The sequence below is a fragment of the Amblyomma americanum genome, chromosome 6 (assembly GCF_052857255.1).
Source record: "Amblyomma americanum isolate KBUSLIRL-KWMA chromosome 6, ASM5285725v1, whole genome shotgun sequence".
NCBI lineage: Eukaryota > Metazoa > Arthropoda > Arachnida > Ixodida > Ixodidae > Amblyomma > Amblyomma americanum.
In genome coordinates, this window is record NC_135502.1 from 29,051,059 (window position 1) to 29,122,039 (window position 70,981).

At 45.4% G+C, this 70,981-nt stretch overlaps 4 protein-coding genes across 10 annotated transcripts; 1 reads left to right on the forward strand and 3 right to left on the reverse strand.

The window, feature by feature from the left end:
• Positions 1 to 1,726: 1,726 nt before the first annotated feature.
• LOC144136518 (uncharacterized) lies at positions 1,727 to 30,753 on the reverse strand. Of its 2 annotated transcripts, none has more exons than XM_077668896.1 (2): positions 30,535 to 30,753; positions 1,727 to 3,937 (listed from the first exon to the last, which is right to left on the reverse strand). In XM_077668896.1, exon 2 carries the CDS (start codon positions 3,926 to 3,928, stop codon positions 1,820 to 1,822), a length of 2,109 nt encoding a protein of 702 aa, XP_077525022.1. In that variant the 5' UTR covers positions 3,929 to 3,937; positions 30,535 to 30,753; the 3' UTR covers positions 1,727 to 1,819. The 2 variants fall into 2 exon arrangements, with proteins under 2 accessions (XP_077525022.1, XP_077525021.1); XM_077668895.1 differs by lacking the exon at positions 30,535 to 30,753 and adding an exon at positions 12,390 to 13,164.
• LOC144136517 (uncharacterized) lies at positions 14,770 to 30,524 on the reverse strand. The gene is made up of 2 exons (XM_077668894.1): positions 30,373 to 30,524; positions 14,770 to 22,077 (listed from the first exon to the last, which is right to left on the reverse strand). Exons 1-2 carry the CDS (start codon positions 30,400 to 30,402, stop codon positions 19,960 to 19,962), a joined length of 2,148 nt encoding a protein of 715 aa, XP_077525020.1. The 5' UTR covers positions 30,403 to 30,524; the 3' UTR covers positions 14,770 to 19,959.
• Positions 30,754 to 31,443: 690 nt separating the features above from the next.
• LOC144136533 (uncharacterized) lies at positions 31,444 to 44,660 on the forward strand. 6 transcript variants are annotated; one of them, XM_077668914.1, is made up of 7 exons: positions 35,238 to 35,270; positions 36,520 to 36,535; positions 37,396 to 37,502; positions 38,539 to 38,556; positions 39,678 to 39,803; positions 41,402 to 41,482; positions 43,677 to 44,660. In XM_077668914.1, the coding sequence occupies exons 1-7, from the start codon at positions 35,258 to 35,260 to the stop codon at positions 43,835 to 43,837; spliced, it is 522 nt and encodes a 173-aa protein (XP_077525040.1). In that variant the 5' UTR covers positions 35,238 to 35,257; the 3' UTR covers positions 43,838 to 44,660. The 6 variants fall into 6 exon arrangements, with proteins under 6 accessions (XP_077525042.1, XP_077525043.1, XP_077525046.1 ...); XM_077668916.1 differs by lacking the exons at positions 35,238 to 35,270; positions 36,520 to 36,535 and adding an exon at positions 31,444 to 31,502; XM_077668920.1 differs by lacking the exons at positions 35,238 to 35,270; positions 36,520 to 36,535 and adding an exon at positions 31,657 to 31,863.
• A 4,182-nt stretch (positions 44,661 to 48,842) lies between these two features.
• On the reverse strand, positions 48,843 to 59,139 carry LOC144136529 (putative oligoribonuclease). Its single transcript, XM_077668911.1, has 6 exons — positions 58,914 to 59,139; positions 57,882 to 57,965; positions 57,104 to 57,181; positions 53,764 to 53,984; positions 49,700 to 49,756; positions 48,843 to 49,285 (listed from the first exon to the last, which is right to left on the reverse strand). The coding sequence occupies exons 1-6, from the start codon at positions 59,055 to 59,057 to the stop codon at positions 49,165 to 49,167; spliced, it is 705 nt and encodes a 234-aa protein (XP_077525037.1). The 5' UTR covers positions 59,058 to 59,139; the 3' UTR covers positions 48,843 to 49,164.
• Between the last annotated feature and the right edge of the window lie 11,842 nt (positions 59,140 to 70,981).

The following is a 70,981-nucleotide window of genomic DNA, read 5'->3' on the forward strand; positions in this document are numbered from 1 at the left end:
GTCGCCAATGAACAACTGGCATTTGGTGCATTTTATGCGGGTAGTTCGGGTTGCATGGACGACCAAATAGAAGGCCTCGAACCAAACGGCAGGGACACAGGCAGTAGACTATAGTTTTTAAATGAAGAGACGAAGAACTCATGGCCGGTGGCTGAACGTCGCGCTTTCGCGCCCCTTTCCCTTCACGCAGCTCTTTCACTCTGAAGTGAGGCAAAACATTTTGACCTGAAAGCACTGACTACTGAGAATATGTTCACGTCACACTTTTTTTCCAAAGCACACGTAGTAATGAGTACCCGGCGTGCAAACTTTATGTCGCAGTTTGGCGACACTGGGTAGTAAAGGGTCAAAATTACAAGAACGGAAGCACGGAGGTTAGCTCGCTGCTTGCCCTGTCCAAAGCGATGGTATGCTAGAGTGTAGAGGCATTGCTTTTGAAGCCGCCAGCTCCTACTGTTTACAGTCTTGGGATAGGCGCGTGTCTTGGCTTTCGTTTAGATAGTCCGGCATTTTCCGCAGCGAGAGAACGATAGCGGCACATCCGCTATGGTAATAACCGCGTCCGCAAAAGGCTACTTATAAACGGCACGACGAAACGTGGAATTCGCACTGGCGAGTCGCGGCTTTTGCAAAAGCGAGGAAGGGCGGACGAGTGGGTGTCCAAATAATGAAGTCAGTGGCTCTGCCTCATGTCTGTGCACGCGATTTTTCGAACCTTTTTGCAGTCGGATGCAAGACAAGAATGAAGCGGTGAATGCTTCTCAAAGGAGGCTCTCCAACCAATGGCGTCGACCGATCGTCATGAAGTCGCGATTAATACCTTTACCAGCCAGTGTAACATCGCAGGTGGTTCGCAGGTGCAAGGGAATTACTCTGTTTAACAATGACGTCATCAGAATCTGTCAACGCGATTGGCTGGAGGGCCTCCTCTGAGGGGCATTTGCCGCTTCATTCTTGAGTTGCAGCTGTTTTCGCGAAGTAGTTGATTAGGGGTTTCAAAATTTCTGCCAGGCAGAATGGTACGGCCATTTCGTGCCTAGAAGAAAGGATCACTTTCAAAAACGAGAAATAAATATGGACGTTGCAAAGTTCTACGGTGCGCTGCCGCGGTGGCTCAGTGGTTATAGCGCTCGGCTGCTGACCTGAAAGACGCCTGTTTGATCCCGGTCGAATTTCGATGGAGGAGACATTCTAGAGGCCTGTGTACCGTGCGATGTCAGTGCGCATTAAAAAACCCCTAGTGGCCGAAATTTCTGGAGCCCTTCACTACTGCGTCCCTCTAGTCTGTGTCGCTTTAGGACGTTAAAATCACATAAAAAAAAGTTCTACGGTGCGCCCCGAAGTGCTGTCTGGTGCCATATGACTTTCTTTCTTCTCTCACGCAGTGGAATGTTCAACTAAAGGACACCGTAGCCGAATTTTCATTTTGCAAACAGCATCGGATGATAAAGGAAATACTTAATTGGGCATAAATGTGTTTGATCTTTTTTTTTAAAAAAAACAGGACTGCAATTCTGTCAGTATGGAAGTGTGCGGCGTACGTGAATTCCTCGTTTTTTTTTTTAGCCATTCTATATACACACACGAATATTCAGATTTCAGATTTTTAAACATAAAGCGTGTCTAAAAGGGGTCAATATACCGCTAATGTCGTGCCTTAGCGCTGAACCTCTATTACGATCTCACGCGGCAAATTTTGCTGTCAAATCGAGAATAACGACACGCATTTTGTTAAAGCCCAGTTACACACAAGGCTTACGGCTGTTTTAATAGGAACAGGTATGACTGAGAATGTGCACTAGTGTCCAGGAGGCCACATTCAGGAAAGGTGCGAAGGGGCTACTTCAAGTTGCACCGCCTTTTGCAGCTTGTCCGAAGTTTTGGTCACAATGTCGTCGCACTCATTTGCCGTCTTTCCAGTAGCCTTCTTGAGCGCACAAAGAAGACTGTCTCGACCAGCAAGCGTCTTAAATGCTTCCATTGACTCGATATCAGTCGCGGTCTGTTGAGCGTAGCTCACAGCTCGGCTCAGAAGACACCTGTTTCGCCACAGTAAGTCCCGCAGTTGCTGCATGCCTTCTTCATCGAACAAAAGTTCGAATGACAAGTCGGTAAGAACGTTGTTCTGTTGAATACCACTAACGAACTTAGATAAAGGCATGCTCAGACTTCTAAACGCTATTGAGTGAAGCGTCCTGTTGACATTTAGCGTCCTCTTCAAGGCGTTAGCAGTGCTGGGGTTACGCAAGCTGCAGGCAAAGCGAGCCGTACATACGGTAGTGTTCTGCTGAAAGGCTCGCAGAATCACTGTCATGACATGGCTCGCGTTTATCGATTCACTTATTTCCATCTTCTTCAGCGTTTTAGTCGAAACCAAAAGCGCCGCGATGGTTTCTGCGAAGCCGCACTCATCAACATGGATGCTTCCGATAGTAAGTTCGTTCAGAAATGTCAAACCAGAAGCAGCACCGAGAATAGCGCGGACACCGTAGATGGTGGTTCGGCGAGTCCAGCACAGCCTCAGAAAACCTCTCTCCGCACTCATAGGATGCTCAGTGTCCAGAGTGCTCAAACAACTGGCTATCCGCTCGAGGCCCCACGTATTCCAAGTCACTTCGAGACGCTCGCAGACAGCGGGAAAATCGCAAGCGTCGTCTGAAAGACGCCAGTCTTCGGGCAGGGCCACGTTGCCTAGCCTGACCCGCTCGAGGTTCTTATTCCGAGACAGGGCTCGAGCGAACTTCTCCACAGTGTATTCGCACAGATGACTCTCCTCCAAGCAGATGGTCTTCAACGAGCGGTTGACCTCGAGGGCTTCGGCTAGCGCGTTTCCGCCGAAGTCGCTCACGCAGCTTCCTGAGAAATCTATTTCTTCCAGAGTCTCGTTGTCACGGAGCAAGTCGGCGAATGCCGCAGCAGCAGCGTCGCCAAGTTTCAGGCGTGTTATTTTCAGCACCTTGAGCCGTCGATTCGAGGCAGCGAACGCGTAGATGGGCGCGATTGGCACGGGATAGTCACCCAAAGCGGCGTCACTAAGGCAGAGTTCTTCGAGGGTATTGTTGCGTGCCAAACAAAGCAGTATCTCGCCAACAAGCTCCCCCGTCACCCCCGATAACGACACTCTCCGGAGAGTAGTGTTTTTCGCCAAAAGCAGCGCGGCTTCAGGAAGGACACTAACTCTGTCGTCTATGACAAGCGAGGTAAGACATGTGCAGTTCCTCAGTGCGCGCGAAAGCTTTAGGGCAACCTTCTTCACCTCTGGACAGTCTCCAAGCACCAAAGTTCTCAAGCGGGTGCTCTTAAGCACTGCAATGACGCTCTCCACGGTACTGCGATCGAGCGCCAGCCCACTCAAGTCCAGTGTCTCCAGGCTGACCATGTGTTGCAGCGCGGACACAAGAACAGGAAGGGACTGAGGTCCTTCGATCGAACTGCGCAAGCTCAGTTTAAGGCCGACTATACTCGAGCTGCGTCGCAGCGCCCTACCGACGACCGTAGGCGCAAACTGGCAGTGCAGGGAGCTGCTGTCCAAATGTACCGTCCGCACGCAGCAGTGGTGACACAAGAGCCAATACACGAGAAAGGCTGCGTCCGAGAGGGCAGCGTCTGAGATGGCAGCGCCCGGATCCTCGAGCTCACCTCGCGTGTCGAGAGCAACTAAAGACAAGGCACCGGGGACGTCCTCGCGGAGTTCCAACAAGACGCCTTCAAGGACGACATTCAGAACGAGCAGCTTCGATGCGATCCAGCAGTAAGGCACTGCATTCTTTCCGGCCTTGCCGCATGGCAGAAGCAAGTCGACCTCGCATGCTTTCAACGCCGCCAAAAAACGTTGCACCGCAGACAGCCTCCTCCGCACGTCCAAGCATGGTCCCTCTTCGGCGTACTTCTTCACCTCCGACTCTGGAATGTGGTAGCACGGATCCATTCTGGGCCACTGCAATAAAAAAAAGAAACACAGGGACAACTAATTACATTATGAGTTAGCAATGGACAGCATAAGAACCTGTATCGTACCTGGTGCAGCGCGGGTCCCGTATCTACGACCCGTGTGACGTATATGCGATATTAGTCTTATGCTTCTAACATGTTAGTGAAGGAACACACCCTCCTCTCCCACTTTAGTGTATATATACATGGCTGTTCAATAAAGGGGCGGTTCTTCTGCTCCCCTTGCTCGGAGCCTCTGGCCGTGTCTCGTCTGCAGCACGTTACGATACATGGTGTCAGAAGTGGGATTACCACCGACGTCCAATCTTTGCGAACCGAAGATTACGCTACAAGACCAAACTGATGGAATTCCTGAAGCCACCAGGCCCGCTGAGCTCGGCTGGGGAAATCGCCAAGAACTGGCAGACATTCAAGCAAAGGTTCGAATTTTTTTTCTTGCCGCATCAGAACCAACCGACAAGCCTCGAACAGAGTCGCGCAAGACGGCACTCCTCCTGAGCGTAGCTGGCGAGGAAGCCCTCGAGATCTTCAACACGTTCAGCTTAATAATAATAATAATAATTGCTTTTGGGGGAAAGGAAATGGCGCAGTACCTGTCTCATATATCGTTGGACACCTGAACCGCGCCGTAAGGGATGGGATAAAGGAGGGAGTGAAAGAAGAAAGAGGTGCCGTAGTGGAGGGCTCCGGAATAATTTCGACCACCTGGGGATCTTTAACGTGCACTGACATCGCACAGCACACGGGCGTCTTACCGTTTTTCCTCTATAAAAACGCAGCCGCCGCGGTCGGGTTCGAACCCGGGTACTAACCCGACCGCGGCGGCTGCGTTTGCAAAGACGAGAACAAGAATGACTACGCCACTGTCGTGAAGAAATTTTATGAATACTGTGCGGCGCAGAAGAACGAAGTACATGAGCGCTACGTCTTCCGCACTCCAGTCCAGGCCCCGGGTGAGCCCTTCGAACCTTTTCTACGAGACTTAAAAAGCTAAGCACGAGCATGCAACTTCGACTATCAAATGGATGCAATGATCAGAGACCAGATTGTTTATGGAACTAACGATGCGAAGTTCAGGAAACTGCTGCGGGACGCCGCACTGACGTTAGAGAAGGCTGAGTAGGTTGCTAAAGCAACTGAAGTGGCAGCAGCACAGCAGAAGCTCTGGGCACGGGACGAAAGCCAGATTGACACGATGCGCAAGGAACACGTCAGTAGATAAAGTGAATTGCCCAGACATCACAAGTGTCGCAAGTGCGGACGTGTGAACCCGCCATGAAGCTGTCCTGCATTCGGGAAAACATGCCGAAAGCGTCAGCGGCCTAACCATTTTGCTATCCGCTGCAAAAGATTTGCCGACGTTGGCGAACTTCAGGCCAGTGAAAACTTTGACATCCTGGACGTGTCGCGCAGCGTGGCAAGCCGACACAACTGGACTGTGCACGCTCAAATCAAGAACGTGCCGCTCGAATTCAAGGTCGATACAGGCGCGCAAGCAAATTTCCTACCCTTCGGATGCTACTGTAAAATTCGCCCCAAGCCGTCACTGAAATCAAGCAGCTCGGTGTTGCGTTCCTACGGCGGTGTGTTATCAAGCATGAGGGTGTCAATCGCACAGAAGTAGCTCTGGGTGACCGTTGCGCCGTTCTCGACTTTTTCGTGGTGTCCAAGGGGCATCAGGCCATCCTGGGCCTACAGGCCAGCGAAAATCTTGGACTCGATTGTGTCACGCGTATATGCCGTCTCTCAAAACTGTTCCGAGGAAGTCGCAAAGAACTTTCGTCATTTGTTCACAGGAACTGGAAGCGTGGAAAGGGTCTATCGTGTGGTTTTGCGTGACGACGTCACGCCAGTCATCCAAGCGGCCTGGCGAGTATACCGCTGGCCCTCCAGGAGGGCGCAGACATCATAACGAAAGTCTCTAAGCCCACAGACTGGGTAAGCCCATTGATCATTGTGCGAAAGAAAGACGGGAAAATTCGAGTACAGTGGTGAGCAGCCCTGTCTAGAGCGCGATGATGGTGCTCTGCGGAGCAAGTCAGCGCCATCTAACGTTAGGCTTTGGGTTTGAGCAGAACCGTGGGTTTGGGTTATGCGTCCCGTGCGCATGCGCGGCAAAACCAGAGGGATGCCTGCTCATCGGTTCCTTGTCCAGCCCCCGCCTTGCAAGTTCGTTTCGTGCCGCCAGGGCAGCGCTGCCTGCATTTGTGACAGTGGCCAGGGTGTCACCATGCCGCCGTTTCACGAGTGTAACGAGATGGCCAGGCAAGCAAGCGCGAATGATAGCGGATGATCGCGCGTTTCTGCATCCAAGTTCCTAGATCTGCACGGATGCCAAATGCGGTTTTTTTTTTTTGTAGGTGATAACACAGCGCAAAGACACGCCATCAAACAATGTGCCTGTCACGCATGGTGCGTGGTGGTAACGCGCTATCTTTATATGGACAAGACGAAAACAGGCGCCGAGCAACCAACTAGGCCCAATTTTCGCACTCTTAACTTGGTGCGTGTTTGAAACGCGCAATCACCCGCTATCGCTTGCACTTGCTTTTGAAACGCGCGATCACCCGCTATCGCTTGCATTTGCTTTTGAAACGCGCGATCCCCCGATATCACTTGCACTTGCTTGCCTAGCCGGATCGTGATTCGCGCGAAACACGCTGGCTTTCCGGCCGGTGTTACGTATCATTCAGCGCAGTCCTGGCGGCATGAAGCGCAAGAACTGAGCGGAAATGAGGTCGAGAACCCACGCGCATGCAGGCACCGCTTTATTTTCGCCGCGCATGCGCACGGAACGCATAACTCAGACCCAGAACCTAACGTTAGATGGCGCTGACTTGCTCCGCAGAGCACCGTCAGCGCGCTCTAGACAGGGCTGCTCACCACTGTATGTATCGACCCTACTGAGGATTAACCAGTGTATCAAGAGGGAGCACTACACAATGCTGCGACGTAAAGACATAGAGGCAGAGTTAGCGGGCTCTACAGTTGTTACGCGCCTTGACGCAAACTGTGGTTTTCACCAGATTCCGTTGGACGACGAAACCTCGAGAATTTCCACCTTTGCAACGCCATTCGGGCGCTATAGATTTCTGCGCTTAACCTTTGGAATATCGTCGGCGTCTGAGGTAATTTCAGAAAACTCTAAATGAATTTGTTGAAGGCCTTTGCGGCGTCAGAGTATACGTTGATGACGTGCTAGTCTGGGGGTCGTCGAGGCAGGAGCATATGACATGCGCCTACAGTCGGTACTGCAGGCAGCAGAACGCGGCGGATTGACATTTAACCCGGACAAGTGTTCGATTGGCGCCAGCAAAATCGAGTTTCTGGGTGACGTCTTTGACAAGCAAGGAATCAGATCAAGCACATCACTGATGAAATGTATGGTAGAAATTCCACCGCCGGCTGACAAGCTCGCGGTACAGAGAATGCTGGGCGTCGTGAATTATTTCATCAAGTTTATGCCGTCATTGGCCCAGAGGGCGACGCTCCTCAGAAATCTTGTAAAGCAAAGTGTTGCGTTTGACTGGACGTCTGATCATGCTGAAGAATGGACGCAGCTTAAGAGCCTTTGCTAGCAGTATTCGATCCAACAAAAGCAACAAAGGTGTCTTGTGGTGCGTCACGAAACGGAAACGGCGCAGCACTTAGTGTCACAGTGACACATGGAAGCCAGTCACGTATGCTTCACGAGCGCTCAGAGTGCGAACAGCGCTATTCTCAAATTGAAAAGGAGGCCATGGCGGTCGCATATGGCTGTGAGAAATTCAATCATTTTGTATTCTTGAGACTGATCATCACCCTTTGATCGCCATCTCGCAGAAGGCCATTCGAGACATGCCCCCTAGGTTGCAGCGGTTTTTTCTGCGCCTTCGCTACGACAAAAACTTGCAATTCACGCCAAGGAAGCAGCTACTTCTCGCCGACATGCTGTCACGAGCAACAACCGGGACTAGCACAGAAAACGACGTGATCGATGACGAAACTGCGGTGTCCCACGCAGTAAGTGTAGCCTCTTCACTCGTCACCGAGAACACCTGGAAGAGGTTGGCTACTGAAACTAGTCGGGATGAAGACGTGAAGCAAGTTACCGAGGGCCTGAGGGCGGAAAACCACTTGAAGGCCAGTGGAAGTCGTTTGAGGGAGAACTCTCTCACGCAAAGGGAGTCCTCTTAAAAGGGTGCAAAGTTGTGGTCTCGGCTAACATGAGGAAAGAAACTTTAGGAAGTATTCATCAAGGCCACCTGAGCATCAGTAAATATAAAGCGAGGGCAAGAAATCTCGTCTTCTGGACAGGAATCAATGCTGACATAGAAGCTTTCATGCAGGCGTGTTCTGCATGCAAGACGTACGCGTACAGGCAGCCACAAGAGCAATTAAAGTTGCGCCCGGTACCCGATAAGCCCCGGCATCTATGTTTTTGAGTATAGAGGACGGTCATACCTGTGCGTCTACGACGCATTACCAAATTTTCCTGAGGTAGAGCTACTCAAAGATGCTACCGCAAAGACAGTCGTTGAAGCAACAAGTGCGATTTTTGACAGATATGGCATACCAGTTGAAATTTCTTCGGACAATGAATGGTCCACAATTTGCTAGCCGCGCTTTTGCTGAATTTTCTCAAATGTACTTCAACCACACCATTTCCAGTCCTAGGTACACCCAGTCCAGCGGTTTGGCGGAAAAAGGCGTTCAAGTGGTTAAGAGGATTTTAAAGAACACTGAAATGAATCAAGATTTTTTTGGCTTGGTCTTCTTGCCTACAGATCTACTCCAATGACATCCGGACCATCGCATGGCGAGGTACATCAAGGAAGAAGACTGCGGACTACGTTGCCCGACGTCCGGCCGTGTCCAATTAGCAACGTACAGAAGCATCGCCAGACTGACCATTCCACCCGACAACTAGCACCGCTCAACCCTGGAGACACGGTTTGCATCAAAAAGGGGGCATGGGCCGCTAAAGGTCAAGTCGTTCAAGCGTCAGGTACCCGAGGTCATAAAACATAGTCACCGAAGACGGAATAATCGTGCGGCGCAATCGGCGGCACCTTCAGCCTACAAAAGAGGCTTTTCGACAGAGAAGCCTTTGAGCCCGATGAGGACCTGAGCTAAGAAGCACCTCCCGGTTCTACTTTAGCATCCAGTAGCAACGATCCCGCAGGCTCACCGGCCACAACGAGTTGCATCCCTGCCTTCTTCAACGCTCCTGCAGGCGTGCCTCCGCACCAAGAACCTGTACTAAGGTCAAACCGATAACGAAGGCCGCCACAGAGACTTGCATATGTTCGCAACTTTGTGCAGATTTCCTAAGCATCGTTCTCAATGTTTTGTTTCTATCAAATGTATTGTTTTCCTTCTAAAGAAAGGGGGATGTATCGTATCTGGTGCAGCGCGGGCCTCGAATCTACGACCCGTGTGACGTACGCGATTTCAGTGTTATGCTTGTAACATGTTGGTGAGGGAACACACCCTCCTCTCCCACTTTAGCGTGTATATATACACGGCTGTCCAATAAAGGGGCGGTTCTTCTGCTCCCCTTGTTTGAAGCCTCTGGTCCTGTCTCGTCTGCAGCACGTTACGATACATGGTGTCAGAAGTGGGATTACCACCGACGTCCAATCTTGGCGAACCGAAGATTACGCTAGAAGACCAACCGATGGACTTCCTGAAGCCACCAGGCCAGCTGAGCTCGGCTGGGGGAATTGCCAAGAACTGGCAGATATTCAAGCAAAGGTTCGAATTTTTTAAAGCTGCCGCATTAAAAAACAGAACTAGCATTGAGGACATCTTTAGAAAGTTTGTCTAATCGTTGTAGGCAGAAAAGAGTAAGGTATAGGGCGCAACACAGTTGTCCCTTTTGTCTCCACCATCTCTCTTTCCTGTGCCATGCACAGCTCTGCCAGGAACATACACAAACCGACCCATGTCCCCGCATTGGTACTTAAATATCTCCTATAGTTCGCTTTCTGTGCTTTTGCATACTCATTTCCACATTTGCACGTTCCAAGAGAGCAGCGGGCTGCGCACGAAAACAAGTGAACTTCCTACACCGCATCAAAAGGTAAAGAACAAGGACCAGAGAGCCATTAGGCATAACGAAAAACTAGCGAACAACAACTATGAAAACGCTTTTTCTATTTCGCAGATAAACCATTACGGTTTTTTTACTGCCTTAATTTGCGGAATAAGAAAGGGGTGGAGCGCATATGAGGTTCTCTCGGATCATGAATGGCAGTTTATCAATATCCCCCAAGAGGAAAGCACACATCTGTATCTTCCCAGTACTCAACTACGGGGCAGAAACGTGGAGGCTAACGAAAAGGGTTCAGCTTAAGTTAAGGACAACACAGCGAGCCATGGAAAAAAATAAATCATAGGTGTAACGTTAAGAGACCGGAAACGGGCAGATTGGGTGAGGGAACAAACGCAGGTTAATGACTTCCTAGTCGAAATCAAGAGGAAGAAATGGGCTTGGATAGGGAATGTAATGCGAAGGCTAGATAGCCGCTGGTCCTTAAGGGTAACGGAGTGGATTCGAAGAGAATGCAATTAAGTGCAGCAGGGGGTGACAGAAGGTTAGGTGGGCGGATGAGATTAAGAAGTTTGCGGGCATACGGCAGGCGCAGCTGGCAAAGGACAGGGTTATGCGGGCAAGCACGGGAGAGGCATTTCCTCCGCAGTGGGTGTAGTCAGGCTGATGATGATGATGACCTGCAGCGCCGGTTCCAAAAGCGCACATATTCTGTACTGCTTGTTCTAAGGAGCCGTGCAAGCAGAGGGAGTTTACGGGGGCCTAAAGGTAAGACGGGACATAGGCTATGGACGGGAAAACACCAGTCGGAGGTGGCACCTTTCACATTCAGGGCATTTGTTGCATGTGCGCCCATACAAGAATATATCCACGTTCTCCAGCATTTGTCGTAAGACAAATGCATTTTGTTTAGGGTATCGAGAATTGAAAATTCCTTAAACAACACACTGCAATCGAGGCAACGAACACAAGCGTGCTGAGCGCAGCGTGTGTGTGTGTACAGTTACAAGCCGGCGTCCTTCTTTCTAGCCTTCCTCCCTTTTTTCGTCAACAGCAAAGCAAAAACAAGAAGGCAGAGGATATTTTTCACGACGGACTGCGACGGAATGATGGCTGAATCAGGAGTCTACCACCAACACCGCACCATGCACGCACTATTCATCAGAGGATATTTTTCACGACGGACTGCGACGGAATGATGGCTGAATCAGGAGTCTACCACCAACACCGCACCATGCACGCACTATTCATCAGAGGATATTTTTCACGACGGACTGCGACGGAATGATGGCTGAATCAGGAGTCTACCACCAACACCGCACCATGCACGCACTATTCATCAGAGGATATTTTTCACGACGGACTGCGACGGAATGATGGCTGAATCAGGAGTCTACCACCAACACCGCACCATGCACGCACTATTTCATCAATGACATCGTCAGTAAAAGAACAGGCTATTGCCGGTTTCTCAAAATTAGTTCTAGCAAGGGGCACCGAAAGGTTTCTGCTTATGTGCCGTTCTCTCCACTGAGCTAACGCCTCAAAATTCTAACTGTATGGTGAACTCAACACTATATACATAATTCGACAACAGTATCAAAACAAGATAACACTGTACGCTGCCCACTCATTTTACAAACTGTCATGAGATCGGCGCATTTCGATTGAAAGTCAGCCTTTATGTAAAAACGGTGAGAAAGATAATTAAAATTTTTTAGAGGCCGATGCCCATTTCCCCTTCCGGGTGGGATCCGGCCGCTAGCCTGGCTCTCCTAAGCCATAATGCGATACAGCGCGAATAAAGACGGGGACGAAGCGAGACAAGACACCACAGCGCTATCTTGTCTCGCTTCGTCCCCGTCTTTATTCGCGCTGTATCGCATTATGGAAAATTACCAACTAGCCCGATCTGCCACTCTTGCAAGTTATATCTCCTAAGCCAGTCCAACAGCTACGGCTGTGAATGTGAACAAGTCGCTCTCTCCGAGACGTGAATGCGAATAAACTACTTGAGCCGCACTCTCAGATGAGACTGACCACCAGAAATCGATAATATACAAAAGCAACTGTAGGGTGCATCAATTAGTTATAATAGTTGCCTAAGAGAGAAAGGAGATGGCATCGCACGTACAGTACAACTATGCAGACGACAATGCTGGCAAATATTTACATTTAAAAAAAAAGCGCCATTCTCAAGGAACACTGCGATTGGTCCGTGCACGTCGATAACACCCTGGGCCCAACGACCCAGCTTGCTGGCAATGGATACTTCCTTTGGCAGTCGAAGAGGACTAGCTGCAAACTAACGCGAGAAAGCACACAAAATGCCAAGCAGACAGGGGCCCACGCATTCGCTACAAGCAAATGCTGGGATCGCGATACATTCCCGACAGTTCCTTACCGTTTAGTGTAGTCCAAAGGTGAGGTTGCAGCAATTTAAACCGAACGGTATTTTCAAGGAACACATGAGCACATAGCGGAAAGAGCGACACTGGCGAGAAGCACAGAATGCGTACACAATCACCATCTTTGCGAACAAAGCACCACGTGCACACAGTGTTGCCAGATAGCGCGGAGTGGCATATCCAAAATATACGAAAATTACAGCCCAAAAATAGCTAACCATGTAACTAGGACAAGACAGTTAAGAGCCAAAAAATAGCCAACGTTGTGGTTACAAAATTTCTGTCACACCAGCCAATGGAAAGTGACACGAACATTTTTTTCTTTATTTCCAATTTAAACTGCAAACATGAAAAACCAAACAGATCAGGTGACACAGCAGAAAGAAGCATATTGTCACGAAGACGACGACGCTGGCAGGGGCGCGGGACGGAGCGCTCGCGATAGTCCAGCCGCCATAAAAATTCATCCGACTGCCATCGTACATCTCGCCTCATTCTTCGGTGGATCGTCAGGTGGCCTCGTCAGGTGGCCACAAATGCAGGACAACTGTCGCTTTGCACCTTGCGGTCTCCCATCTAGTGTTCAGCACGTGGGAACTAGTAGCTGAACATGTTTTCCGTTGCAATAACGACACAGGCTTTCGTTTCACGGGTCATTTTTTTTTTAAGGATATGCTCGCGCTCATTTTATAGCGGCCTCTCTAGAATCTCGCAGTACATGACTTCGTCTTGTAGAATCCTACAAACATCACGACACACTCTATGCAAGGATATCAGCATTTTTAATGCATCTTGGCGCATGACAAAAGCAGTTGAGTCCATTTGCTCTGCTCTGTGCAGCGAAGCTATTTCATTATGGCTCACTTACTATCTCCAGACAAAAGACCTCCGCACAAGAGCAAAGTCCCTGAACAATTCTCGCACATACCACCCCGAGCGTTGGGCAACATTTGTAATGCTGATAACGTAGTCTGTAAGAAGCTAATGCTCTCGACTTCACTGGCTTGATCAAGTACTCTCAGCATGCGCGTTGGTTGCAAATTATTTACTACACTCATGCAATTCATAGAAGTCAACACACTGCTGCTGTGTCCTTTGCAAAAGTCATTGCAACGAGATGACGCTGCCAACAGTGGAATTGATGTTTTAATGAAGACAAAAGTATCACTTAGGCCTGCATGGCCCCACTGATGCTTATGGACACCCACAGCGAGCTGTACCCAACACGATTGGGCGATATGCCCTAGATTAACATCAAACACCATTCAATGCTTTATATATTTTTTTAGTGTACATTCTTCGTGAAATATGAGCAGAATGCTTGCACTTCTGTGCTTGTGCTTTTATTGTACCGACTATGTGACTATGTTTGCAATGATGTGTTCTTTGCTAGCATGCACAGAAAAGCTTTCTAGAAAACGACACCATAACCTCACTTCATAACTCACTGGATCTGGCATATAGATTCATGCAACCACTCAGAGTGCCACAATGAGTTTATGGCATATACAGTCTGTTCCACAGTTAAATGCGAGCCGTAGAACTTTCCTTTCCGGTAAACCAGTGGATTGTCTGGGCTCAAATCTTGTGCAGAAATAAGATTCAGTCAACAGAACTGCTTTATACGACGTGTTTGGGTTACTTGTCTGAATTGAACATAAGAGGTCTATAGTTTGCATCGTCTGCAGCAACGACAAAACTTAACAAGCTGCTGTCTCACTAATTGGACCAGTAATGCGATCTCATTTGTCGGCCATGGAGATTCGGCAAAGGAGGGGCAAGAAGGGGCTTTGCGGGAGAGCTGGGGACGAACTCCCTTATCAATGATCACAAACTACGTAGTTGGACAAAACTGTGCTAAATTTGAAGGCCTTTCATGAAAATGAGTCTTTAAGCCTCCCGTAAAATGCCCCCTCCTCTGCTGAATCTCCATGGCTGGCAAACAAGATTGTGACACCAGTGCAATCACTGATAGAGCGGCTTGTGTTGTTTTATCGTTGCTGCAGACGATGCAAATATCTGACTTCTTCTGACTGATTCAGGCAAGTAACCCAAACAAATGTGGTAAATGTGGTATAAAAAAATTCTGCCAACCAAATGCCATTTCTGTGCTGAATTCGTGCTCGAACAATCTCCTGGTTTAGCTGAAAGAAGCATCCTACAAACCGCATTAAATTGTAGAACATGCTATACAGCATATCTTTTCATACTGTGCATTTTTCTCATGCGGGTATTTACTAGCAAGTTTTGCTTTAAGTACCAAATGCACCCCTAACTTACACTTCACTGAAAAGGCACTCCCTTGACAAGACCTTAATTGCAAATGTATTTGTGAAAAGCGGACAGCAACAGCTAAAAAACATTTGTGTCAGCACTTTTGTGGTGCACAGAAAGAGCTCGAATCTTTTTTATTACAGGAACGCAACAAGGCATCAACTCAACACAGGCAAAGTTCTCCCCGTCACTGTCATACTCTTGTTGATTGTTTGAAGTTGCAAGATGTGCTTTCCTGCTTCCTTTATACTTGTTCAAGATGCAATGAATGACAAAATGGAAATAATTATCTCTTGAAACAGATTGAAAAGGACATTATCAGAACCTTGAAATGGCCCACAGCTGTAACTTATGATGTAGATGCTTAATATTGCAGCAGCATTACACTGTGGTTACTCAACTACTATAGCTGAGCCTCCATGTCCAACGTCATGATTTTGACAAATCCCCAGCAGGGACTGCATGGGCTGTGCACAGTAAAGTAATAGAGCTGGGGTGTTGCGTGATGTGCAAAATGTGCAATTTGAAGAACAGGAAGTAGGTTAGGGTTTCCTGAGGGCTTCCTGGAGGCAAACGGTAGGTGCCAGCTCATGGGGTACCAGTATAAAGAGAGGTCAAGAAGGCGACAAGGTTGTAGATGCATTAGCCCTTGAGGTCTGCTTTGGTTTCTCCATAGTATAAAAAATCGCCACCATTTTTGTGATGAACCCCACGGCTAAAAATTTAAGAATCATTCGAAGCGAACTGAATTTAAAACCATTTTCCATAAAATGTTCTTTGAATGCACTCCAGCTATTGATGTCAATGTAGGTTTGTGGCTCTGCTGTCCTACTGTTGTCTCTGTGGTTTCAGCAGATGTTGATTCTGACAATACCAACCACAAGCCTAGGCTGGCCTATGCCGTCTCAACAGCCTATGCTCAGAGTAGGGAGACAATTGCTTTATCTTGTACTGTGGCAGCATTCAGCTGCTGCACATGCCAAGATGTATTTTTAGCATTTTTTTGGTGCATGTGTCCTGTTACTGCCATTGCCTGATGCAATCCACAGCCTCCCATTTGGAAGGCCAACCTGGCCAGCATCGCCTCCGGCAGTTGAAACATTTAACCCGCTGCCTCCCATTTACAGAAGAGCCATTATTCCAGAAGGAGCCAGAAGGATCATTATTCATGGTATGCATCTGCTAAATATTCATAGCAAAATATGATGTAAGTGAACAGGATACCCTCACAGAACCATGTAGCTATAATACTTTTCTTATGTACCACATGCCAGGTGCACAAAGCTTGGTATTGTAATGGTGGGCATGGGTGTTACTAAGTAATAGCTGCTTCATGGCACGGTGCAAATTTACCCTTATTTTTCTAACAGCCCTGAACAGTTAATCTGAATGCCCGAAGTTATGCAACAACAACAATAATAATAATAGTTATAATAATAATAATTGGTTTTGGGGGAAAGGAAATGGCGCAATATTTGTCTCATATATCTTGGACACCTGAACGGCGCCGTAAGGGAAGGGATAAAGGAGGGAGTGAAAGAAGAAAGGAAGAAAGAGGTGCCGTAGTGGAGGGCTCTCGAACAATTCGTCCACCTGGGGATCTTTAACGTGCACAGACATAGCACAGCACATGGGTGCCTTAGCGTTTTGCCTCCATAAAAACGCAGCCACCGCCGTCCGGTTCGAACCCAAGAACTCCGGATCAGTAGCCGAGCGCCCTAACCACTGAGTCACCGCGGCGGTTGCAACAACCGGCTACTATTCTAATTTTGCACCAATCAGCACCCTGCTTATTAAAGTATGCAGCTGGTGAGAAGGTTTGCAACTGAAGTCATCATTGAATGTGTTTAATCAAACACTGGTCTGGTATGACAGATTTCGGGGGACACTTAAGCTCCGCATTAAAGGTACAATGTGATAGTGCTAATGATGTGGCTTATGGCCCTCATTGCATGTCACTTCGCAGACACAAACACTGTTATTTTTTTTATATTTTTTTCCTTTTGTTTTAAAGGGGCTCAATAAAGTTGCAGTATGCCTTGGATGTTAAAGCATGCCGCTCCACGAATATAGTCCAGCAAGATTTTTTTAAATGCGCTTTGTAGAATCTGAGCTATCTGTAGTCAAAATTTGAATTTTTTCATCTTCGCGCCTTTCCCTCTCCTCTGGCAACTTTTTTGCACGCTGGAAAGTCTGCACGTCTCGGCCGGCCCGACCTCCGGGAGCGGATCTTCCTGGCCCGCCGGAGCTACACGGCGTACGTATTGGCCGCAACCATGGCTGCTGCCTGACATTTGAAAAAATCTAACCAATAGCCACCCTCTCAACTTTGATACGTCACGTATCACGTCACTCCGTTCTGAGATGTCATAAGAGTTGCCGTGGCGTCATAAGAGTTCCCTGAGTTTGAATCAGAGCAGCGGGAAAAACTTTTTCATCTTCGAATACAAATTTCTTTGAAATAAATGCATCTTTCGCGCCCGGACAAGCGGCAACAAAGCCATGAAATGCCGAACTATCAGATCAGTTTTTGCTAACAAAAAAAAAATGATAGAGTTCTCCTCAGTGTCCCTTTAACAATCAGCATTTGGTGCATTTTGTGTGGCTAGTTTGAGTTGTGTGGAAGACCAAATAAAAGGCCTAAAACCAACTGGCAGGGCCAGGAGGAGGTGGTGGTGGTAGAGGTTTATTTTGAAGAAAAAAGAAAAAAGTGAAGGAAAAGAATGGTGCGGACCAATTGCTATAAAATATCTTAAGCATCAGAGCTACAGCCAGCAAAGGTGAAAGGAAAACGGAGAGGATAGCGAGGAGTATAGAGGGGAGCGATAGCAATAAAGGACAGGAGAGAGCTTTGTACACAATTGTAGACAATTTTTTATCCATCAAATGTCTTATTTTCCCCGCAACATGCGTCAAAAAAAGAGAAAAAGAGATGAAGAATAGTTGGCCACTGGCTTGAAGTCGCACTTCGCGCCCTCTTTGCCTTCACACAACTTCGTCACAATGAAGTGACGCCAAAAATTTTGACTGCAAAGCACTGGCTACTGAGAACATGGTCACATCAAAACATTGTTTCCAAACTCTATGCAGATATGAGTACCAGGCGTGCAAACTGTATGTCGCAAATTCACGACATAATAATCATCATCATCAGCCTGATTACGCCCACTGCAGGGCGAAGGCCTCTCCCATGTCTCTCCAAATAACCCTGTCCTGTGCCAACTGAGGCCACCATATGCCTGTAAATTTCTTAATATCATCCGCCCACCTAATTTTCTGGGGTTAAATTGGAGAGAGGATTGGGTTCCAAGGTTATAAGCTTTCAGTGCGTGCCCTGTGTGCCCTCTTACAGTAAGATACAACTTGAAAAAAAAAACAGCAGTAGATAACACTGAGCCAGAGCCACAATCCGTGGCGTACTGTAATACTCCGCTAGATAATTGCAGAAGTAAACGAAATCAGCTTTTCAATGTTTTACTATATTAAACTAACCAGGTATCAAAATTCTAGAGCTTATAACTTTTTTCCAGTGATTACCTTCTTGTTTAGGGGACAACAGAAGTTTCAACAACGCACTACTTTTTTGTCGTGGAGGAATTCTGTCCGCCGGTCCTAAGTGTGGGCGAAGCTTCACTGCAGACTTAAGGTGTATCTGATTATAGCAATGGCCTGCGGACACATGGAAAAATGATCTTCCTGTCCTCTCTCCCCTTCTAACTCTCCCTCCGTTCCCCTTCCCACGTGTGGGTCAGCATACTGGGCGTTGCCTAGTTAACCTCTCTGCCTTTCCGTTCATCTTTTTCTCTCTCTCTCTCCGGGGTTAAATTTGAAGAACGAAAGCATGCAAGTTAGCTCGCTGCTTTCTATGTCCAAAGCCATGGTATTAGAGAGCGTAGAGGCATTGCTTTTGAAGCCGCCAGCTCCTACTGAATTTACATTCTTAAGGATAGGCGCCTGTTTTGGCTTTTGTTTAGACAGTCCAGTGTTTCTGCAGTAAGAGAGTGATAGCGGCATATCCGCTATGGCAATAACCGCGTCAGCAAAAGGCTACTTATAAACGGCACGATGAAATGCGGAATTTGCACTGGCGAATCGCGGCTTTCGCGAAAGTAAGGAAGGGCACACGTGTGGGTGTCCGAACAATAAGGTCAGCGCTTTTACCTCCTCTTAACCCTTTGCGGAACGGCGCCCATGTCTGTGCACGCGACTTTTCAAACCTTTTTACAGTCGGATACAACACAAGAACGAAGCGGCGAATGCTTCTCAAAGGAGGCTCTCCAACCAATGGCGTCGACCGATTGTGATGAAGTCGCGATTAATACCTTTACCAGCCAGTGTAACATCGCAGGTGGCTCGCAGGTGCAAGGGGATTAACCTGTTTAACCATGACGTCATCAGAATATGTCAATGCGATTAGCTGGAGAGCCTCCTCTAAGGGGCATTTGCCGCTTCATTCTTGAGTTGCAGCTATTTTCGTGAGTAGTTGATACGGGCGTTTAACATCTCTGCTGGGCAGAATGGTAGGGTCATTTTGTGCCTAGAAGAAAGGATCACTATTCAAAAATGAGAAATAAATATGGACGTTGCAAAGCTCTATGTGTGCCGCCGCGTAGATAAGTGGTTATGGCGCTCGACTGCTGAACCAAAAGATGCCGGTTCGATTGCGGTCGAATTTCGATGGAGGCGAAATTCTAGCGGCCCGTGTACTGTGCGATGTCAGTAGATGTTAAAGAACCCCAGGTGGCCGAAATTTCCGGAGCACTTTACGACGGCATCCCTGAGTCACAATGGGACGTTAAATCCCCTTAAAAAAAAAAGTTCCACGGTGCGCCTGGAAGTGCTTTCTGGTGCTATGACATTTTCTTCTCTCACGCGGTAGAACACTCTACTAAAGGACATTGCAGCCAAATTTTCGTGGTGGAAACAGCTTCGGATGATAAAGGAAATACTTAATTGGGCATAAATATGTTTGCTCGTGCTTTTTTTAAGAACAGAACTGAAATTCTGTGAGCATGGAAGTGTGCGGCGTACGTGAATTCAAGTTTTTTGAGCCATTCAATATACACACACAAACTTTCAGATTTTTAAATGAAAAGTGTGTCTAAAGGGAGTTAATATACCACTACATTCGTGCCATAGTGCTGAACCTCTATTACAATCCTATGCGGAAATTTTTGCTGTCAAATCGAGAATAACGACACACATTTTGTTAAAGCCAAGAGACACGCAAGGCTTACAGCAGTTTTAAATAGGAACTGGTATGACTGAGAATATGCACTAGTGTCCAGGAGGTCACATTTGGGAAAGGTGTAAAGGGGCTACTTCAAGTTGCACCGCCTTTTGCAGCTTGTCTGAAATTTTGGTCACAATGTCCTCACACTCAGCTGCCGTCTTTCCAGTAGCCTTCTTGAGCGCACAAAGCAGACTGTCTCGACCAGCAAGCATTTTAAATGCTTCCACTGACTCGATATCAGTCGCGGTCTGTTCAGCGTACTTCACAGCTCGGCTCAGAAGACACCTGTTTCGCCACAGTAAGTCCCGCAGTTGCCGCATGCCTTCTTCATCAAACAAGTATCCGAATGACAAGTCGGTAAGAACGTTGTTTCGTTGAATACCACTAACGAACCTAGCTAAGGACTTCGGGTGCACATTCAGACTTCTAAACGCTATTGAGTGAAGCGTCCTGTTGACATTTAGCATCCTCTTCAAGGCGTTAGCAGTGCTGGGGCTACCTAAGCTGCAGGCAAGTCGAGCAGTACACACAGTAGTGTTCCGCTCAAAGGCTCGCAAAATCACTCTCACGACATGGCTCGCGTTTATCGCTTCACTTATTTCAATCTTCTTCAGCGTTTTTGTTGAAACCAAAAGCGCCGCGATGGTTTCTGCGAAGCCGCGCTCATCAACGTGGATACTTCCGATAGTGAGTTCGTTCAGAAATGTTACACAAGAAGCTGCACCGAGAATAGCGCGAACACCATTAATGGTGGTTCGGCGAGTCCAGCACAGCCTCAGAAAAGCTCTCTCTGCGCTCATAGGCTGCTCAGTGTTCAGAGTTCTCAAACAACTGGCTATCCGCTCGAGGCACCATGTGTTCCAAGTCACTTCGAGACGCTTGCAGACAGCGGGAAAATCGCAAGCATCGTCTGAAAGACGCCAGTCTTCGGGCAGGGCCACGATGCCTAGTCTGACCTGCTCGAGGTTCTTATTCTGAGACAGGGCTCGAGCAAATTTCTCCACGGTGTCTTCGCACAGCTGACTCTCCTCCAAGCAGATGGTCTTCAACGAGCGGTTGACCTCGAGGGCTTCGGCTAGCGCGTTTCCGCCGAAGTCGCTCACGCCGCTTCCTGAGAAATCAATTTCTTCCAGAGTCTTGTTGTCACGGAGCAACTCAGCGAACGCCGTAGCAGCAGCGTCGCCAAGTTCCAGGCGCGTCAGTTTCAGCACCCTGAGCCGTCGATTCGAGGCAGCGAACGCGTAGATGGGCGCGATTGGCACGGGATAGTCGCCCAAAGCAGCGTCACTAAGGCAGAGTTCTTCGAGGGTATTGTTGCGTGCCAAACAAAGCAGTATCTCGCCAACAAGCTCCCCCGTCACCCCCGATAACGAAACTCTCTGGAGAGTTGTGTTTTTCTCCAAAAGAAGCGCGGCTTCAGGAAGGGCTCTAACTCTGTCGTTTATGACAAGCGAGGTAAGACATGTGCATTTCCTCAGTGCGCGCGAAAGCTTTAGGGCAACTTTCTTCACCTGTGGAGAGTTCCCAAGCACCAAAGTTCTCAAGCGGGTGCTGTTAAGCACTGCAACGACGCTCTCCACAGTACTGCGATCGAGCACCAGCCCACCCAAGTCCAGTGTCTCCAGACTGACCATGTGTTGCAGCGCGGACACCAGAACAGCAAGGGCCTGCGTCCTTTGTAGTGAACTGCGCAAACTCAATTTAAGGTCGACTATACCTGAGCTGCGTTGCAGCGCCCTACCGACGACCGTCGGCGCAAACTGACAGCGCAAGGAGCTGTTGTCTAAATGTACTGTCCGCACGCAGCAGTGGTGACACAAGAGCCAAGACACGAGAAAGGCTGCGTCCGAGACGGCAGCGTCCGGATGCTCGACCACACCTCGCGCGTCGAGAGTAACCAAAGACAGGGCACCGGGGACGTCCTCACGTAGTTCCAACAAAACGCCTTCAAGGACGGCATTCAGAACGAGCAGCTTCGATGCGATCCAGCAGTACGACACAGCGTTCTTTTCGGTCTTGCCGCACGGCAGAAGCAAGTCGACCTCGTGTGCTTTCAACACCGTCAGAAAACGCTGTACCGCAGACAGCGTCCTCTGCATGTCCAAGCATGGTCCCTTTTTGACGTACTCCTTCACCTCCGACTCTGGAATGTGGTAGCACGGATCCATTCTGGGCCACTGCAATAAAAAAATATCACAGGGACACCTAATTACCTTATGCGCTGGCAATGCGATAGCATAAAGAAGCTGTTGATGCATTTACCAAGTCTGACGTCACTTCCGGCCTGGTGACATCACTTTTCTACAGCCAAAGGGAACCATCTGCTCTGGTGGCGTTACTTTCCTCTAGCCAAAGACCTCCAGCACATTTTTTCCAATTAGTGTTTTAATGCTTTCGCATTATAAAAAATGAATGCGGATTAGCTCATCTAATCCAGGATATATAAAGCGAAAGCTGTCGGCATTCATTGTGTTCACTGCCATTGCCAACTTTCTAGACGCTGATGATTTTGAGGAAAGGAAGGGCACATGCAGCTGTGCTCTTAACGGCTGCGTTGTGGCTGAGGATATAAGTCGTGGTCGCCTTGGGAGAAGGTGCAATGGAAGAAGACGCGGCTGCTGGTTGCGTGTATAGACTTCCTGCATGTTTGCAAACAAACGAGGTGGCGCGGCAGTCGCTAGAGGGCTCGCGGTAGGCAAGAGGCCTGGAAGTGGTATCGCAGACAGGAGTTGTGCGTGGGTTTTCAAGGCTTGTAGGCCTGTTTTCAGTTTCTGTGAATCACAGCAGTGGTTGACGCTTTCAACTTAGTAATTTCTCTAAGTACACAAGCTCATGTTGGCCACGTACAGAGTATTCAGGAAAATAGTTTGCCACTGTGTATTTGGTATATGGTAAGGTGTAAACAAAAAGTGTTTCTGCCGTTAATTTATATGCGAGGCATCGAAAAAAATAAGTTTTTGACACTGTGCACTAGCCAGAACAGTTTTACCTCGGGGACTTCGGCACAGTAGAGAGGGGAAGCACTGGCGTTGTGTTAAACAAAATCTACCCCGCACACGCAGTCGTCCAAACTAGGGTCGTGGAGTGGGCCACCAACCCAGGCCGCCGTCAGCCATGGGTTGATGGCCATCTAGCACGGAGTCGTCCACACATGCGTTCTGACGAAAATAAAGTTTTTCCATTCGTCGGCGAAGCACACATGCGCTTACTGTCAGCTGACACACGTGTCGCATAGTGCGAAAAGTGGGTTCAGCGTTGTGTCCTCGATCTCCTGTGTCCCGCGTAAGCGCTGTTTTTTGCTAAGATCATGCACGAGCCAGGCCGGTTTTCCCCTCATTAAACTGGTCAATTTGATGAATTTTTAAGGCGAAAGAATTTAATGGCTCATGCTCACGTCCATCCGCCCGTCCGTCCGTTACACTCTTCAACTCGATAAGAAAAAAATCTTTGTGCACGATGCGATTCGAACCACTATCCTTCCGTTCCGCAGCCGAGCGTGCTAACGGCTACGCTACTTACTGCCAACGCAAATGTAGTTCCCCTTGTCTAGGACGCTAGAGAGTGTTTGCAGAAAGACGTCTATTCAGACGAATGCCTCCCAAACGCCCTGCAGTGTCTCCAGCATTTAAGATTCACAAACAACTGTGTTCTTAATTAAAATCTTGACTACACATACGTGACACAAGCAGCTACACCGTGCTAAAGGCTTTCGCCTCGCCGCACTTTAGGTCAACAAAGTGCCCCCTTAATTTTTTTTATTTTTGAAATTATTTCCTTTCCAAGCCCTGGGGTCTTCTGTGTCGTGGCGAAAAATTATAGCAAAATATTGGTAAAATGCTGAGGGGAATCGCTACCATACGCTTGTTGTCCCGGTTAGCTCAGTTGGTAGAGCGACTCGTCCGGTGAAGCGGTGGTCCCGGGTTCGAACCACGGGTCAGGACAAATTTTTCTATAACTACGACATTTCTGGGAAAGCGCTTTCTTTTGTAGCCGCATGGCAGCACATGGGTGGCAGCACATGGGTGGGTGCCAATGAGTAATTACTTTCTTATTATAGAAACATATTCAGTTGAAATTGGTAAAATTATGCTTTTTAGATGGGTGGCCGTGCAAAATTGCGAGGTAACTGCGTTTCTGATGGTCCTGACATGTCGCGAATTCCGCAGAATTCCGACGACGGAGCACCGCCATCTTAGTATCACTACGAAGAAGAGAGGTCAGAGGTTTCTTTGATTTTAGTTCCACATTTCTTTGACCAAAGTGAAAGCGAAGAAACCATAAACGAGGAAATAAACTTAACCCGGGGGTAACTTGAGGATGTTAATTATAATTACCCAAAAACTGTACCAGGTATAGCTGAAAATAAAAAGCATCACTGAAATTAGCATAGCAGTATCATATTTTCACCAAATATCTCATGCAAAAAATAACGAATACACTTTTCTTTGCCGCGTCTCCTTTCAATCTTGTTACGTGTCTCTGTTAGTAACCCGCCTGCAGCTTCAAAACAAGCTTCGCGATCATGTACTACCTCATGAAACAGCTTATGACACATGCCTGATGCAGTGAAAAAGCATATGGATTTTAGTACGCTTAAATTACTCTATTCTAAGCATGCCAACGTGACCGCACAAGATTGACACAACTTACTGGGCTTTTTTATTGTGTCGGTCATATTAAGAAATAGAGTCAAGCGAATATTAAATGCCATAAAATATGCCGTTATATGTTCATATAATTCCTATACATGTTAAAACATGCTGTGCTATCAACAAAAGAACGCATTCCTTGGTGGCAAGTGAACCTGCCAGTGCCCTGTGCACACCGGCTCGAGATGATAAATACGTGCGCAGCTACATATGTGCTTTTTTTTCTTTCAGCAATTTTAAGCGCACTATGTTGATGTTCAGGTGAATGAGCGCAGCAACTTTCCTGCAATGAAGCACACTGACTGGCAGTGCCGATCGACACCCAGATTTTGAACATTACTACAGCGGCCCATTTCCTACTACGGTATTTACCTGCGAGAAACCTATCAAGGCTAATTTAATTTTCCTTTTTATGCTACTATGGGGATCCAACAGTGACGCAACTGGTCAACACATGCTGCTTCTGCAGTGTGCAGGCATCATACAGCCGCTGGTAGCTGTGGCAGCTGCAGCGGTAGGCACGGGCATGCGGAACCTGTTTTGCCTACCGTGCGAAAGTTGCTACTGACATCAGCGCCACAGCATCTTTGTGACATCAACGGGTGGAGAAGGTCTATAGCAAAACGGCATCTTCAGAGTTTACCGGAAGCTGCTTCTACCGACCCCGAAGTCATTGCCTGGCATGAGGCAATGAAGTGCGAAGAACTAAGTGCATGTCAGAGACGCCCAAGGTACGTGAAGAACGTCTCGGCAAGTGTCTTCAGTTTCAACCAGCCGCGTCTTCTTCCATTGCGCCTTCTCCCAAGGCGAGCGGCCGCTCCGCAGCTTATATCCTCTGCCGCAGCGCAGCCGCTAAGAGCATAGAGCATACGCAGTGCGGCGCATAGCTAAGTGATGACGCCACGCGCGGCGCTGCGCAGAGTCCGGCGAGGCGACAGCGCGCAGCGATCACCTGCGACTTGGCGCAGCTGGCCGCCATGGTTATGGCGCCTGCGCAGAAGTGAGTAGCGCGGACCGCCTGAATACGCTGCTGACCAGCCTATACTCCGTTTCAAACATCATGTGCAACGCTACCGAAGCTAACGCTCTTTTTTGTGCTGCCTGCATCCACGACACAAAATAGTGCGTTGCTTGTGGTGAGCGAAAAATAACAAATGCTTTGCCGGCAGGCTTCGTAAGTAATACATTTGTCATCAGCGTGACAAAAAACGCTCTTATTGCGAGTGAATTGATCGAGATCTGTGATTTTGTATTTTGCGTTTGTCGTCTTTTTCCATTTCACGTTTTCGCTGTCCCACAACCCTGGCCGTCGTGTTTACTTCTCCGGCTCCCTTTCACTTTTGAGAAAATGGCGTCCAGCATAGCGGCCGCGACCACCTCTCCGCAAGGTTCAATATTAGGCCCACTTTTATTTTTACTTTACATTAATGATATATGCAATATACCTAATACAGATGAGGTAATACTATATGCTGATGATACTAATGCCTTTTTTAGTAGATCTGACTTGATGCACCTAAATGAAACTGCGAATTATTGGTTACGAGAACTTTCTGACTGGTTGCTCTGCAATATGTTAGAATTAAATACGCACAAAACCAAATGTGTTGTTTTTCGGTCAAGAAATGTCTAGGTAGATAGCAACTTCAGCTTGTATTAATGGAACGAAACCATACAATCAACATCATGCATTAAATTTTTGGATGTATACTTTAATGATTTTTTATATTGGAATGAGCATGTAGACAACCTAAAGTTAAAGTTAGCAAAGGTAATTGGTGCATTGTGGAAGCTTCGAAACCAAATTCCTGAGAAATTTTGATTAACCCTTTATTTTGGCTTGATACAGTCTCATTTAAATTACTGCCTTTTAATCTAGGGAACAACAACTTCTAATAATATAAAAGCTTTAACAACCCTTCAAAAGAAAGCCATTAGAGCAATAGAAGGTTTAAATCCTGGGACAACAACCAGAGATATTTCCGAAAGGCACACTGTGTTGTACATGCATCAGTTATATACATATAAAATTGCAATGCACATTTATCTAGCGAGGAGGAATAATCACACCTTTTTTTAACAATTATATCTTGAAAAAAATCAATCCTTTCATTATACAGTAATTAAATACAGAATGCCACGACATAGGACCAACTATGGCCAGCAAAGTTTTAAATACTTAATACCCTCACTTCTAAATCAAAATAGAGAAATTAACATTGCAATGAAAATTTCTTCAAACCAGATTGTTCAAGAGAGACTTAGTTAAATATTTATTTGAGCAATGTTCTGCTGTTTGGTATGTTTTGATGAAATCATGTCTTAATAATGGTGACCTCTGTCCGATTCCACTTTTCATTTCATTAATACTTGATTCCTTTTCGTGTAAGACCTGTTGTGTTGTTTTACATGGTGAATTATGTCTGCTTTGTTGGTTAGTTCTAGTACTGTTTTCCTTGAAGTATTACGTGTTTGTTGTAATTCTCCTTTATTAATTCTGTATGTAATGTTCTTTTAGTGCTGTATTTGTAGTTGCTGCATTTGAATTTCCTAGGTTCGATGTTCGTGTTTTTTGTTCTAAAAAATTGCACTGTTTCCGAACAAATGAAGGGTTCAGGGACCTAGTCAGGTATACAGTACCTTCTATCCATGATCCTTTAGCTTTCTGTACGCAGCAAACTAAGAACAAATGAAATGAAAAATGAAAAAAAAAAATGAAGCGTTGTGTCAATTATTCGGAAAGTATCTGAAAATTTGAGAGCAAATTCGATTCGTTTAAAATAATTTTGAACATGTACTTTCTGATTCATTCGACTAATTGAACAGGAATTTATTCAATTTGTTGTCCAAAAATTTCTAACATTCACACACCTTTAAGAATGAGCCTCATTTTGTGTGTGAGGGTTGGGAATGATATGTATGGGTGTCTGTTTTTCATGTCCTGAAAAGGGAGTCCCGGTTTGGTGCTGTCTTGCGTTATTGTCAATCTCTGGTCGTTTTGACATGTTATGCAATGCTGCAGTGCCAGTGTCGTATGTTATTTTTGGGGGTGTGAATCATTTCAAGCTGGCTCTTGCTCAGTTCAGTGTGAATTTGTTTTTTCGAGTCATGTCTTTGTTAGTACAGCCTGTGTCACCCTTGTGTAGAGCGCTCGGGCGGTGCACTACCGTGCAAATAAATCCAGATCTTGTCGCAGCTGCTAGGTACCAAAGGAAACACTTTAGCTGAAGTAGTGCCAGATATAACCGCAAACAAAGTAGACACGACCACTTTGCCGAGAAATCAGGGGCTGCTCTGTAATTTCACTTTTTGTTACCAGGTGCACACAGCTTGAATGCTTTACACAAGGGTGACGCGAACTGTACATGTCCCAGGAATTTGATTTTGTTGACTAAAAATGCACTGCTTTTTGGACCCTGTGTAGACATTGATCAGGTTCTCGTTGTATGAAATAATGCTGTTCAATGGTCTGCACATTTTTTTCCCCAATTTTGGAGCACTGGAATGATTGTTTGTTGGAGTACCTCCACTGCACGTGCCCTTTAATTTGTATGCAAAGTGATCCATGCCATTCCATGGCTGTTTCCAGAATAAACCATTTCTCACACACACTGCGTGGTCAACATTCTTTATTGTCCTGTCCCATTTATTGTTTGCTCTTTCGAAATATTCCCTCATAGCGTTGTACAACTTTTACTGCATTCTTACTTGGCGCTCCCATAACTCGGAACTCTTTTTGCCTGGCTGCATGAAAATCCTGCCTGAGCAGCCTCTGCTCTTCTAGGAGAGCAGGGAAATCGAGACAAGCTGACTTGCCTCTGTATTGCCTTCATATACATTTGTGCACGACAACAAATCTTTAACTCTAGAGGCAGTACTATTTTCTGTCACTGTGTGAATCAAGACTATGTTCTAAATTTAACACTTAACACGGGAAAACACGTCATATTGGGGCTGTGTGTGTATAAATAACTTGACCGATCAGTTTAAATATACTGCTTTTTTGCCACATATCATAGCCAAGTTATAGAGCTCTCTTTTCAATGACAAAGGAAAACGCACTTTGCTTAGGAACAAGAAATATCTTAACAAAAACAAAAGAATTGCAGATATGCACAAGAATGCTGCATATATACAGTCCGAAAATAGGCGATTAAGAAGTTTAGAATGTGTTTTCTGTGCTCATGTATCATAAATCAGCTTTCTAAATTAACAGACATCTTCCTTCTGAACTTTACAATCAGTAAAAAATAATTGCTCTCGCCAAGTCCTTTGGGCTCTTCAGCCCAGTGCCAAAGACGGTCCCAGACTCTTTTGGCGAAGACTAGATCTGCCGCTAACCGGTTGCACGGAACAATTCATAGCATGCCAGGTACCTTAAGAGAGACCCACAAAAGAGTGGGTTCCTCAGCAACGACGAAGTCGAAAGTTGCAGACGGCCAATTGTCAATCAGGCCACGGCGGAGCACTCACCACTGTGCTAATTAATTAAACCCGACGAATGAACGCCATCTTTTCACTCAAATCTCTCGCTTGCATCTAAAAAGTATAGTCACAATGCTGCAGAATCTGGAAGGAAAACGCCACTACTGACCAAAAGCCGGTGCGAGCTCATTGACAACGGATTTCGGACAGCTCACATTAACGCGCTATGCATCAAATGAACAGATGCATGCAGTTCATTTCCGAACGCGGCATAATATTCACGCGATTCTGAACAAAACGAGATTTCTCATTCCAAGTCATGCGAAATGCAACTTGCGATGGAAAAAAAATATGTGCGAGAAAAAAAGTTTCACCATGCGGGATTTGATCCCACGCATCCCCAGTTGCATGTCGATTCTCCGCAGTGACGCGTTAGAGCACGAGGCCACAGAACAGCACGGAGTGATACACCTCTATTTTTTTGTGCGGACTTCTTCCATAGCCTTCACAGCGTTGCACTTGATGTTTGAAACGGGGCATAGTGTTGTACGTTTCCTTCGTCCTTGTCTTGTTTGTGCTGTTTTAAAATGAGCACCTACCAACTCGCCCAGGCTTTTACTTTGGCAGGTGTCCGCCACCAACATCGCACGCGCTATTCCATCAATGACATATCGTCCAACAGTGCAAGAACAGTGCACTGTGAACAGCAACAGTGCAAGAACAGTAACTGTATTCTAACTGTATGGTGAACTCACACTATATAGTACATCATTCACCAACAGTGTCAAAACAAGAGAAGAGCACTGTACGCTGCCCACTCATTTTACAAACTGTCATATGAGATCTGGGCACATCGATCGAAAGTAAGCCTTTATGTAAAAACGGTGAGGAAGAGAATTAAATTTTTTTAAGAGGCCAATGCGCTGTCCACACCCGGGTGGGGTCCTTAATTCTGGACTCCAGAGAATCCGGCCGCCAGCCTGGCTCTCCTAAGCCAGTCCACCAGCTACAGCTGTGAATGTGAACAAACTCTGCTAGCGACTACCTTAGTAAATACCTTGTAGGCAACGGACAGTAAGCTGATCGGTCTGTAATTTTTCAAGTCCTTGGCGTCCCCTTTCTTATGAATTAAGATAATGTTTGCGTTCTTCCAAGCTTCTGGTACTTTCGAGGTCACAAGGCCTTGCGCATACAGGCTGGCTAGTTTTTCTAGCACAACATATCTCCTCTCCGTCCTTCAACAGATCTGCTCTTACCTGATCCTCACCAGAGATATATAGCATCGCACGTACAGTACAACCATGCACACGACAATGCTGGCGATTATTTACATTTAAAAAACGCGCTATTCTCAGGAAACACTGCGACTGGTGCGTACACGTCGATAACACATCTCACCCAGCGACCCAGCTTGCTGGCGACGGACATTTCCGGTGGCCGTGAAAGAGCAGTAACTGCAAATTAACGCGAGAAAGCACACAAAATGCCAAGCAGACAGGGACCCACGCATTCGCTACAAGTGAATGCTAAGATCACGATGCATTCCCGACAGTTCCTTACCGATTAGTGTAGTCCAAAGTTAAAGTGCGCGTGCGGCGTCATTAGGTGGGATCGCTTGGTTGCAGCAATGTGAACTCAAGAGTATTTTCGAAGAACATATGAGCACACAGCGGAAAGAGCGACACTACCGAGAAGCACACAAGCGCGCACACAATCACCACCTTTGCGAACAAACACAGAACAGTCCAGTCCACAACATGCTCCTGCGCACGCGCAACCGCCTGCAACGCGCAACATGCCTGGTGCGGTGAAGGGGTTTTTCTGCCCGCCGTAGAGCGCGCGTCCGCCGTGTGGAGACGCTGTCAGATGACCCTCTAGCAGACGACACGCAGGCAGCACAGAATTTTCTTGTGACTGCCGTTGCAGCAAAAAGTACAGTATTGTGCGTTTTTATCGCTGACACATTCAAAAATTTCCCCGCCTCAACCGCTGGCTCATTGGCGGTGAAACTGCACACAGAGCTTGCGTATTATGGTAACTTTTGTATCGTAGCAAGTTTGACAAAGGTACTTACTTAGTTCAGGCGCACATGATGCGAAAACGTAAGCGTCTACGAGAGATCGGCGAGCCAAAACCCGCAGACGACGCTTTTTCGCTGAGAACCGGCAGTGGCGCCATCTGTTTTGGGCAGTGGAAACCGTCACGACAAGGCCGCCGAGGCGAGCATTGCAAACAATATTCTTTAAAAGGTAAAGCCTCGTTAAATCATTTGTTCTGATATTTTCCCGCTTAATTAGTCGAAAACGTTGTAAGCGCTTCAGTAGAAGCAGACGAAACGACAGGAACGGCATATTCAAACGGCCCGTGCTCCTTGCAACGCTCTCCTCGACGGCCTTGTCGTGACGCTTTGCGCTACTGCAAACAGATGGCGCCACTGCCGCCCTTAGCGAAAAAGCGTCGTCTGCGGGTTTTGGTTGCCGATCTCTACGTAGACGATTATGTTTTCGCATCATGCACGGCTCAACTAAGTAAGTACCGTTGTCAAACTTCCTACGATAGAAAAGTTACCATAATACGCAAGCTCTGTGTGCAGTTTCATCGCAAATGAGCCAGCGTTTGAGGCGGGGAAATTTTTGAAAGTGTCAGCGATAAAAACGCACAATGCTGTATGCCTTCTGGTGCGCTGTTTCTTATATTATTTGTGTGATGTGTTTAGTGTTACCGTTTGAAAAGTGACACGTCGATGACCGCAGTTAATGGAGGGAGTAGCGGGCGAAAATGCATCGCTGTTGTGTTCCGTTTTGCATGTGGAGCCAGCGAAACAAGAAGCACGGCGTTTCGTTCCACAAAATTCCCGCCGACTTAGAACTCCGAGAAAGACGGCTCAAGGTAATTCGAAGAAAGAACTGGCAGCCAAACACAACATCAAATTATTCTGCAGTTTGTAGCTTGCACTTCAAGCCAAGGAAATGCTACTCTAGACAGTTTGACTGCCCACCAAGACAGGGTTGGACTCTTTTACCCGACGTCAGCGCTCCTAAGAGTGTTACGCGGCCTCAGGAAGTTCGTCGATATCATGCTCAAAAACCGAATGCATCTTCAAAGGCCACTGGACACATGCTTGCCCTACAACTAGTGTGAATAAAATCGCGGGTTTGCCTTTTCTGACCTATGAGAACAAGGATAGCGGCCACAGGAAAGCACCACTGCATATTATCTCCTACAAGTTAATCAAACATTTGCTAACAAACCATGCACTTGACATATATAACAAGAACGCAGTTGAGAAGATGTATAACAAGAAACCTATATCTCGAAAATTCTTGAAACTGCAGTAAGTAAACGATTTCCGCCGCCTACGCACCGACGCATGCCATTTTTCCTTGTAAGTGCGCACGCACGTGTCTGTGCCTTCAAGCGTAGTTCAAACGTAACCTATGTATTATGCATATCAATAGGGCGCGGCATTCCGCGAGGAAGAGAAAAGGCCATCGCCGGATCTAGCCGTTTAAGGCGGATGTGTTGAGTGTCTGGCAGGACCCAGTATCTAGCCGTCGCAACCCTCATATATCCCGAAAGGAGACAAGTGGTGTCCCCTCTAGAGAACGGCACAGCTGCGCGCAGGCCACTGCTGAAGGCGCTCCTTGCTTCAGCGTCGGCGGTCTCATTTCCATCCAATCCGCAGTGTCCAGGAGTCCACTGGAACACTATATGGTGGCCTTTTTCCTGAGCATATGACAGGAGTCTAGTGATATCAAGAGCCAGAGCCTGGTAAATGGTGTGGCGTAGGAAGCATCCCAAAATTTGTAGCGCAGGTATAGTTTGTGAAAATGCACCACTCCTGAGGCAGTTCTCCGCAGATGTGGCGATTCGCTTCCCGAAGGCCCGCAAGCTCTGCAGCGATTGAAGTAGAATTGTGTCCTAAAATGGGATCTCCGGGTCGTCTGCTGAGCGGGGATTATCAAAGCTGCTGTCGATCCCTTTGGTGATGCAAATCCATCAGCGTATATACGTGCACACAGTTTTGGTATTCTGACCAGATGTAGGCAAGAGCAAGTTGCTTCAGTTCGCTAACCGGCATCACAAATTTCTTTAGTATGGCAGGGTCATGCAGGCATACTGAAGGCTAAGTCATCACCCATTGTGGCTGCAAGGGATGATGCGGCAGGGCATAGTCTGATGGCAATTCGGATTGATGGCAGCGCAGTGCACGTGCAAAACTGCTGTCCGGTCACTCATCAAAAATCTTCGTCAGCCGATGACCGCGGTGCCGTGTAAGAGTGCGTAAATATACACGAAGTGGTTCGTGTGACAGATAGATCGATATTGGGCACTCACGAGATTCCTCAATCGTGCCTTTCTTCGAGGCACAACGTGATAATCCGAGGCATATCTTGAGTGTCTGTGCTTGAACACTCTCTAATGTCCGCAAGCAGGAAATGCTCATGGTAGAGACTACAGGAAGGTCGTAACAAATGTAGCCTATAAAGAGAGTATAGTAAAGTCTTAGCAAGGAGCGCTCCGTTGGGCCCCATTTAATGCCTGCAACGAAGCAAGCGAAGGACATGGCAAAAAAGAGTGTCTTTTCTTTAGCATATTTATATGCCTCGACCATGACAGTTAGCGGTCAATGACAATGCCCAAAAATATGTGATGGGAGACGCATGATATATTGCAATTAACCCCTTGAAGTGTTACCCGGTAACGGGATCGAGACAGACTTACGCGTGAATGCGACCACAGCACATTTTTCAGCTGCTAAGTGCAAACCCTGACGCCGTATATAGGTACATTGAAGTAGATGACACGGCACATTGTAGTCTCGTGCTCATTTGCGGACGTGTCGACCCGAAGCCCAGATGCAGATATCATCAGCATAGGCACTGACGTCAATGTGAGTGGGAAGTTCGCTCACCAGTCCAATCAACGCCATGTTAAACAGGGTTGGGCTGAGAACTCTTTCCTGAAGAATTCCATGACAAACCTGATGACGGGTAGTCTCTCCATCAGGCGTAGACATGTAAAAGGACCGGCAGTAGAGGTAGCTCACAATCCACAGTACATCCGGCCGCCAACGCCCATGTCGTCAAGGCATCGAGGATGGCATCATGAAGTACGTTGTCGTAGGCTCCTTTAATTGACGTCTAAGAAGACAGGTGCGACAAGTCGGCGATTACATTTTTCATGTTCCACTGTCGATATGAGGTCGATTACGCTGTCAATCGAAGAACGTCCCCGCAGGAACCCGGTCATCATGTCTGGATATAGAGCATTCTGCTCTAAAAAACCATTAGAGCCATGTCAGCACCATTCGCTCTATAACCTTACCGATCGACGCAGCTTGCTAGTACAACGTACTGGCCGGTATGAGGTAAGCTCATAAGGAGGCATTAAATAGAAGAAGTGGTGGTACCGAACGTCCCTTGTTTGCAGCTCTTCCACTTTACTGCAGTTTTTTACTTTTGTGCGTGCAAAGCACAGTGGAGCTGGGCTACTTGGCTTCTTAGCCAGTTGTAAAGTATTTCGTATATGAGTAACCTAAACCAGTCATGCCCCAACAGAAGTCGACTGTATGACCCGTGTGGATGATATTATGATTAGCAGAATTTAAACAAAATTAACTATGCACAAACCTTCTTTATGCGGTTGATCACTCGATCCTCGTGCGTACATCTATAAAGCTGCCCATTTCAGTTCGTTTTATATCGCCTTGAATCTTTGCCCCGTTTGATTGTTCGCATTCAGAACTACCGGCACATGGATTTATCATCGTTTTGTAATGCGAGATATATATGCGACCAGACTTATCTCCATTGACCGTGGCCACGTGAAAATATGCTTCCACATTTCCCAGATTGTTGTAGTTGCTTTTGGTTCTTAAATTTACCTCGAAGTTTCCTTGCCAGCTTTAAATTGAGCCCGGCCAAGAACTGCATGCATTCAGTTCGATGACCGCCGAGCACGCTTGTGGCTACCGCCGCCGCCGAGTCATTCAGTTCTTAGTGGACGTGAGTCAGCTCCTTTTGGAAGCCTTCGTTGTCTTCCTGACTGCTGGAGTGTCGTCACTACAACGTGACAGTTTGCATCAACCTTTGAACACTGAAAAATATAGTAAAAATACAAAATTTATTTTGTAAATGAGCATTAAATAAATAAATAACAATTAATAAGCTCGAATTAGGTGTTACCCCCCCCCCCCCCCCCCCAAATAAAGTTCCGGAGCCCCTGCTGTATATATACATATTCCTCTCGTGAAGAAAGAAGAGGAACACGACTTGGGGACATGCGTCCACGATGTAAGCACTACGTACACGGTTTTTCAGTGTTAATTGATAAGGAATATATAAAGAGTGCATGATGGACTAGCACGACCCCTCGATCCTTTAAGCGTAGTCAGAAATCGTTTATCACGTCTCTACAGCGACACCGAACTGGGTAGAAGGAGTCCCCGTTGTAGCAGGTCACAACCGAATAGCCCCGCGGGGGAGTTTTCGGTTTTGTCCACCGAATATTCCCGTTGTGGTATGCCATAACTGAGAATTCCCCCAGGGAGGCGTTTTCTGTTGTGACAAAGGCGTCAACCACCCAGATAGGCCAGAAGGCGGCTCTTTACGAGGATGTGCCCATGTGATCTTTGAGGGCCCTTCCCGTGAGGTCTTTCCTTGGAGTATGCATGCATATGTGACTGTTTGAAGTATAGGTGTCCTCATATGGCGCGAATGCGGCCAGATCTTAATTGTGGCTTATGCGGCATATTAAGCCCAATGCAACGAATTCCTCTCTTTGAAGGGGGGGGGGGGAGGAGGCGAAAAGTCTGTTTAATTTTAACCAGTATGTTATTCTTACACCGTGATTTTAACCCATCTCCTTTCCTTCTCCCCTCTTTCATCCCCTTCAAGTTAATTAACCCTCCCGAGCTCGCAGCGCGGTTTTGATGAACGCGAAATACCCTACTAACGTGCATACCGTTAAATACCGCAGGAAAAGCAGGCCGAAAGCGTGATTGGTTCAGAACTCATTTCTGCAAGCTGGAAAACCGGTTGCTCGCCGCTAGCCTGAACCCAAAACGCGCGGCACGCCACTGGCAGCAGAACTCCCGCCTCGTAAGGGGCGGCCATACCGGCGGCAAGGAGTACGCGGGAAAGCGCCGCCGCGCAAAGCTCCATCTGAAGTCACTAAATAAAAATTTATTAAGTTTTATTTAGTGACTCTAGCTCCATCCATGCCAAGGGTACTGTCCCCAGGGCCGGTCCTCGCCAAACCGGTCGAGGTCCGCGATTCTGCAGGAGCCCGCCGCCGCTGCTGGCATGTAACTTAGTAGGAGCCAACAGGTGGCGACACAGACGCTTCCAACGTGACTAAGCTGGGACTAAGCTGGGCATATCACGACATACCTCCACACATATGACAGATTTTTTTTAGATATGAAATAAATATGAACTTTATACTTTAACTGCTCCTAAGAAAAGCCTGAATTTTGCACTAAATACATTAACAGTACGCTTAAAGAATGGCATCACAGCAATGACTCTTTTTTTCTTACAGGGGAGAATTTCGAAGAGTAAGTGGCGCTAAAAGCAATGCAATCTTAAGCAGATCTGACTGATGGTCACTTGTACAGACAGCGACGGTTTTCTTGAATTTAATGATGAACTGATATGTTAGCACGATGATGACGCTGAAGTTCCTCAAAATCGCCGCGGTGGTTCAGTGGTCATGGCGCTCGGCTGCTGACCCGAAAAATGCGGGTTCAATCCCGGCCGCGGCAGTAGAATTTCGATGGAGGCGAAATTCTAGAGGCCCGTGTACTGTGCATCCCCAGGTGGTCGAAATTTCCAGAGCCCTTCACTGCGGTTTCCCTCATAGGCTGAGTCGCTTTGGGACATTAAGCCCACATAAACCATAAAGTTCATCAAAAAAAAAAGGAAAGGCAGTTTGACTCTTGGTTAGGATTACAGGAAATATATTATCCTTTTTCACGCTAGATGTTTTAAACTTTGAAGCAGGGCCGTATTTATAGGCAACTCTTGGAGTGGGAGGGAAGGCTACATGCACCATGTGTGCTTCAAATTTTTTTCAATGAAAAAAAAAATGGGGGCCTACATGCACTTCCGTACACTCCCCCCCCCCCCCCCCCCATACCCTAATATTTGCCCTTGCTAACGAGCAAAACCAGTGTTCTAATTGAAGCCTATTTTTCTTATGCAACTGAGACACAATACCTAGAGATGTGCAAAATGAAATGATTCACTGCCTTTTTCTAACACAGCAGTTTCCTTAGTGTAATGCAAGTATTAGGACTCTCTGTATTGGATATAGCAGAGTGCACTTCGACTTTCACACAAACCTATTTACAACATCTATGTGCGTAACACTCAAGTGCGGGCCTAATAGTTATTGTGCGGTGAATTTTTTTCACAGACTCTCCAGTGCTTCCCCGACCAGCTTGATTCTGTCATTTGCAGTGCCAATAATTCTAGTGATGTGCACTACTTTCATCTTTGCAATCGTCCTGAAACCTTCGCACAGTAAGTATATACATGACGTCCTATGACAACACAAAAAGTAGTAGTATTTGCATGTTGTCCACAGCAAGTGTACATCACACTAATGTAACACATGAAAGTGTCCTTTCTATATTTATAACACTGGCACTCTACTATTTTCAATACACAAAATTTGGAAACACTAGTTCCAGTTAACTCCAACCATGATGGCCACATCAGAGGCGGATCAGAGGGGTGTAGGGGACAGCCCACTTTCCAAAAATGAGAAACTTTACACAGAAAAACCAAGTTAAACCCCATTTTTTTTTTTTGGACAAAAGAAAGCCGCCCTTCAACTGCTCCTTAAAAGTAACCTATAAATCTGTTCGTGGGCCACACTTTGATGAATGAAAAATGAATGAGTGCCCATGTATTGAGTTAGTAAAGAATAATCTGGAGCCCTTTGCTATGCCATACTTCATAATTCATAGTGCTGCTCTGCCACTAAAAAACGTCTTTTATTAACAAGATGAGAGCATAAATCCTGCAATGTGTGCAAAAATTAGTTATCGTACATGGTAACTGATGTCAGTCTGCTGTGTCAACTGCAACACCTTTGTAAATTTCAGAAATGCAAATTGTTATTAGTATTCTGCAGCATACTACTGCTACAATTCAGAATGAGTGACCACATGCGCAGGATTCTAGAAAAGGAAATGCAATGAATGCGTCTTACGAGATGCAGGACAATGGCAAGAATCACTTGCAAACATGGTGCCATGTCACGCGAGCAATGCCAACAGCATTTGGAGGAGATGCAGAGATGTGGGGAACGGCTAAAGGAAGAAGACTGGAATGGGGTGAAAAAATAAGGCAGCATAAAAATTACACAAATAGGAAGACAGAACAGCAATTTTTTGTGTTGGAAATTTACAATTACAAGCTTTTTCTGAAAATATGAAAAAAGAATGGTGTAGTGTAATAAGACCCAAATACAGAACTGTACAGTACACTTCGTGCCTTAGAACCTGGAATATTTTAGCATCTTAGAATTACAAAAAGTGCTTTCTTGTTTCAGATGAAATCAATTCTCGGGGTAAGATAACTGAATTTTTGACTTGCTTTTGTGCGTACCCACATAAACTCTAATGACCGCTGCTGCCATATGTTAGAAACAGGATGATCAAAATGCTTGTATTAAGAAATATTGCTCTAACGTAAGTCGGGAATACGTCAGCATAACATTACAGTAGTACTGCAATATTCTAAAATGGACCGCGCAATGCTTTTGCCCTTTGAATAGCACATGCTGCGTAGAAATCAAATTTGGTATGACCGGTCACGGTCGTTTACTTTTTTGTTGCTGTTGCTCGCTCCCCTGCCATGGCATGACAACAAAGGGGTGACTAGAAGGGAGTCATGCAAAGGTAGTGCACCTCGCCAGCTGCCTTCCCCAAGAACATCGTTGTGGTTTTTGGCAAGTCTAGCCCCTGACTGTTGAAGTCACATATGCCTTACAACGGTCAAAAGCAGAATTCACGCCAGATACTAGCAACAGACTGGTCGCCATGAGGTCGCCATGAGATACTGGTCGCCATGAGGCGCAAGAAATAAAAATTTTCTTAAGTTATTTGTAAGTTATCAGCTCATTTTTGAGGACTTGTACACAGCATGAACACTCAGTAGCTTTTACTCTATATGTAATACACACATTTTAAAGCCACCTTGAAACCGTTCCACAGACCGTCTAAAACTGCTCAGCGACTAGCTCTTATTAAGACAAGATACTCAGCCTGTGATCCAGTATGCAAGGTTTGGCTGGTTAAATACAAAATGCTCAGTTCACACAATCTAACCTTTCCACACACTATTCAATAAATAAGGGGGCTGACAAATGAACCAGCTGGAATGCATTGAGAAGAATTCCTGTATTAGACAGCATTTCCTTGGTGCTCATTGGAAGCAAACATCTTTGTATCTTGCCAAAGAAATTTTATAAAATGGACGGATTGGAAAAAGCCTTCCTTCTCGCCTTGGACCTAGCATGCAGTAGTTAAGTATAGGTGTTGAGAGGACAGCCAGCAGGAGATGAATGGGTCCGACCATATGGGACACTGGGCAATATACTGGACATTAAATTTACAGTAAATATATTCAACGGTTCCCGAAGAACCACTACCTGGGCACTCATGATGTGACACACTTTTCTTTCCACAGCAAAAGCAAGACTAAGAGTGGCCACAGACAAGCCCCTTACTAGCAAAGATCACGTGTCAGCAAAGCGGGGGTCCTCTGAAGCTCATCCAATGCTAGAGTCTGATGGGAAAGCCGCAGTGACCAGATGTAAGTTTGAATTATAATGGTTAGCATTAGGCCACATATGTTTCTGTTCCGCTTAGGCCCGGTACATGTAAGTAAGGCTGCACCAAATATAAATGTTTCAGAAAAGAAAGTCAACACTTCAATAGGCGAGCTTATCTTCATAAATACCTCAGCAAAGATAGGTGCCATTATTTAAATTTAATTTCATTTGCATTGCTATTCCCATTTATGGGCTTCCGCCTTCACTTTGCATCCGGACAGTCATAAATATGAGGCGCTACCATTCTTTTCAAAGCTTTCCAAGTTACCAGGCTTGCTGCTTGGCTGTGTAGAGGGTTCCTTGTTGCACCACTTAAGACTTCCTAGGCTTCTGTTTCACCCCTAGGACTTCCATTTAAAGCAAGAACAAAGTTTTGAACTGGAAAGAAAGAAAAGGTTACCACAGACGGAATCTACAAGGACCTGGACGGCATTCGATAGTGTAGTGCGCATGACGATGGCAGCGATGGAAATGCTGCAGAACCATCATGGAAGACAGGAGTTTTTCATTATGCTGATGCACAGTTTCGCATTGACAGTTACATAGATTGTTCATGTACTTACATGCCATGAGAAAACTCCTTAGCCAAGCAACAGCTCCGATAATGTAAGGCAATCTATCTGTGTGCACAAGGCGCTATGCTAGCAGATAAAGCTTGACTATGAGGTGAAGCCTCTCTGTCTGACCTGGCGTACATCTAAAGTAGCAGAGCAATGGCTCAAAACGTTCAACTGCACTACTTAATCCAACAATTATGTTGTCTCACCGTGCTCCTGGCTCCCACATTATAATTATCTCATGTGATAGTTTGAAACTCAAACTATGTTGCATGCAAGTTGTGCCCCACTTCTCAAAGATACTACCTTTTTGGTTTAAAAAATTAATTCAGTGTATGTTTATTGTTGTACCCATATATGCCGAGACTTCTGAAACTGGAAAAATTATGTTTAATTGACTTCAAAATTCAAAATTATCCCTTTATTGTCGTAAATATATTTTTTTAAGACGCACTTTAGAGCTGCCCTACAAGGTAGGATACTAGGCAAATTCACTACCTGTTACGTGTGGTAAAGCTTCAAACATCTGAAATCGCTTTTAAAATCATATTTCTCATCATGTATAGTGGTTTCCTTATGACAATGCGCAAAAATTACGTTTTTATTGTAGAATTATAGCGTAGTTGATGGGGGTCGAATTTCAAAAATTGCATCCAGAGAAGTCTAGCGGGTCTTTCTGAATGCACACAACTGAAGATACACAACACAATGCTCGTACAGGAAAAGTTTAGACCCTCTTGAACCTATGCTATCGGGCACAAGCTTTTACACAATTAACTGGTAGGCGTACTGCGCAAAAAAGCGGTGGCCTACATGTAGGACGCTAGGCATATATGGGCATATACTAAAAGCTCTAATCTCTAGTTATTATCCAGCTCACGTAGGCAAATTCCAAGTAGTAATATGTACATGTTTACTAATGCCCTGCATATACAGTTAAAATTGGGTGTCTGCACCCCTTTAAAACATTTTCCTCAGTTGTGAATCACATTTGTGTAACTAAGCCAACATGTTCCTTTCAGCGACCACCAGAAGGCGGAGTACAAAAAAACGGGATTCATCCTCAAGAGCATCTATCAAAAGGAAGAAAACTCCAAGCAGAGGTAAACATAGACTTTTGTTTTGTATACAGTTTGCTGAACAAGCCAGAAAAATTAGACCTCCACATGATGCTACCACAACCAAAACATCCCCAGTAGCATCATGAAGTGAACAGCGCAATCCGAGACACACATATAGAGGACAATGAATGAGAACGAATGAATCGCCAGTAGGCTACGCTCACATGAATTTTAAAACTTGAACCTTCTCCCGAGTTAAAGTTAAGAACATGGGATAAGGAAGAACAATCAACAACAGTAAACTTAATTTGCTCCTGGCAATGCAGCGTTCCAAGTAAAAAAATTAGCGGCGGCTTGGCTCTGCTATGCCTAGTATATACGTAGCGAAAGGAGCCGTTAACTGATGGAGCCGAACTGATGTCAGCCTGTGAGTCTGTCAGTCGCGCCGAACAGGCCGGCAACGAGTTCGGGGTCCGTCGAGTTCATTTCCCGAAGCCTACGCTGCTGCCACAAGCAAGGCTTCTCTTCTTCCATCGTTTGCAACTGACAGTCAAGCGTATCGCCTCCCGTATTCATTCGACACCACGCGCATGCGCAGTAAGGCGCATAGCTAGTCGTGGTGTCAACGCGCAGCGTGGGAGGGGGCGAGGGATTCAGCGGCAGCGCAGCTGGGACATCACGCGCGGTGGACTTGTGGCGAAACTCACTCTTGCGCAGTAGAAGCAGATCGCCAAGATGGGCGAAATCACTCCAGCTAGCATAGCGTAGCTTTCGCTCCAAAAATCTAGCATTCAGTTCTATAAGAATTTTATAGAATTCAAATATCTCCTGAAACAGGCAAAATGTTTCAAAGGCAATAAGCAAGTCTCGTTAACCAAACAGTTACTGCAGGCGCAATGATCACATCAAAGTCACAGCATGCTTGATCTTTACATCTACACTAAATACTGTTTACTCTGTATCCTATTAAAAATGAACACACCACAGAAATCCCTATTCTTGGCTTAGTGACATGTCCAGTTTTCAGTTTTTTGGACTCGAACCTGACCGCGGCACCAGCGTTTCGATGAAGGTGAAACGCAAAGGCGCCCGTGTACTGCGTGATGTCAGCGTACTTAAAGGTCCGAAATTATTCCCCAGCCCTCCACTGGAGCCCTCCACTATGGCACCTCTTTCTTCCTTTATTCTTTCACTCCCTCTTTTATCCCTTCCCTTACAGTGTGGTTCAGGTGTCCACAGAGATGGGAGGCAGTATCTGTGCCATTTCTTTTCCCCAAAAACCAATTATCAATTTCAATTTTTACGCATTTACACGCATAAAACATAACTTCTGGCAGCTCTAGTGCAATAAATAAAATGAACAAAAATTTTTGGGTATTGGGATAAATGCGCAACCACTACTGCACTGAAGAAAATGTGATCCTCGAACACACTCTTGAGTTGCACAAATGTCCGGTTCTTGTATCATTAGAAAGCCAAGTGTAAGTATTGCCTATAGTGACAATGTCTCGGCTAGTATTTTCACATAGCCGGTTGCTATGGTGCTGTAGTTTTTCAGAGCTAGTTTTAACAAGAAATAGTTTTGATTTAATCAACCAAACACCTTTTTGCCCAACCAGGATCAGTCTTAACATGTGAAAACAGATCTGGCAAGTCTCGAATACTACAGCAAGCCGAGTGTTTTTTCCACAGACATTAACACACAGGTCATTTTCTGAATATGTAGTGCTCCTGCTCTGCGCTGTTCAGGTTTAACCTGGATAACCACTGGGCCACACATCAGCACTTCAGCACCTGAGCACTTATGGAACTTGAATTAAGGACAACACAGCGAGCTATGGAAAGAAAAATGATAAGTGCAATGTTAAGAGACAGGAAGAGGGCAGAGTGGGCTAGAGAATAAATGTGAGTTAATACCCTAGTTGAAATCAAGTTGAGGAATGGGTAGGGCATATAGTGAGGAGAGCAGCTAACCAACCATCCCTTACTCTAGTGGAGAGAATTCCAAGGGAAGATAACCTTAGCAAGGGGTGGCAGAGAGTCAGGCCAGCAGATGAGATTGGGAAGTTTGTGGGAATAGGTTGGCATACGACAGGCTTAAATGGAGAAAAATGGGAGAGGCCGTTGTTCTGTAATGAATGTAACTGGGATGACAATGATGACCTACGTCACAAGAGGTCAGTAACATTGTCCTGATACATTGAGGAATAAACACCTTTCTTTCTTAATTTTGCAGGTCCAAAAAGTAAAACGCCTGAGATGGAGCCTTCGACCAATAATGACTGGGAGACGACACTCACTTTCAATCCTGCAAATGATGAGCAGAAGCACCAGAAAGCCTCACCAGCAGAGAAAGCAACGGAGGATGAGCTACAAGAAACCACACCAGAAGAATAGCCCCCAAATGAGCAAGCTCATAAAGTCGCAGATGGTGCTTCTGCAACTACTCTTAACTTCTGAAAAATTTTTTCATCTCAAAGATCCCGGTTCATCTTCACTGACGTAACAGAGTTGACGACTGGACTTACGAGTGCCTCCACAAAGTTGGTGGCACTGTTGTACATGAAACATGCAGCTCAAAAGCTAGAAAAAAAGAAACACTGATACACTGCAACCATTGTTCACCGATACCTTTAAGAACTTTTTGATGAAGTTCACAAAAACAGTTAAATAAGTCACTGCACCTAAGTTGTGAGTCACTGAAAGAAGGAACGCAAAAAAGCTTGAGTCACTTGTGCCAAGATTTGATAGTGGACCAGTGTTGTTCTAGCCATTGTTTCTATTCCTATTACAGGAATGGTTCTCAATTGCAAAGCTCCTATGGCAGGGCAAAAACCATACAGCAACAAAATGTTCACAAATTTTGATAGAACTGTGGAACTTGCCAATATGTACCAGCTGGCTCTGATTTCAAACAAGCTTTTCTTCAATCCTAAACATGTAATTTTAATGCTGTCTGCCCAAATGCCATCAATGCCGTCAGGCAAATCGATGAGGTTCTGCCTGCAGGCCACACAGACACTAGCCCCTTTAAAAGAAATCACCTGCTTGTGCTACTCTGAATGTCCACTACAATCCGAGGAAATAGTAATCATGGCACGCTTATCATTTTAAATCACACCATTTAGTTCGACTCGCTCACACGCATCTGGCAAAGTAGCATCATTAAAGCATGGCCCAATGCAAAGAAAGTGTTATTGCCTAAAAAAGTGAAATGACCTAATTCCTTGAAAACGACACCTACAGTATAACTGTTAATGTTCAGGCATGGGGAAGGAAAGATGGCCTGGGGCTGTCAGGAGTTGATGTAAATGATTGTGATGTAACAGCACCTGATAAAAATTAACACCTTTATACAAGAGTCTCGAATCAAATCAGCCTTCAACAATGCACAGATGATCACTTAAAACAAATACTGTTTAGGCAGCCGTGACAATATGTATTTTTCATACCTTGAGCACCTCTGGATGACTGCAGTTTTTTACAGGTCTAAAGGATGCCTAGAATTAGCAGATTTTGGGCAGGATGAGCTGCAGCTTCTCAGCAGTAGCCCCGAAGGAGGAAGGGCGTCATGATTCCAACGAGCTAAGCAGCTTGATTTGGAAATTTGCTAGCTTGATTTGACACAGTACCGTGGTTACCTGATGTTAAAGGAGGAAGCGCTTCTGCTTTCTTCTCCACCACTTCTCTGTACTGAGAACCAGAGCTCCCAAAGCACAGTGTCAATAGCTCACTCCTTATTTGGGCATGCACTATGTGCTACAATTCCTGACTGGTAGAATCGGAATGAAATGGGTGCAATGGAAAACATGGCTTCTTTCATTACTGCGCAAAATGCACCAATTGGCTTGGTACATCAAGTACGCCTGTGTGCTGAACATGCCCAAGCATATAAGTTGGAGAGAGTGAGAGGTCAGAATATACGAGAACACTCTACTAATAGGCTTTTATACATGCCTTAATACGTTTTGGTTTTCTCACTGCAATATTTAATTGAATTTTTAACCCTGTACAAGAATTTGTGTGCACTGATGAAGTGGCTCACAGCAAGTAGTGCTTGTGAAACCAGTCAAACTGTCAAGTCTCTGAAAGCTCCTTAATGCTGACCGCATGATGGTCATGACAGACACAGATGAAGACTTTTGTTTGGACCCAGAGCTTCAGCTCCAGATAAAAACGAATATCTGGAGGGCACACAAGGCAAAATTACTTTCGAAAAGTAATTAAATCACATTACTAAAGCTTACTCAGAAATTGCACAAATGTAATTAAATTCTGGAAGTGATGCTTGTTGGGCAAGATGGTGATTCATGATAATAAAACAGCGTGTAACAAGACAGGACAAAGAAGGAATTAAATTACATTACAAATTACTGATCCCCTAAAGCAATGACATTACTTATAATTAGTGCAGAAATGTAATGCAATTACTTATGAATTCTCACATGCAAAGAAGTACACTGGTCACAGCTGGTCAAAACTTCAACAGTATTACAAAAAATCTTGACCAAAGCAAATATACCAGAACACGAAGTTCTCCTGTCAGAATAGCCACACACATTTCACACTTATCCCATCAAATTCCGTTTCCGTGAATTGTTGATCTTCCTTGCTTTCCCGTAACTCTGGTCATTACAGAACTAAAACCAACAGAGCCACTGTCCAACACTCATCACTTTCACTAAGCTCTCATCAAAACAGAGTGCCAAATACTTTGTTGACTGGCCCTGTTTGCACCTCTTTAAGCTCCTGAAGCATGGAACTTACTGCCTTGAAAGCACCCATAAGTGACCATGGCAGCCACTGGCTCTAATGCTTACTCCAAGCACACTTTCGGTGTACCCCCTGCGTCTCGTGGCGACGATGTAACTTGAGCGTGAGTGAGGCCTGCATGGGCATAACTACGGGAACGTCTCTGCGTGCGCACTCTTCTGTTCTTGTGGACTTGAAAAGTGTGCCATTTGCAGACTACTCGGCCTAAGGCCCGAGTGCATCTACTTGTCTCGTGATGGTCCCGCCGGTGCAGTAAATTCTACCGATCCCAGCTGATCTCCAGAAAATGCTGTGCACCACCTTAGCAGGCATACCATGCCTGAGAGTTCGCGAGCATTCCATCTCACTGATTTCAGAAATGTGCCATCTGCTGACTCGTATGTTGACCTGATACGCTGCCGCTTGGGACTGGTGCTGCGCCATCTAGGGGATGTTTGTGGCATGCCACGTACAAGGCCGCAGCCCCATAGAAAAGACTGGGCAGCAAATTTCTTGAGATCCGTCAGTCCCCTCTTCAGCACGCCTAAGGAGCTTAGGAACTAGTGTAACAAGTTGCCGCAGGGGATGTTTGAGTCACGTGCTCTGTCTCCTTCAACATAAGAAAGTGACAAGAAGGTGCCAGCGATCTGGTGAATGGCACAGCACAATTCCGATTAGAGCTGCCGATCATTTACACAAGCCCTCTCTCATGCACGCTATTACGTGTGGATGTATGCAGTGCTGAAAGGTACACAGCTTCGGCAAGGTGGCAAGTTCCCTTTCGCAGTGCTTTTGTGTGTGTGTAGAACACTACTTGTCGCAGAGCTGCCTGCGCGTCGGTGTGTGAGCAGTCCTGAAGCTTTGACTTCCTCGCATCAGCGCCAAAGTGACGGATTTCGCCTGTGCCCATGTTGCCCCTCATCCGAGCGCACAGTCTCGCTGGCTTGGCGGCCCAGTATTGGCTTGCTTTGTTCCCTATTTCAAGGAGTCCCTCCATGAAAACTTTAGCCCAAAACTGCCAACAGGAAAAGTCACACTGGTGTATTTCAAACAAGAGTAATTTAAACAGTAATTAATTACTTTTGCTGCGAAATTACTGGTCCAGAGAAATGCATTACATTACCAAATTTTTGCACCAGGAAAGTAATTCATTACATTACAGATTACTACAGTTTAATAACTGCCATCTCTACAGGAGAGTTTACAAAAAAACTGGAGGGGACACTTAAACTCTGCCTTAAGGGTACAATGCGACAGCGTAATGAGGTCATTCCCATATATAACAAGGTCATTCTCTACTTAACATTCTTAGATGCCTGGGACCCCTCATGCCCCTCCTGGTGCAGTGGTGCAGCAGTTAAGTGATGTGCCACTGCCCTGCGATGGCAGGTGCTCCAGGTGGTAAGCCTTGTGCGGCCTAGGTTGCTTTTGCCGAGCAACCAATCATTAAAGGGACTAAGCAATAAATTAATTGCGATTACATAAAGCAGATGAGAGATAGGCATTCGATCACTCGTCACCCCAGTGCAAGAATTTTTGAGCTAGCATCAATAACAGCGAAGATATAGACGATTAAAAATTATGCTCCTCCTCTCCCCTCTCAACTCGTACACGAGGAGCACCAGAAAAAAATAAAGAAAACAGGTCTGGGACTTCGCCCCGCCTTTGAATACGTCATCAGATGACGTTCGCTTTGCAACTTCCGGTTGTCGCTCCTAGCCCCCCAGCAGCAGCGTCGGCGACGTGGCGGCATCTCTCCGGTCTCTTCTCCTTCCTGGATTGCGGCGCGCGTCGGGTTTCTTTGCTTGTCATCTGTGGTAATTAGCAGTAAAAACCCGGACCTCGAGGTGCGACTGCTCGCTTTTACGTCCGTGATGGGCATCGAGCCCTACGCGTGCGCACGAAGAGCCGTGCGAGTGGCTCTGAACTTCCGATAGAAGGAGGCGGCAGAGGAAAATTGAAACCATATGCGCGAAGGCAATGCCCTGGCTCGCTTGCCTGAGAGGGTCGCGCGATGGCACGAGCAGACGATTTTCACGGCTACCGGAAGTGTGCCCGTGACGACGTGGCTGCCGTGGCTCCAGTGAATGAGAGCGTGTGGTGGCCAGGTGACGTCATGGTACAGTGACGTCTTTGTTCCACGATTTTAGTTCAAAAATCGGTCACTATGAGTACACCAATCGGCCCGCGAATTTTGAAAAACACGGTTTTTAAAAGTTCATAATAAATTGCCGGCTCATTTCCGAAGACTCATACTTTGTGTGAATGCTTCTTAGCATCATTTCTAAGCATTGGAAACATTTACAAGTGACTTTTTATTCGTTGCATAGTCCCTTTAACTGCCACCTGCCACGGTGGGCAGTTTGCTCACTATCCGGTGCGCACGTTGTGATGACGCTGCAAGGTCACGTGACCTAGGTGGCCCGCTTGCCTCCTTAGTTGCTCTCTGGGCACCACCTGCCAGAGCCATGCTTGTGATTTTTCGCTCCCAATACCGACAATGACAACACCGGATTTTTTGGTGAACGGGGCCTTTAATGCTCACGCGTTAAAAGTGGGATGATCCAAGCACTAAGGTGCCAACACAAAGGTGATGTAATGATAGGCTAGGTGTTATTTGTTGCTAGTTTTATTTGTTGCTAGGTACAGCTGACATTCACCGAAGGTCTTACTGTAATTAGACAACCTTTCTTTATTTTTTTTTAAAACAAGCCTTCAGCTTGGCTTGGCTGTGTGATGTTATCTTAGCTAGTGGCACAAGCCACAATGAAGACAAATCACAAAACAGTCATAGTTGTGCACGGCACAAGCAAAATGCTGCCATATTTGTCACCATATGGGCTGCATTTTATGTACCAATAACAGCACAAAGTCGTGTAAAAACATATCGCTGCATATATTACTGCATATACTGTCACTGGCACAAATGCTTTCGTCATTTGCCTGTCATGTGTCACTGGCACCAATTCTTGTCAATTCGAAATCGAAGCATTTGATTCTATTTTTGTAGCTGTGCTGGGCTCCCTTCTTAGTAATATCGTCTTCCGGTAGAATTTCAGCTCCTCTATGCTTTCCATGATGTCGGGCATGGCCCTGCAGTGCAAGAGACAAAAATGAAATGGCAAGAAAAAAATGCTAATTCTAGCAAAAATATTTTCTCTCTCTCTGTGCGTGCGTGCGTGTGTGTGTGTGTGTGTGTGTGTGCCATTCAGAAGGTTGCAAACACATGAGAAATTCTTTTCCATATATTTTCTCCTTTCTTGGTGCATGTCACCCTCAGCTAAGAATCCCACAAGTTGGTTTTAAAGGCATGGAATGTGATTCACCACTCACGTTAAATGCACAAAGGCACAAGCAACCCCAGCACTTTTTCTATAAAATAGTGAGTTTATCTCTCTCGAATGAAGCTCAGAGTTCGAAACTACAGTGTGCAGACGCGTTGACTGTTGACTAGAAAGACATGCTACCTTCGCTCATCGTTACTCAACTACCCAAGTACTTATTTACCTGTGCGATGCCGTCTTCAGCCTGAGGGCTTGGTAGTACTCTTCTCTGAACCACCGCCTGCGGAGAAGAGAAGTAGCGCTGCAAACTCAACTACATAACCAAATTTTCAACTCCAACATCTTGACTACCACACAGTGGACAGAGTGCGGCTAATATCTGAATTGCTCTGTCTGCTTCAAAAACAGAAAAGTCTGCGCTTTTTATTACAAGGCTCATCTATGCAGGATTAATGCTACACAGAGCACAAGGTTCACAGTAAGCATACCCTACCTTATTTAAGAAAGAGGCCCAATTATAAACCGTGTAAACAGCACTATGCACTTGCTTGAACAGTCATCAAATCGGTACAAACAAGCTAAAAAGAGAAGAAAGAGGATCTAGAAAACATTCCTGTTTGTGAAGTGCCAATTTCAATACCCCACAACTCAACTTCTATGAAATGCAGTGTAATAATTTTACCTTTACTGCATTCTTTGATGTCCAGATAAACCAATGGCATATGTTTTAGCATATTCTCTTGGCCAAAATTTCTTGAAGCCTCTCAGCAAAAAGTTACCTAATATATTACATAAGTGCAAAAAGACTTGTTTTATGTAAAATTAAATTACATATTCGGAATCAGCATGCTAAAACACATATTCCCTGAAGATTTCATAATTGTGAGTTCATTAATAGATTTTTTTAATAAAACCCTCTTCCCCCTTAAGGCATCCAGTGATCAGGCAATGACTATAATTTAACACATTAAACTGGGAACAAGAAAGCACAGTAATTATTTTTGTAACTGGCTACAAATCATGCTTCTGCTGAAGAACAGAACTTCCATCTATGCTTTCAAACTGACCACAAATCGTTGATATAAAGAAATGATCCTCAAAATTATTCACACAATCACTTATCCTGTGTCCCCTGAATTCTAATTCATTTACATTTTACACAGTGCATTTAACCCAGGACAGAGTACTGCTAAAAATGAGTATAAAAATATTAGCATATTTTTTACAGAACTTCCCCTATGATGACACAGCGAGGGCAGAGCTCACGGTTTTAGCAGGAATTTATATTTTAACATGTTCACTGTATGGGGTAGTGCTCGTGGCAGCACAGCACGAATAAATGAAGTTACCCACAATGCAGTGAATGTATTAAATTGGCAAAGAAAGTCAGCCCAGAGCCGACATAGGACTGAGCGCAATACATAGAATTATTTTTCCTGGAAGAAACTTCAGATGCCTTAATTTCTCTTGCAACTACGGTCACTATTTGTTGCAAGGTATAAATCTGCTTGCTCACCATCTTTTCAAATTTTTTAAAAAGGCAGACTGCCACCATGCAGCTATTGGCAGCGTTTTTGCCAGCAATAACAGTTGCTGGTATCTGTGACAAATATCACAAGCAATATTTCATTTATAGCACTTTTAAAACTAATTAACTAACTACAGTTTTAATCAAACCTATGCATCTCAGTTAATGTCATGCTCATTACTGCCACTACATGCAGCCTAGGTGGCACGACAGTTGCCGCATCCGTGATATCGGGGTTTGCAGACGCCTACCACCACGAGAAAGCGAGACTCCCATATAAAAAAATTTGTTCTTAAATTTTTTTCTGCTGTATTTCTCAATGACACAGGTGGATACTTATTAATTTTCAAAGAGCTTTCAATTCCCGCAAAAAAAAAGTAAAGTCAATAAAAGTCAGTAGTCTGTCCCTTTACGAGGAATGTGGGTCTGGCGGGCCAACTTTTGCACTCCTGCTCCAATTTTTAAAATTTTCAGAAATGATGTATCCTTATGCCATTTGAACACAATTCGAGTTTCAGAATTGCATTTTGAGAGTCAAAAAAGTTGTTCACATCACAATAATCTAATGAATGTGTCAGTTTAGGAGAAGTACCATTTTAAAATACTGGTAATTTGCTCATGTTTTTACCACAGGTCACACCAAGAAAACCCCTCATACAGGATAACGGCAGATATTGTGGTTTCATGATGACTGTTCTGAAAAATCACACCATTTAAAAGCAAATTAGTTTTCTTTCTCTACCCTAATAATTTAAAAACTGACTCTTTTCTCCTATAACAACTGGATAATCAAGCATACAAACTACAAACATGCATGCATCAAGCATGCAAACTGAGAAAAACAAGCTCAAACATTTTGAGCTTAACTTTATTTCATACGATATTTTCTTTTTAAATTAAAAGCCACTGTTTCACAGGTATAGGACCTTCTTCGATGTGACAATGCTGAGTGGTAATTGCATACAGTTTCTGTCCCTAATTTTCCTCAGTCAAGCTCTGCAGCACCCTTGTCCATGCTCAAAAACTTGCTGAAATAAGCTGAACATAAAACATAAGAGGTGAAATAGTAGTAAAATTAAGATCTTCCGAAGAAAGGCTAAAATTAGGTTTCGCGTGTGCCATCATCATGGCAAAAAAACAACTTAATTTTCGACATTTCTACTGCACCGATCACGGCCAAAGTTTCAAGGTAGCTCCCTTATTAGTTTATGAGCCTTGTATAACTAAAATCCAGAAATGTAATTTTTCGGTCAAAATCATATTTTTTGCCCGACATCCCTCCTTGGCAAGCTTCTAACAAACAGCAGCCACAAGTGACACATTAGAAAGGTAGGGAATGAAGGCCCCATTATAACATAAGAAGGAAGCCAACAGCCATTAAAATCATGAAGGATTGGGGAATGTTTCAATTAAAAAAATTTGTAGTGTTGATCAATGGAATATTAATAGTGTAATTATGTTATTACTTAAAGATAACTGAATAGAAAGCAGAATAAGAAGCATCCACATTCCGCCGGTGAGATGCGAACCCGTGACCTCCGAATTTTGTGGTGGTCATGGAATTCGGAGGTTGTGGGCTCGGATCCCACTGGCGTCGAGCTCAGGTTGTTCATTTATAAGCCACGCCCCTCACCTGAGCCCCTGCACAATGTTGTTCCTCCATGAGACACATGTGAGCTTCATCTACACATGGCAACTCTGGGACTGGCAGCGGAACTTCGCTATTCCGCAGCAATGAAGTTTCCCAATCAGATGACAATGCCCTAATACATAGCCTAGTGACCAAAGAAAGCAACTTTGAGGCAGCCCCAGAGCAATATTGCAGCGCTGCCAGCCATACTATAGGTTGAGACACGAGTGTCCTGCTTAGGCTGTGTCCGTTTGCCTAAAGCAGCAAGGGAGGCTCAAGCCATAGAGTGCACATCTGCTTCTGGGTTATTAGTAGTTACAAGGAACAAAAAGACCCAGGAGCAGACTCACACTGGATATATACCCGGACGACAGGCAGAAAAACTCTATGAATCAGGTGTACATCTCTCATTGTGCACAGTGCTTTGTCATGCACAGTGCTTTCTTGTTGTTTCCTGCAATGTGGCCGGACACAATGCAAGGTCTGTCCCAGATACAGCGGCCGCGTTTCGGTGCAGGTGAACCAAAAAAGACGCCCGCGTGCTGTGAAAGGTCAGTGGACAATAAAAACTGCAGTCAGTCAACATTTCTTCTGAGTCCTCCACAATAGCGCCTCTTTCTACCTTCCTTCTGTGCTTTGTGGTGGCAATGTTTTAACGGAGGCAAAAAGCAAAAGGCGCCCGAGTGTTGCATGATGTCAGCACACGTTAAAAATCCCCAGGCGACCGAAATCATTCTGGCGCCCACCACTAAGGCATCTCTTTCTCTCTTCTATCACTCCTTCCTTCATGTCTTGCCTTACAATGCAGTTCAGGTGTCCCCTGAGAAGCGAGACAGTTGCTAACAATTTCCCTAACAGCGCTGCTGAGGTGCCTATCGAACACTTGATGTTGACAGCCCAGACTACTATGCATAGGCCTCTATTCACTCAAACACAGGCAACATTTACGCTCACTTTTGTTGAAATTTGCAACTGAGCCAGCACAAGGTAAGTGTACTCAATTATTCTTTTTGTGTTTAATCTCATACAAAATGCCTCCACACTGCATTTCTGCATCAGTAGGTTTCAGCAAAGCGAAGACCTGCTGAATTCTTTTTTTTTCTTAGTTAGTTGATGCAACAATGAGTACCTGGCAAGCTCCTTGACAGTGCTGACATCCACAATGCGGTAGTGCAGCAGGCCATCCAGCCGAGGCATATCTCTCTGCAGGAAGCGTCGATCCATGTAGACAGTGCTTCCGGCCAGCGGGCACTGGCCAGGCACCACGAGACCACCCACATGGGCACACAGCTGGTCTTCTGCCTCCTTCAGAGTCAGGCTGCTCTCGCGGCATGCCTGTGTCAGCCCCGACTGAGTGCATATGAGGAAAGAAAGTGGCGGGACACTTTAGCAAGGCTAGCATTGACCATGCGGAACAACAGGGTACCAACACCATGGGCAATGCAGCCATAAGAAGTGCTCACACAATTAAAGGCCTGGCTGCACAGTTACTGCAATGGCAGGATAAACCATTCAAAACATTTGCAGTCAAGTTTGCGAAAGGTGGGCAGGAATGTATGTACTATTGGCATTAATGAGTTGCAATGCACAAGGTATGGTAAGAGCTCAGTTAGCGAAGCAGTGGTGCTGAAATTTGATTCACTTAGCCTTCAATGTAAGAAACAAAGTACAATGAATGTTTGTGCAAGTTTGGTGCTTGGCGTGAAGGTGCATTGATTTACTGTGGAAACCTGAGCAGGTTCACTTTGGACACGTTGCAAGTTGTACCAAGCATGATAGTACCTTTAATTTTAATGCACGAATACATTTAACGGCTACTCTTTCGCTCCTCATTGCCTGCAAGTTTTGTCTGTCCTGTTTCCCTCCAAAGCTGCATTTTTAGGGCCTGTAGAAGTGCACGACATGCTTTGTAACCGAGCTTCAAAATTCTCGTTTCCCGTTTCTTGTGTTAGTTCACAATATTGTCAACTTCAGCTAGGCACTCTGCTCAGGGTTTTAAACTGTCACCTATAATAAACATGTTGCGAAGGTAGACACACATAGCATCCCAATGTAAATTGTTGCAATACCAGGACAAGCCAGGTTGGAGGAGCTCCCAGTGCTTGCACATCGACATGCGGGATGCGGGTCTCTACACAAGAATCGCCATGAGGGTGCCAGATGGTGGCGAGGTATAGAGCCACTGGAAAATTTGCAGTGACTCTGGCGAGGTGGTTGCATGCCTGCTGCATCCAAACCAATCAGCCGGTGCGCACTGGCTGCTTGAAAGTCTCTACCATCTGACGCTCTATATGGAACAATAATTTTGACTCGCCTCTAAAAATCTGACAGGCTAACTGTGTTCCTATGGCCCAACAAAATAGCGTTGACGTAAGCGGAACCTTGCACAAATACTGCTGCTAACCACCGAGAATGTGATCACCTTCGGAAGTGACAGGCAAGACATTTAGCACAGATGAAAAACGACAGTACGATCGCCTAAGGAAGCGTCAGGCAAGAACTTTGACTGCAGAACAGGTGCAAGAGCAAGAATGCTTCAGAAGAGGAAACACAGGCAAGCATGCATGCATTCGTGTAGTGGGGTAGTCTAGGCGTAGCATGGATTACACAGCTACTTATTTCTCAACTCATAAATAACCTCCTTCTTCCATATGACCCCCAACAGTGGTTAAATGCATATGGCATTCAAGTGTTCAGCACATGCTCACGAGTATTCTTGTAGGAGCTGGCATAAAAGCCCACATATTCTACCAAGGATATAATTTTTTTCCAACTATTCTTACTCTTTTTTTTTTTTCCTAAACTGACCTGGACAGCTTTAACATGGAGTAAACTGCAAATAAGCGAATGTATAATGCAGCCCTGCATTAAAACTCAGAGTGAAAACGATAACTTTTAAGAGGATATAAACTCAACTTCTGAATAGTATTTCCCTCCTTTGGTGTAGATGAATAGTTCAGCCAATTATAATAACGGCCTTGTCTGTTTGGCGTAACAAATTGCCTTAGCATCATTCCACAGCGATGAAAGTTATGATGTGAAGTATGATGTCATGAATTTATGGTAAACGGAAGCAATCCTGGTAACCTATGCGACATAAATGTGCCCATATTTGCCAACCAATCTACCTGATCTTTTTCAGCTCTAGTCCCATTCATACTAAACTAAAACTGGCCTGACATGAACCAGACTCTTTCAATATGTGTAGCCTCTTATTCGCTACCTTTGGCCTCAGTATGCGACCAGTTCAGTCGACCAAATCAGCATCAGAACAGCATGTAGGCTAGCGTCCATTTTATTCTTTTTTGTTCGTTTTCAGAAGGCCCACTCATTTTTTTACAACCAAGATAGTGGGCACCCATTATGTTTGAAGTCGAGACGGTAAGTTTCTGGTGGCGTGTGCGTTAAGCACCGAAGCTAGTCGTATCATTCCAATGGACAGCTGTATGTGTTTTTTACTGCATAAGCAGTACCATTGTTGTTGAAGTCCTGTTAAACACTAATGGGCTTAGAAATGTAAGTAACTTCCCGACAAGAGTAACTGCGAATTCACAGTCGCTTATTGACATGTTTCTTACAAATATAAGCCAAGATAAACTTAGGTCGGGAGTACTTTCGTTCGACCTAAGTGACCACTTACCAATATTCCTTTGCACTAAAGGATATGTACGGAGTAAGCTGACAAGACCCATGCTAACAGTCCAACATATTACCGAACAAAACCTTTCGATATTTTGGAAAAAAATAGAAAAACTATCCTGGAAGGGCGCGTTAGAAAGTGATGATGTCAACGTAGCTTATGATATGTTTCGTGAAATACTGCAGCATGTCTATGCAGCTAGCTTTCATGAAGTGCATTTTAAACAAAATAAAAAGATTAGGAAGCCTTGGGCCACAGCTGAACTGAGAATAAGAATTCATTATAAAAATTGCCTTTACAATCTGTTTATCAAAACTAAGGATCTGAATTAATATAAAGATTTTAAAGTCTATCGAAATTGCCTGAACAAGGACTTAGCAATAGCGCGTCATGAACATTTTGCAAATCTTCTGGAATTTAAACCAGGATCTACAGATGTCACATGGAAGAGATTAGCTTCACTATTGAACTATAAGGCATCACTGAATGTGATTCACAAACTGAATATAGACGGCACCGAACTAACTGGAAAGCCATTGCAGATGCAGTTAATAAATATCTGATCAATCTTAAGGTGCAAGATACCATTCACAACAATCTGGAAAACCTTCGATGGAATAGAGGAAAGGAGCGAAAGGAGCAGATATATGTGCTACGTTGGGAATGCATCACTTAAGAGCTGCAAATAGTTTTCTCTGTAATCTAGTCCATAATGTTTGTCGATGTGTGTGTCTAATGACCACTAATTTGCGAGCGATAACAAGCAGTACAACAATTTCCTGCTGTTCGCAGTATCATGCTTGTGAAAGAGAGCACCAAGGGCACCGACCTTTCTGTGGTGCTCCTTGCACCAGTCGCCCATCCTTTCAAGCACATCGTCTGGCTGGTGCAAAACCAGGTTCAGCCCCTGTAGGTAACCATAAAATTAAAAGAGTAATTGGAGTCAGTGTGAATACAGAAAAAGCACAAAACGAAAGCCTGATCTGTGTACTATTTACTTGAATACAATGATTTTCTTTTCTGAGAACAGAAGTAGTTATTCACCCCTTGGTGCTATGACTGTATCAATATTATTGAATAACTTCATCATTTTTCCCTTTCTCACACTGCAAAAGCAACTTTTGATTAATAATTGTGGTCTTTCGCCCTCTGGGCAAACATAGAACTGTATGTAGGTGCATTTCTGACAATCTTACAATGATGGCTTTGCTATAACAAGCGATCTTCAAATACAAAATTATCTTTAGTGTGCATCCATGGACTGTTCATACAGTGAATGAATCAAAGTCTGACACACCTATGCTCTGTGCCTGATGGAGGAAGAGGAAAAAATCCTAAAACGAATAATTACAACTAACGTCAACCTAAGCAGAGCCATGGATATGACAATCAAATACTGTAAAAATCAATTCATTTACATGGGGGGACAAAAAATAGAAACAAAACAAACCTATACAGTTCTTTCAATTCACCAGAGCTGAAAAGTTCATCCCAACCCAGTTCTTTAGCACAGAACTACTTCCCTAATGAGTATATCGAGCAAATGACAGGGTGCAGCCAGAGACAAAGAGTTCTTGAAGCACTTTATATAAGAAAAAAACACTGACCCCAGAGATGGGGTTGAGATCCTTGTCAGTCACCACACAAGCCACCTCCATGATGCGGTCAGTCGCAGTGTCCAGGCCAGTCAGCTACACAGAAAAGAGAGAATGACATGCAGTACCGAGTGAATGCCCAATAATTAACAAGAAACACTGTAACACTACACCAGATGAACAAGAGGATAAGAACGGCCTAAGACTGCATCAATAAAGAACCATTAACGCTGATCTCAGTTATACATCAAGGCTCCAATGGGGAAAAAAAAGGGGGGGGGGGGGGGAGTTTGTAAATTTTGTAATATTCGTGTATATTTACTTCAGCATTGCCCATTGCCTATGACTTGCAAACAGTGCACTGTAATTTGAGGCACCAAGTGACTGTGAAGCGAATAAGACATTACACATGTCGAGGCAGGCAACAAAAGAACAGAGCAAGCAATGCAGCACTGACAGTCTGCCAGACAAGATTCAAAGCAGAGCAAATACCTTACAGGATGCCAGAAAAAAATCGTGGGACATTAGCCAAAAAACTTCGGGGAATCTATTTCAAACTCTGGACAGACCTATCTAGGATAAAAGGGATGCTTCTGCCGTACAGCCTTCGACCAAATGAAATGCCAATTGCTTTTTAAGCGCCGAAACAGTATTGTGAACTATTCAAGAAATTTGGCCTTCGCGGCTGCGATCAAGCCCGAACTTATGCACAGCAGCCGAATGCCGTGGCCACTGAGCCATAACATAACTTGGCCGAAGCGCTTACAAAACGGCTCACGCCAATTTCCAGGTGAATACCACTCCTGAAAGTAAAACATGCAGTTGAAAGTATGCGTTAATAACACAGATTAGGCATATTTCGTGTTTGCATCTGCTGTTGCAGACGAGATAAATCGGATCCTGTTATTCACCAATTCAGATCACCTCATTAGCCAAACGCAAATGCATTAGAGCCCGCTGGTTCAGGGCAGCAGGGCACGCAACTAGAGCCAACTAGAACGCAACGGCACCTCTTGATGCATCGCATCCGAAAGCGAAGCTTACCTCCATGTCTATCCAAACAAGTCCGTCGCTGCAGAGCGCCTTGGCGCCTTCACCTTGCTCCATTTTAGTGCTAGCAGGTCTGATCCAAGACAGCACCGATTTAAAAACCTTCAGCCGGAACGAAAACACTTGCCGGAGTAACATCAGACCACCTCACGAACGCGGGCGAAACTTAGCGGGGATACATAACTTGGATACTATTGGAAACGGCCACGGCTACTATTGACTCGTAACTTGGCTTTCGCTTTTAAGCAAAGGCAGGGTGGCTAGACCACCTTAGCAAAGGCGTCATGTGTTCTAGTCATGCATCGTGGCATCGCGTCACCGGAGTCACGTTACAAAACGCTCGGTTATCCGCATGGTTATCCGAGTAGTTGTGTTAAGCCAGTGCCTCCTTGAGGTTGAGCGCTGCTCCCAAATAATTAATGTACTGACCACATGTTGACTAAACACATGTTGGTCTACGTAGGAGGGCAGGGGTAGCAGGGACACGTTAAAGGGCAACCAGGGCAACTCCGGCGGTTTTAAACGAAAGCTTTACTGGCCGCGAACTTGCGATTTCGCCGTGGCGGTACTCCGAGGAGTCTCGTGACGTGAAAACGCGCGCATCGCCGCGGATATTTCTCTCGCTCGCTCCCTAGTCACTACTGCGCATGCGCCACTAGTAGCACCGAGCCACAGGTGTTCCGCCGCTGCGCAGCGCCGCGCCTTTCCTGAAAATCCAACTTTCAATTTTCTCTTTCTTCTTCCCCTCCCACCCTTATCCCTTCCTTTACGGCGCGGTTCGGATGTTCACCGAGATATGTGAGACGGTTACTGTGCCATTTCCTTTCCTCAAAAACCAAACAAAACAAGTGAGCCGACGACGTTCATAGAGTTCACTGGCGTTGACAACTTTGCAAAGGCCGTTCACTGTCACGAAAGGAAAGGCGCACAACCGGCTCCATGGGCCAGTGGAAACAATAATAATTGGTTTTTGGGGAAAGGAAATGACGCAGTATCTGTCTCATATATCGTTGGACACCTGAACCGCGCCGTAAGGGAAGGGACAAGGGAGGGAGTGAAAGAAGAAAAGAAGAAGGAGGTGCCGTAGTGGAGGGCTCCGGAATAATTTCGACCACCTGGGGATCTTTAACCTGCACTGACATCGCACAGCACACGGGCGCTTTGCGTTTTTCCTCCATAAAAACGCAGCCGCCGCGGTCGGGCTCGTACCCGGGTCAGTGGAAACCTCAATCTCGCTTTCATGTAGTGGCGTTGGTGTCCAACTGCAAAAGCCTGCTTTGATTGCATTCCGCACACTGGATAGGCAGCGCGCTCTCCCTTCCACCCTGGGAGGTGGCATGCGAGAGATTGATCGCCAAATGAACACTGCGGCCTAGCTATTGCTGCAGTGCCACATGTCAGCCACAACATTGTCAGCGCTAATGCATTCAGGCCACATCTCTCTCTCACCACCACATGTATCAAAGCACGAATGAGGCGTCGGCATATTTAGGGAGCCAGTTATTCACCCTTCCTTTAACATATTGTCAATGCCAATGCCACTGAACACAGCAAACGCCCACATCTTTCGCTTTGTATATCCTGGATTAGCGGAGCTAATCCACATTAATTTTTTTTCAACATTTTGAGTTCATAATCACATCACATTCTTTAGTCCTCCCTCTCTCCGGCACAAAAAACCCTTTTTCAAAGTACTGAGCCGAAGTATGATGAAGTATGAAATAATGACCGGAGTGGGTCATTATTTGTCTGAAGTGACAAAAAAAACCCCGCGAAAGTTTGGCCTTCAGCAAACGCAGAGCGAGTATCGACAAGCGTGCTAAACTGTAACGTCACATACTCAAGGTTCCCCGTAGAAATTGCCCTGATTGAACGCAAGAATTGAAAGAATTTCAAAATTCCTTTGTGCTGCCACAGAACGTCTCCCGGCTGCGAAATTTTTCAGAAATGACCACAAAGCTACGGAGAACTTGCCGTGAAAGTTTCAGTAGAATCTCTGGATGTACAAAAAACGCCAGAGTTGCTGTTAAGGAAAGCTTTCACTAAGATGGGAGCCAAGCATCCCAGCAACTAAAGTAACTTACGGACACTCAGGTTCCTTGTCATCATTTGTGTGGCTGTATGCAAAATCTGGAACACCACCAACTAGCCCAACGTAAGTGCTTTAAGCTCGCTAAAGTTGAACTCCAAAGGCAAATCCGGAGTGGCTTGTCCCTCTCTGTACCACAGGCAGCAAAAGTAACAGACACCCCTTCCAAGTTCCGGCCCGTGCTACTCTGCGTGGGGCCACCATCTGACAAAACACTTCTAGCATCAAGAGCGATGCAGCGGGCCTGTTTCGGCCCCATAAGTGCTTTGTCAGGTGGTGCCCCTACGCAAAGTGGCACAGGTTGGAACATGGAGGGAGGGCCTGTTACTTTTGTCCCCGATGGCACATCCCAGTACACAGTTGTACCCGCAGACCTGTGCTCAAAGCCACAACGATATGCTGCTGAGCGGATAAAATAATGGTGCCAAAAGACTAACTCCCAAATATGCGCCACAGTATGCGTGCAGTACAGTGCGGACAGGAAACATATAAATGGCAGCTACTGTTATTTGATTCGAATTCATAAACAAACACTATTATGAACGTTTCCACTTTTTAGTATAAATAATAATGTCATACAATAATTTTGATGAAAAAAACTATCGTTTAAGCTTCTAAATGATTATGAAGCACTTTTCTTTTAACATCTGCCAGTACTTTATGGAGACAGCACAGTGCCAGCAGGTGTTTTCTCCCTGGTTCTGGTTCGCAGAAGAAACCGTTGGGGAAATAAGATGCACTGCATTTGCAGCCATGGACGTCTGCAGAAAGAGTTGCTGTACTGAAATATAATAAACAGGGTTATTCTTGAGCAAGTTAGTTCCACATATTCTTCAATGAATTAGTGTCACTGATGGGCACACACAGTTTTTTTGCTAACACACACCAAACACTGTCCCTATTTTGACTCCTGCAGTGCTTAGCAAAACAATATGCATAAAAAGGAACATGAGCAGTTGCAGAATTGGAAAAGATCATAAACGGAAAATTATGAGTAGGCACATGTACTATGTACACTTTATGCATCTAAATTTTCGAAGGAGTTTTACTTGGTCCTCATCAAACATCCAAAGCTCATTTTAAATCCTGCTCACTTTTTCTTCTCAGCTTAATTGACTTGTACATGACTACCATTGTGCAACCCAGTTTATTTTTTTCGAATTCAAAAGTCTTGTCTGCAGTAGTAAGAATTTTTGACAGACTGCCTTTAGATCTGCATCTTTTGGCACAGAATTCCAAGAAAAATATGTTAAATTGCCAAATGCTGGTCTTCACTCACTGTATCTGCAATGGTATTAATGCTCTAGAACAATCAATTGCTTAGCCTGTAAATAGATTCTATTTATGACTTCAAGCTAGCAGAGCAAAACTCTGCAGGTCAGGGCAATTGAGTACTTCTAGTACTCAAAACAACCTACAATCAGTCGCCAGACCTCTTGTCATGTAAAAGCAGCTGCTATGGCTTGTATAGTGCATACAAGGCTAAAGAAACTGGCTATCTGCTAACAATTCTCTGGTTGACAACTTGTGGAAGCACCAGTAGCAACTCACTATGCAACAAGCAGGATCTTTCAATACACCATTACCCTGATAACCAAGTAAGAAAGTAAAGCCTGATAAAGGTTACCAAAGCATACCATAGCAACACAGGCAGATAACACGATAATTTCAGCAAATAATTAAGAAGTAACCACATTTACAAATCAGTGTATGAAGGTAGTACTTTGCAAGGCTGTTACCGAGTCCTAGGAAAAATGATTTGACAATATGCATACATAAAAGGCATAAGGAGTTGATCAGCATCAAATGCAGATGACAAAGCTATTCTGACCTAGAAAAACCTAAGCCCACTGCACTGGGACTTGAAGACATAACACAAGCAGAGTGTTAGAAGTACACTATTTTAAAGGGCAATGAGGACAAACAGATGTTAGCCTGTGTTAAAAGGGTACTGCATTCTGATCACAAAGAGACCACTCTCACTGAAAACAAAGCTAGAAAAGCTAAAGAGGACATTTAAAACTGCTTACATACTATGAATGCAAAAGCATTTACGGCCCGCTCAGCGCTTCTAGTGCCATCTGGCATTTCTCTCACCTGAGACTGTTATCTTTCCACATCATGTGACGTGGCGTGTTATGTCACATCGTACGATGTGACATAGTTGATCACACCATATCTCATATGATATGACATACAGTCACACATTTACGTGTGCTGATCTCATCTTTCATTATGACATCATTACACTATGACATCGTCAACTACTACTATCAGTAACTATCCCTACCTTCAATGCCATAGAGATCACTTTCATTGACAATTAGTACCATAAACTATTTATGGTTTATTCCTGACGTCACAGGTGGTTTTTGGGACCACTTTTTCTGAACGCTGATGCCGGGTTTTGTTGCTAATGGGCTATATAATGCTTTTGCATTAAAAGAGCAAAAAGTGAAATACAGGTGTTGCCAACACCGGCCGATTTCCCAAGTAAATTATAAGCCTCAACATCAATTTTTGGGTGCGGATCCCAACGGCTACACTACACCACCATTCATTCCTAAACAGCGGCAACTCACCCCTTTTGGCAAGTATGTAATGAGCTTGAAATCACAGGCGAAAGAACAGTTAACCCCAATTTTCTCGCCGATAAACACATATTTAGTTACTGAACAACATAGAAGGAGAGAGCCAGATAACAAATTTTTTCTGAGCACAACGGAGTTGAGTTGTTCTCCGTGTCCTCCGTGTTTTTGTCCTTCTAAAAAGAAGCATCAGCAGTGCAAATTTCATTACGTCGGGTGACTAGTACTTATTTTGCAGAGCCACAAGTGGCTTTAAGCAATAATTGTAGGATAAAGGTTCAGTGTACAATATGAAACATCTGTCTGACATTGTGTGAATTGCATTTTATTGAAGTACCTGTGTCATGGGAATCAGTATGTTTTTCATCAAGCAACAACAGCCCCTAGACACAGTAGGGTTTGCCATTTTCCTGGCATTTTATGCAGGCAGTGACTAGAAGTATGACAAACAACACAAAACTGGCAGTGCCGTAGTGCAAAATATACAGCCAAATTGCTGTGTCAACACATTTTTCTGGTTGCAAACTGCATGTAATACTCTCAGGACAAGCCCACCACAGAGTACAGCGTGGAAAGTTTGCACTTACAGTTCGTCTTGCTGCCTTATGAGGCAACGCAGACTTGTCACTTTCTTGTAAGCCAGTGGTCAAAGATAAATTGGCAATACCTTCTCATAAGGAGGGAAGTTTTACTCTGTTTTACTCACAAGCTGAAGCTTACAAATAGAGCATTCCAATTTTTGCAGTGCTTGTTGTGTGTGTTGCAAAAAGCCGTGTAGCCACTCTTTTTTCCGGTGGCGGGGGGAAAGCATTAAATCTCATTTCTCCAGGCCAATAAATGCTGAAACCATGTTTAGCAACTTGCTTGCTTTTGTGCAGAAGGTGAATCACCTTTCACTCGATATTCTTGTGCTTAATTTCTCCCCTAAGCCTCATCACCTAAGCCAGAGCCTCATAGAGTACAATACCTGCAGTGTTAGCCCTCTCCTATTCCCTTTCCCAAATGAGGTAATAGCGAAGTGCCACCTCGTGTCCTTGACATCAAACTACCTCGAACAGTTGCTTCTACCAACTTTGCAGAGACCTTGTGCACATTTTCTATTGATGGAAGTATTTTCAACAGCAATAAAAAACTACCACCATTATTAATATTTTTAAATATCAATGCTAAAAAAGAGTCAAGGGCATGAGGTGGGGTAATATGATAACGCCACCACATGGCCCCTCACTGAAACATACGGATAATCGTAATGATGTGGGAACGAGCGTGACCTGGCAGGCACTGTACGAAAGGAGGCACTGTGGATCGCAAAAGCACTTGCTACTTCCTCATACCCTCAACAGATATGGTGCTGTCCACTTGCAATGGCAATACAAGAAGTATCACAATATCCTGAAGCGCTCATGGCACCAGAAAGTATAATGGTGAATTCCAATCGAAGGCCCGGAGCGGTCTGCCCGCTCTGTGACAGGGCGCCTGAATCCGGCGCAGAGCGCGCGACCTGAAATTGCTATTGGAGTACACTTGCTCTGGCCAGAGCATGCAGGCCAGAGCATGCAAGGCGCTGCTATCGCCGCTGAAAAAGAACAACACGTAAACTTCTGGTCGGATCCGCCAATTTCGGCGGAGCAGTCCCGACTGCTCCATGGAGCAAACTCGGCTCGGCAACCGCTCCCTGTCTACGATTGGAAGACGCGATCCGTGCCTCAGATCTGCGATTGGAATACAGTTGCTCCGAAAAGAGCAACAGTGGGAGGGGATGCTCTCCAGCGAGGTCCCGGCCGTCCAGCGCGGATTGGTGCGGAGAGTCTACCTGGCGGCATACCTCAGTGTAGCCCTGGACCAGGGGCCCCAACCCTGTTAAGACGGGCTGCAATAACTCATCGGAAGATGAAGAAGACAGCCCGCGACCGCTAATAACACATTTTAATATCAAATATAAATAAAGTTTTTCCTCCTCCTCCGAAAAGAGCAGGAAACATTGCTCCAGAAGTGCTCCAACTCTGCGATTGGAAGTCACCATAAGTGAAAGCCCATTCAACTCAATGGGCACACATTTTGGTCAGAAAGATGAGTCTTTTTCCCACACACCCTCATTTCTGCATCTGCAGTCAGTTACCTTCAAGCAGATGTGGTTATGTCTTAGCAGACATGTCTAATGGTGCTCGCTCAAATCAAAAGTCAACTAGGAACACTGCAAACAGCACCTTTTTAAGTCAACACTCACTGGCTGCTTTGCCACTACACATTACACAAGTGCATGGCTCTTCATCAGCTTCGCCGTTGGCCTTCTTCTGTTTGGTGATTTTTCGTGGATGCGCCGCGAAAAACGCTTTCTTTTTTGCTCTCCAGAGCTCTTGCTGCGCCGCACTTGCACACGGATACATCCCAAGCCTCCGAAGGGCTCTGCGTACAGTGAGCCTATCCACACCGAACAACTCGGCAGCCTTCTTCATCGAAAGGCTTGGGTTGACTTCAAAAGCACCGGCAACAGCATACGCAAACTCGCCTAAACGGTGCAGCGAGTTGCCGACCACTCTTGAGACACGTTTCTTGCGCTGGACTGAACCTTCGTCTAAGAATCGCTTCACCCAGCGAGCCATTGTGCTCTTGGTTGGTGGCCTTCCACGGAATTCTTTTTTATATTGGGTTGTGACGGTTGAAAAGCACCGAGGATTGCTTTCCAAATAGATGGCTACAACCCGGGTGCGCTGCTGCAGGGTATACCTACGGGCCATCTTCTCGTTTCGGTGGGGGAATCACTTCAGAATGGAGGTAACAGAGTTCGCAACGATGGACCCGCGTTCATATAGTACGTATTCCGTTTTCAAGTTTGCTTCAGCTCTACGACGACGTTGTGTAGCACTGGAAGCATCACGTCGAGAGGTTGAAGCTGTCCCCATACACAGCCGCAGCAGCAGACAAGGCACAGGGGGGTAAAGCGCGGTGAGGAGGTTGTCATACACTCGGGCAGCGCCATCTTGATACTCCCATAGTTGCCGGTACTTATTAGTTGTTTGCGCTACTGAAAATTAAGCGAATATTTTCAATATAGCTACACAGAACACATTAAAAAATAAACCTCTAAAACTTTAAACATCCAAGAAGATGTTTGAGCATTACGCCAAACTCTTCTTGTTGTTTGAAAATTTGAAATATGCAAACGTGTTCAAGAAAACTTGGGGAAGTTTCGTTTTCGTTTCGTCTGCTCTAGCAGCTGTAGGTTACCAACGTATGCTAGTTTATTACTACTTACGGCGTAGACTGCAGGACAGAATTAAGATACGGCAGTTTCATACGCCCAATACGTTCTGCATTACACACCTCTCCACCTCATGTGTCTGCTCAAGGCACTCGCTTGCATTGTCCACTGAGAGCTGCCTCACTCTTTTTCGACCGTGCGTTCAAGCCACTCTTCGCACTTTGGACTCATTCATTCCCGCCGCTCGGTTCGCAGTCTTTCGCACGAACGTTGCCTTCTCTGCTGGTGTTGATTTTGGATGTCTGATTCGGTGCCGGGAAAGCGCTGCACACGCAAGTCGTTTCCCGTGCGCATGTTGGCCGATCGTATCTCTTGCGCGCACGGCGGTCGATCGATCGCACACAAGAATCTGGACTCTGGACCCGTCGGCAGCGTTCAGAGCGACACCCGAAACTACCATAGCAGTCGGCCGGGCGAGTAAGTCCGCCTTCGCTCAAAAGCGTAAGAACACAGATAACAAACAATATAATACAGAGAACAAAACCGTCCGATTATACACGCTCGCCTGTCAGTTGCTCAGTAGATGCCGTAAGCACGCAGCGCGCTGTGGCTCCGCGCGTCGCGATTGTCTCGCTCGTGCACAGAGTTTCCGCAGAATGCCGCCATCGTGCTTCATGTGTGAGTACTGTTCTTCTCTGAAAAATTCATAACGGCACTGTCGCGTGTTTTTTTTTTTAGATTTTCCGCTGCAGTGATGAGCAAGGGCACAAAAACGTTGACCGCTTGGCCATACAGTCCTTCCAGCAGTTCTGCCAACGACATGAGCAGAGCTTGAATGAAGTAGAACATTACAAACAGAGCCCAGCACATGTAATTGGAGTGATCAAGTTCGTTTTGAAGAAATATGTGACACTCAGACTGAGAGAGGAGGCTAGAAGGATAACAGAGAAGGCAAGAGGGGCATATGTTAGAGCACTGCTTACAAAGCAATCTTGTTTCAGCATCAATAAGAACCATTTCCAATTGCACTAATCAACTTAACGACATATACATGAAGGAATCCAAAGTTAGTGAACTGTCAGTGTGTATGTCATAATGAGCCCCTCGATTATCTCCCTTTGTCTGCACCGCAACCTAATGACAATTATCTAGTGCAAAGCAAGGAATGAAGTAAACAGGAATAAACTAATAATAAATTTTTACAAGCCAAAGTCGCACTTGGGTTATGCAGCACGCTGCAGAAGAGGATTCTTCAATAATTTTGATACCTGGGGGTCTTACACACGCCGAAAATTTATTACAAAATACAGAGTACCAGCTGTTCCAACTAAACGCATTGCATATTCTCTTAAATACTCCTGATTTTATATTATCAAAATTTGGCGTTCAACAATTGTTGATACAGCGACAGTAGTGGGGTAGCTTCACCAGTGCATTGTAGGAATGAACCTGGCCAATGTGCATGTTTATAAAGTAGTATCGCAGTGTAAAATTCAGGACTGCATTCCATTACCTTGCAAAGATCTCTTGTCGCGCCTTCTGTCAGATAAATGGCAATGATGCATGACACGCAAGGTAAATATGTCTGTTGATTGTAGTAGAAGAAATAAGAATCCTTTTGTCGAAGTTCCTTAAAACACACCTTATATGTGTAAGGCAACAACTCTTCACCAGTGCAATGTTCAGTGCAGAAAATGTTTCCGAAGCTAAGATCACTGAAGTGCTCAGCAGGTACTCAAACATTTATTCGCGTTAAAAAAATCTAAATGCAAAGCAGTTGCACATTTCAGCTTTTACACAGATGCTCATGTGCATTTCTGAAGGCTCTATTTTTTTTGGTTTTGTGGGGTTTAACATCCCAGAGTGGCACAGGCTATGAGGGATGCTATTTCTGAAGGGATCTGCACCAGATGCACAGTCCTGCTATAGATAACAAGTATGATGAAGAGTGACATCGAACATTTATTCGAACATTGTTCATGCAAAATCAATGTGTTGATACTATGTTGAAAATGTGTTTTTTTCCAAGTTCCCCTTAGTATTGCATCAAGGCTGCCCTATTAGGTGTTCAACAAATAAGAGCAGAGGTCTTGGTACTGTTTCTATTTTTTTTTTCATGTGCATTCTTTGAGTGTGTGAAAAGATGTGCAAAGTATTCAACGCTATATTGTGTATGACTGAGACATTATTTACAAGCTATGATACTTTCATTTGTCTAGTGTGTACAACAGTAACATCAGTGAATTTATGGCAGAAATAAAAAGCAGGCATTCACAAACATAACTGCTGAAGTTAAATGACTGTCAACTATGAAACCAGCTGTAACTTTGCAGTGGCAGGTTGCATAATAATCTCACATGCTTGTAACTGTGCAGATACACTGATTGTCAATTTTTTGTTTTACAGAATATGGCCTGAATTTTTAATATTTCCAAAGCTGTACGCAAGCAAACCGCATTCCAACGTTTCTCTTTACTATCATCACCTTGCACAATGCTCTGTTAGTGCTCTCCGAGTGCGACTTATCCCACATGTCTCTTGCATAAAGTTCTTCCATGTATGTACGCTTTGGTGCTTCGTTGCGAGCAGATTAAACCTTTCGGAACGGAGTCTGTTACAGATCTTCCGTTGTATTCAAACAGAATTCGCATCTTAACAGGCAGCGGTAGAGAAGGCATGCGCTGCACTCCGCGCGGGTGTCGTTTCCCTTCTGCCTCGTCTCTTGTATGGAACACCAACGAGGTCTGACCGCCGGAGAAGACAGGAGGTGGCGATGGTGCACAATTTATTAAAGGGACTCCAGGTTACGCTAAAAGGCATGGGGCATGCATGTTTTACAATACCCCGTACATCAAAACAAACCTTGCTGAACCTCGCCAACTATCCTCGTTGATCTCGGCTCACACAAACACAAATCATACGTAATGAGCGGCACAAGATTCGCCACCACCTGGAAGCATCTTCGTGCGCGCACCATCGCGAACATTTTGCGCATGAACTAGAAAGGAATTCAACACAGTACGTAAGCAAGGCGCAGCACCATTCCTCGTACAACTTTTTGAAGCGCACTACGAAGCGTGCGGCCATGCTGGGGGAAGTTGTCAGGTTGCCAGGTTTGTACGCTGCAAACTGCCGTTAAACCTGGTCTAGGCCGCCTGGACCATGCAGGTAACCATGAGCGGAGTAACAAGATGGCTGTCGTCCACGGTTATAAAAAAAGTGGAGAGGGTTTACATGGGAGTGCTGCCGCCGCTTTCGCTCTAGTGTTGGTAGTAGTAGCTCTATGACAAGGCAGCTATGGCGTACGACGCAACAAATTTCCCAGAACTGTTCCACACTACTGCATTGCACACCAGCAGCGAGGCAGCTAACACAAGTTATCCGGGTGCGTGCCGCCGCAAGCTGGCGATGAAAACGCGAGTTCCAGTTATCGAGAAGGTTGAGAAAGCCGAGAAGAGAAGCGCTGAGAATTACCGAGAATTTGAGAAGTATGCCGCGGCAGCAGCGGTGTCTTTCTCCGTACTTTCGCTTAAATTTTCACTTAGTAAGAAACTCTATGGCGGCGGCAGACACATACCCCCACGGTGCTAGAGTGATATGCATGCGGTTGAGTGGATAAATTTTATTAACATTTTCTTTCAATCAAAACCGTGGCGAGTGCCACTTTGCGTGGAAAACTAAAATATTAAAATGGCAAATTCAATTCAATGTTTTTATATTTTGTTTTATGTAACTTTTAAAACTGATTTTTAAGCACGATAAGGCGACTCCAAAGGCTGACGACTTTGAGCGCTTGTTTCGTTTTCGGTACGGAGATAAGGAAAATATATGAGCGCGTCAATCCTAAACGATAGCTAATTGCTAGCGAAATGCTTGTTTTACTAGGTAAGAAGAAATGTTTTACTCTATACACGTACTTTGTGCGTGATATGGGAGGGTGAATAGAGTAGTGGTTTGCATGGAGGGATTTTTAAAATGTTCTAGACAAAGAAAGTCGTGTATGACCGGATCGAAGCTACGCGCACAACAAAAACAAAAGTCTACCTAATTTAAAATTTTATCCGCAGGAAGTCAGTCGAGTGACAGCAAAACATGACGAATGACGTTTTATTAATGGCGGGATGGGTTTTTGTCATGTTGGTCATGGAAGAAAAAAAAACAAACTTAGGAGGGAGCGTGACGT

What these genes read in the sequence shown, in the direction of transcription:
- LOC144136518 (XM_077668896.1), bottom strand. Translation starts at nt 3,928, where the DNA reads ATGGATCCGTGCTACCACATTCCAGAGTCGGAGGTGAAGAAGTACGCC.
- LOC144136517 (XM_077668894.1), bottom strand. Translation starts at nt 30,402, where the DNA reads ATGTCCGTCGCCAGCAAGCTGGGTCGCTGG. An exon ending in CCAGCAAGCTGGGTCGCTGG is followed by an intron (nt 22,078 to 30,372) that starts GTGAGATGTGTT and finishes TTTTTATTGCAG; the next exon opens with TGGCCCAGAATGGATCCGTG.
- LOC144136533 (XM_077668914.1), top strand. An exon ending in GAAAGCCGCAGTGACCAGAT is followed by an intron (nt 39,804 to 41,401) that starts GTAAGTTTGAAT and finishes TGTTCCTTTCAG; the next exon opens with CGACCACCAGAAGGCGGAGT. An exon ending in GAAGAAAACTCCAAGCAGAG is followed by an intron (nt 41,483 to 43,676) that starts GTAAACATAGAC and finishes TTAATTTTGCAG; the next exon opens with GTCCAAAAAGTAAAACGCCT.
- LOC144136529 (XM_077668911.1), bottom strand. Translation starts at nt 59,057, where the DNA reads ATGTTACTCCGGCAAGTGTTTTCGTTCCGGCTGAAGGTTTTTAAATCG. An exon ending in ACTGTCAAGGAGCTTGCCAG is followed by an intron (nt 49,757 to 53,763) that starts GTACTCATTGTT and finishes TCTTCTCCGCAG; the next exon opens with GCGGTGGTTCAGAGAAGAGT. An exon ending in CTGAAGACGGCATCGCACAG is followed by an intron (nt 49,286 to 49,699) that starts GTAAATAAGTAC and finishes CTTGCACTGCAG; the next exon opens with GGCCATGCCCGACATCATGG.